Genomic DNA, 69,830 nt, shown 5'->3' with positions numbered 1-69,830 from the left:
GATTGCATGGAAGAGTTCAGTGAGTTATAGTATGAGGTTAATTGGGAATTCTCATTAATACAGAATTTCCTGTTCATGTAGTCTTTTCTGGGTTCGAAATCATGGGGGAGACGCTTTGATATGGGTGGGTGATGTGCCAATAAATGGTGCAATTTGCATGTTATCCAATAGTTACTTGGTTTTAAAGAACTTCCTTGGCACATGATTCTCTGGAGCTATGGTGACAGTATACTTTGTATTGCTTTAGGTGGATACGATGATTGTTCAAGCCATTGGTTTGCTTGATGATCTTGATAAAGAGCTCAACACATATGCGATGAGGATTCGTGAATGGTATGGTTGGCATTTTCCGGAGCTTACTAGGATTGTGCAGGACAATATCCATTATGCCAAGACAGTGAAGCTAATGGGTGACCGAGCTAATGCTGCTAAGCTTGATTTCTCAGAGGTATGATTCTTGATTAATAAATCAGAAAATTAATACCTCAAGCTTGTCAACCAAGTGTGTGATATATCGATATGAAATAAAGTGCTTGAAGGAAACCTTTCCATATTCTTACGGAGTTATCTTGCTTGAGCTTTCTCAGATATTACCGGAAGAAGTTGAGACAGAATTGAAGGAGGCAGCAGTGATATCCATGGGAACCGAAGTTAATGACCTTGATCTTATGAATATCAAAGAACTATGTGATCAGGTTCTGTCACTTTCTGAATACAGGGCTCAACTGTATGATTATCTAAAGAGCCGGATGAACACTGTTGCACCGAACTTGACCGCTCTTGTTGGTGAACTTGTTGGTGCTCGCCTCATCGCTCATGGTGGCAGCTTGTTGAATCTTGCAAAGCAGCCTGGAAGTACCGTTCAGATTCTTGGTGCTGAAAAGGCTCTCTTCCGAGCTCTTATGACAAAGCATTCAACTCCCAAATACGGGCTTATCTACCATGCATCCTTGGTTGGTCAGGCAGCACCAAAGCACAAGGGGAAGATTTCAAGGTCACTTGCTGCAAAGGCTGCATTGGCAATCCGATGCGATGCTCTTGGAGATGACCAAGATAACTCTATGGGACTTGAGAACCGAGCCAAGGTAAATCATAACTCTGTGTTTAGTGAATTTCTCCGGAGAAATGTAAGGTGTTTCTTACACATTACCCTTTGTAGCTCGAAGCAAGATTAAGGGCTCTTGAAGGCAAAGAATTGGGAAGATCTGCTGGGTCAGCTAAAGGCAAGCCTAAAATTGAAGTCTATGACAAGGATCGAAAGAAGGGGGCCGGGTTGATAACTCCTGCCAAGGTCCTTGCATCTCAAATTTTCATCATTTACTATATGATATTATTACTGTAATGATGATTTGTCATTTAGGTATTCATTTTTATTCTTTTGTTGTGCACAGAGTTACAATCCTGCAGCAGATTCAGTTCTCGGGCAAACAACAAACTCGGGTGCTCTTGATGAGCAAGACACAGCCCCAAGGAAGAAGAAAAAGGTCGAGGTCGAACCTCAGGAGGAGGAAGCAGCAGAAGTGGCTGCTATTGAAGATAAAAAAGAGAAGAGGAAGAAAAAGAAGAAAGCTGATCAGGAAGCAAGTTTGCCAATTAGTGGAAACGAACTGGAAAACGAAGAGCCTGTGCCGAAGGAAAAGGAAAAGAAGAAAAAGAAGAAACGTCAAGCTGAGGACAGTGGGGAGAATGTTGAAGGAGAGAAGGAGGAGAAGAAGAAGAAGAGAAAACATGTAGAAGAACAAGAGCCTGAAGTGCAGACCAAGAAAGAGAAAAAAAAGAAGAAAAGTGGTGATTGAGAAAACAAGAAAATTTTTGTTGAGTGTTAGGTAAACAAGTTTTTTGAGTAATATGCTTGTAAAATGTAGTATTTTGCTGAGTTGTTAATTATGTGCCAGTGTTTCTTTAAACCCTAATTCTGATGTATTATCAACTTCCTTATGGATGCAATTGCAATGATATATCAGAACATTTTTTTCATCTGAATTTGAGTTAAGGAAACTTACCTCTTTGGTGCATATCAAAGATATTCACTCAACCCCTAGTTATAGTTTAATTGATTTATATAACCATTCTTATATTATTCATTACATTTTCATTTTCTTTTAAATGTTCCTATTCATGATATATTCGGGTATTGATACGAAAACAACATACTCCATTGATGGAAAAGTCCCAAAAAAGAAAAAAAAATGCTTCTTAACCTTTATATAAGGGCCAAGGAATCAACAACGGAAGCTCTCCTGTAAGTGGAGAAGAAGAAAGAATATAAATATTAGGGTAAACTATACATATAGTCAATCAACTAATTTTTTTTTTCATTTTAAGCATCTAAAATAAAAGGTTTGTAATTTAAATACTTATATTATATAGTTCGTTCATTTTGATTACTCTCGTTAAAAACTATCCTGCATACCACTTAAAAGAAATTTAACAATTTAATAGTTGAAAAAACCCAAAAATTTAAACGTTAAATAGTTAATAAAAATTTTAAGCTAAAAAATTTGAGGAAGAAGATGACGATTAGATTTTCTGGGTTTTTCAACAATTTAATTATTATTTTTCTTTTATTTTGGTTAATAATTATTATTGGACAAATTATATTTTAATCATTTAAAGCAATACACAACACTTATGACGTAATAAATTGTGCTATGTAGCATTTAATGATTGGTCCGCATGTTAAAAAAAATGTCATGGCAGATTTCTGTTAGTATGTTTAACGGGAGTGACTAAAATGAACGAACTATGTAACTTAAGTATTTAAATTGTAATTTTTTTTTTATTTTGAATGCCCAAAATAATATCTTTTAACGAAATATTCAGTTAATATAAAATTGTAAATTGTACTATATTGACTTCAATCTTGATTTTTTATACTTCAATTGCTGTTTTTTTGGTATTTTTTTTATTTTACCCATAATATAAAATGTATTGTCTGATCATTTAATAATGATAAAAAGATAATATTTTGATATCGACACCTACAAATATTAAAGGGCAAAAAACCAAAAAAGCCACTTTTTTTAAAATTTATCGAAATGGACCCGATATTTTTATTATTTATCGGAATGGGTTCTTTTCCCCTAAATCGCGTCCACGTCAGCGCGATGTCAGGGGACGTGTCAGCAAAGCACGGCCACGTCAGCGCGCTTTGCTGACGTGGCAACAAAGCGCGTCCACGAAAGCGCGATTTGTGTCCACGTCAGCAAAACGCGCTGACGTGTCCGCGCTTTGCTGCCACGTAGCGCGCCCCTGGGGACGCGATTGCGTCGTTTTTCCCACGTTAGGTTTTTGGATTTTAGGGTTTAAGATTTTTAGGATTTTTAGGGTTTTGGAGAAAAAAGTAAATAAATAAGAGATTAGGGTTTAGGGTTTCCTAATTAAATTAATTATAATTTATTCAAAATTGGATTACGTTCAGGGTTTATGGGTTTTTAAGATAAAATCAAAGTAGGATGCTTTATCAGAAAGATTTCTGAAGTCGCGCCTACTTGTACGCACTTTTGCTACAGTAGGTCTTGGAAAAATAATTTCGAGTTGACGTTTCTGAGCAAATAGTATAAAAACGCTTCAAGCAGGATGCTTTATGAGAAGAATTTGTGAAATCACGCCCTCGTGGACGCGCTTTTGCTACAGTAGGTACTGGAAGAAATAATTTCAAGTTGACGTTTCTGAGCAAATAGTTTAAAAAAACGCTTCAAGCAGGATGCTTTATAAGAAGAATTTGTGAAATCGCGCCTTCGTGGACGCGCTTTTGCTACAGTATGTCCTGGAAGAAATAATTTTGAGTTGACGTTTCTGAGCAAATAGTATAAAAACGCTTCTAGCAGGATGCTATTTGAGAAGAATTTGTGAAGTCGCGCCCTCGTGGACGCGCTTTTGCTACAGTAGCATGTTTGGGCTGAGGCTACAAATGAGGCAAAAAATGTTCTCAAAATGCATAAGTCACAGCAGAAACAATTTAGAGAGGCTAAAACGGTTAGAGTTTCAAATATGAGTGAACGTATTAGTGTTGTTATTTACTATGATGGTGAGATTTGCCACATCGAGAATGGTGTTATTTTTTTTGTCCGAGAATACGGTGCGACTGGTTTTTAACCAGAACATAGATTTGACAGAACTTCGTAAAAGCATTAGGCGTAAAATTTTCAGAACGACGCCAATGAAAGTTCTGTTTATTACGTATTAATTTTGTTCTTCTGTTGATCCGGTGACATATGACTCGTTCGACATAAAAGGTGCTCGTAGCTTGGAGGCAATGGTGCAGACTTATCTTGCTAGTGGAGCACCTTATATTGAGTTACATGTACAATTTACATTGCCAAATGATGTACTTGCGACCGGTGTTGGAGATGTATACACTACCCCTGGCCGACACTCGATTAGCGGGTTACAAAAAACGAAACAACCCATGTTTGGTACCAGTGTCAAATGCACATCCCCTACAAGACACTCTGTTGGTGGATGGGACATGTACGTCGGTGGCTCGATGTTTGATGCTGGAAATACGTAATAGGGAACGACATCAAGTTCTAGTGGTTAGCAATCTACATCCAATTGGGGACGTTATGAAATGCCCAGAAGAAGGGATGATGTACTCCCTACGACGTCAACCGGTGAGGGGACCTCGTACGCTGCAGATGATTGTGGGTTAGAAGATGACTCTGATGTGGATCCACCTTGAGAGCCCAGGCCCGATGGTGCAGAAGTTGGCTTATTTTCTGAACCGGAGCCTATTCCAACAAAACTTGAAGATGCTGAAAGGAGTTCAGATGAAGAAGAAAATCTACGATTCAGAGCATACTCACCTCCAGCCCACATGCATAATATCGATTTGTTTGCAGATGATACGTTAGAGTTTCCAGATCTACCACACCTGTTGCATGATCGTACAAGTTCGGGGCTAAATTCGGGTGAATTTGAAGTTGGTAATCAGTTTGCCAACAATGATAGTTTTATTGGTGCTTTGAAACAACATAGCATCAAAAACGGCGTTAACTACCACGTCGTTAAATCCAAATCTGATAAGTTTGAGGAGAAGTGTGCGGTGCAAGACGGCACATGTTCAAGGACAATCTACGCTTCCTTAAGGAAAAGGACAGGGTTGTGGGAGATTAAAAAGTACAAAGGTCCACATACATGTGCTGCAGGTACAGTATTGACGGTTTCTGAATAATACTATTATTATGTAATGTTGCATTATTTAATGTACTCCGTTTATAGGTGTTTCACAAGATCATCCCAAGATGGATTCAGCTATGTTAGCTAGCTTGATACTTCCCACGGTGAAAGCAGATCCCAAGACTTCAGTGTCGGTGTTAATTGCCAATATCCGTAGCCAAATGGGGTACACGCCCTCTTACCGCAAGGCTTGGATAGCTAAGCAAAAGGCGTTGGAGAAGATGCATAGTGGGTGGGACGCCTCGTATAATGAAATATGACAGTGGTGTCAAGTGCTAGAGAAATACATCCCAGGTGCCATCACAGACCTCGAAACGAAACATGCGTACTACAACGGCCGATTCCTACGTGGATGCCAAGTGTTTAAACGCCTGTTTTAGACCTTTAAGTAATACCGAGACTCATTTCCATACTGCAAGCCATTGGTACAAATTGACGGCACCTTTATGTTTGGTAGGTATACTCATCAGCTATTGCTTGTAGTGGCACAGGATGACGGTGGGAGAATTCTTCCAATTATATTTGCAATAACACCGGGAGAGTCGTCTGATGACTGAGATTTCTTTCTCTAGGTTAAGGAGGCATGTGTTCCCCCAACCTGATATCTGTGTTATTTCAGATCGGGGCCGGTATACTAGCTGTATTTAATCGATATAAAGCTTATGGCAGCGCACACACCATCGATATTGCCTAAGGCACGTTGCTTCCAACTACTACAGGCAATATCCATCTAAAAGCGAACGACGACAAGTGACCAATATGGGTATTTAGTCTCTATCTATGTTCTTTCGTTTGTCAATTTGAATTAGTTGTAAATGAAGAAGTGATATGTAATATTCGCTATTAACTTATATTGGCAGGGTATGAAATAAATAAAGACCGTTTCCACGAGATGTTGGCAAATTTACGTTCAATTAATGAAGAAGGCGCAGACTACCTTTGTAGCATACGTTTTGAACAGTGGGCACAAGCATACGACGGTGGCCTACGATACGGTCATATGACCTCAAACCTGACTGAATCATAAATTATGTTCTAAAAGGAACGTGCCATCTACCGATAACATCAATTGTGAGAGAGACATATTTTCATTTGGCGGCGCTATTTCCAAAGCGAGCAGCAAGTTATGCAGGCCAAATGTAGGTAGGCCATGTATGGTGCAGTAAGGTAGTTCAAGAAATTAACAAGGCCAAGGCGCGGGCGAACACCATGCACACAGTGTCATGATCGAGACAACTTATGGTTTCGCGTGACAGAGTTTGATAGACCTCACCAAGGTGTTGTTGGCGGGCAATATCGTGTACACTTGCGAAATAGGACTTGCGACTGTGGGATGTTTGATGCACTTCATTATCCACGCGCTCATGTTATTGCAGCTTGTCAGAATCTCCTTCTGAATCCGATGAGTTATGTGGATGAAGTGTACAAATTAGAAAACATGTACAACGTCTGCAGACACGTTTCCTACCGGTCCCAGATGAACGTAAGTGGCTACCCGTATCTCTTGCTCCTTTTAAGCTGTTACCGGATAGAGAATTACGTTGCAAACCAAAGGGTCGACCTTGCTCGACTAGAATACGTAACAATATAGATATCCGAGAAACACCCAGTCAACAGAAGTTGTGCGGATGGTGTAGGAATCCAGGCCATACAAGTCGATCATGCCCTAATCGCAATAGTTGAATGTAATTGTAAACAAATTATATTTTTTTCAATTATTAATTGATAATTGTATTAATTGTTAGTAAAATTATCAAATTATTAATTGTTAGTACCAGTCAAAACATTTTTTCAAATCTAACATTATGTGAATGTAAAATTATTAATTGATAATTGTATTAATGGTTAGTAAAATTATCAAATCATATCAACACGACTTTCGCGTACCAAGCGTTTGGATTTTGTAAGAACTCATCCGGAATTATTGCCCAAATTACCGGATCCTCGTATGGTGTCCATTGAAACTATATGAACATGATAGAAATATTAGTTATATACATAATACATAATACTAAATACTAAATACCAATCGACTAGCGAATGATGGAAATATCAATTTTATTTAATACTTACATGTGCTTCCGACTGTTGGTCTAATAGAAGCCGTATATCTTCAAGAGAGGTAGGTAATCGAGCATGACTTGCCGGATGGTTCCACCTAATTAAATAAATTTTTAGCATACTTTTATTTTTAAAAATCTACATAATAATTGTAAAATCTAATATAAAATTTACCTTATTATGAGTGGGAATGTATATGGGTGGTCCACTCGAGGACGTAGAAATGGAAAGCGAAACCGTGCCCATGACTACAGTAGTGACAGGCAACCTCCGATTTTTACTTTAGTCGGTCGCGTCGCCCTACACATCTCTCGATATAATGTTGCCAAGACGGCAAACCCCCAACTCAATTCACCAGCTGCTCTAAAATCAACGAGTTTCAGCAGCCATCTTAGATGTACGCGGCTCCGTGACAAGTCCGGCATCAGATAACCTCCAATTATCTGAAGAATGTATGCCCTAGCATATTGGATTCTTTCTACTTCGGTTGAATCATCATCCGGATCTGGGAATGTGTCTCGTAACCAGCCCATCTCGATCTTACCTCCGTCCAATTCTCCGGAATAGCGCTAGAAGCTCGTAGCACACAGCTCCCCAGTCGCTAGATTGGGTAGACTCGGTGACTGGGTACCCGTCCACCAGCAATCCCAATTGCAGACTCACATCTTCCAACGTGATAGTATACTCCCCACATGGCAGATGGAATGTGTGCGTCTAGGGTCTCCACCTCTCGATCAACGCACTGATAAGTTTTGGGTCCACCTTGCATCCCCGGCCTACCGTCACCACATGCCAAAAATCTGCTTCCCGCAGGTAGTTCTCTACCAACGGTGATGGAGGAGCATGCATATTCCGGATACTGCATTCCAATATCCGATCTACAAACTTTTATAACAAATAATAAATTAATAATTATCTAAAAATACATAAATAAAAAAATCTTAAATAATATTTAAAAATTAAATTTAACACTTACCATTTTCATCTGTTCAACGAATATGTGCTGATTATTAAGACGAGTCAATTCTCCGGCCATTGCTGAAATCGTACAAATTTTTACGATTTAAAAAAATTTTAAAAAATATTTTTTAAAAAATTATTTAAAAATAGGGATTTAAGAGAAATTTAAGAGGAAATTGAGAGCAAATTGAGTTAAATATGGATTTTAGAGAAATTTGGAAGTAATTTGAGAGCAAATTGAGAGGAATTTTAGAGGAAATTGAGAGGAAATTTGAGAGAGTATTAGTTTGTGAAAACAAATAAGGGGTAGGGTATTTATAGATTTTTATTTGACCGTTGCACTGTTCACGCGCGGACCAAATCGCTTCCCTAGGGGCGCGCTACGTGGCAACAAATCGCGTCCACGTCAGAGCGCTTTGCTGACGTGGACTCAAATCGCGCTTACGTGGGCGCGATTTGCTAAAGCGCTCTGATGTGGTCATGATTTGCTGACATGTCCCCTGACATCGCGCTGACGTGGACGCGATTTAGGAGAAAATGGCCCATTCCAGTAAATAATAAAATACCAGACCCATTTTGGTAAATTTAAAAAAAAGCTTTTAATGGTAATTTGCCCAATATTAAACTCTTGACGATTTAGGCAAATAAATTTAAAATGATCAATCCCTTTCCCCTCTTTGATAAATTTTGTAATTTTCTTGTAAAAAAATCATCTCAAAAAACCCTGTAAATTAATCAATTAAGTATTTTTTTTCCATAATTAATGAATTAATAGTATGAAAATTGTTATTAATTTTTTGACTAATATAATATTATTATTTTGTTTATCAAATGGTTGACTGTAAATTTTTAAGTGTTTTTTTAGCAAATAATAAGTTATTATTTTTGTTACAATTGTTGAATATGTTATGCGTATGGTATAAAAAGTTGTGCTATTATATATGTTGTCATTTTAGTATGTTGATGTTAATTTTTGGGGAGGATTTTTTATTATTAAGAATTGCTGAAACCGATTGAGTTGTTTGTAATATTCAAAATTTAATATTTGATTGTCTCAAGATGATTAATGAATTTATGATACAAATTCATTTGAATGAATATATGATTTATTAACTCTTTGTTAATTATTATTTAATTTTAATTTTAAAATATATAATGAGTTGACGGTAAATGTATCAAAAAACCCTATACTATATCTAAGATTGCATTCTAGCCCTGCTATTGAAAAAATAGGCAAATTAGTCCCTGTACGTTAGATGAGGGGACAAAACAATCCCTCCAATAAAATTGCACGGTTAAATGTTTGTTCTAGTGTTTTGTCTCTTGGGAAAAGTAACATGAAGCTCAGAATTATGGGCGTATTCAATACTCCCAAATAAAAAGCGAATGGGTCTATTGGTCGAGTCAGTAAAAATAAATAACTAGGAATTTTGAGTTGTACATTGTGAAAAAAAGACTTTTTTTTTGTGGAATTAACCGTCCTCGTTTCTTTTAGTTCTTTTTAGAAAGAAATGAAATTATGTTCAAGGAAACAAATATGTCATGGTTGCAGGAGTCTATACATCGCATATAGGCTTAGGCTTTAAGTTAAGGGGCATCGTGGTATAACCGTCGAGGTGCCGTAGGACCTAAGACATCGAATGGAAGGGTACATAGACAAGTAAATCCCTTATGACACTCCTTTAATTTTAATTTAAGAGGATTCAACATTCGAGGGGAAGTAGACTACTCAAGAATTTCACATTTCATTTATGTCCTAATTTTGAATTGAATAAAGAATTAAGAAAATCTATATTAATAAAAGAAGAATCAATCAATGAAATGTCTTGGAACTTGAGTAAAGAATAGACCTTTTTTTTGGGGGGGTTCTAGTATTTGAAAGCGAGAACTCCTTTACTTTATCTTTATTTGGTGTAATTACTTGAGCCAGATGAGAGGAAACTCTCATGTCCGATTTTGAGGGGGGATCCCGCAGGGCCCTATCCTAATTTTTCTTTTGCTAGGCCCATCACTAAAAAACCTACTTTCTTACGATTACAAGGTTCATTCAAATATGAAATTCAATTCTAGAAATATAGTATCCCACTTTTTTTTACTACCCAAGGTTTTGATACATTTCGAAGTAGCAAAATTTCTACCAAAGCAGGTGCTATTCGAGAACAATTAGCTGATCTAGATTTGTGAATTCTTATCGATTATTCGGTGGTAGAATGGAAAGAATTAGGAGAAGAAGGCCTCACGGGTAATGAATGGGAAGATCTAAAAATTGGAAGAAGAAAGGATTTTTTGGTTAGACGCATGAAATTGGCTAAGCATTTTATTCGAACAAATATAGAACCAGAATGGATGGTTTTATGTCTATTACCGGTTCTTCCTCCCAAGTTGAGACCGATCGTTCAGATAGATGAGGGTAAACTAATGAGTTCGGATATTAATGAACTCTATAGAAGAGTTATCTATCAAAATAATACTCTTACCGATCTATTTACAACAAATAGATCTAAGCCAGGGGAATTAGTAATGTGTCAGGAAAAATTAGTACAAGAAGCCGTGGATACATTTCTTGATAATGGAATCCACAGACAACCAATAAAGGACGGTCATCAAAAGGTTTACAAGTCATTTTCAGATGTAATTAAAGGCAAAGAGGAAAGATTTCACGAGACTTTGCTTAGGAAACGAGTCGATTATTCGGGATGTTCTGTCATTGTTGTTGGCCCCTCACTTTCATTACATCACTGTGGATTCCCTCGTGAAATAGCAATAGAGCTTTTCCAGACATTTGTAATTCGCGGTCTAATTAGACAACATCTTGCTCCGAGCATAGGAGTTGCTAAGAGTAAATTCGGGAAAAAGGGTCGATTGTATGGGAAATACTGTAAGAAGCTATGCGGGGACATCTTATATTACTGAATAGAGTGCCTCCTCTGCATAGATTAGGTATACAGGCATTCCAACCTATTTAGTAGAAGGACACGTTATTTGTTTACATCCATTAGTTTGTAAGGGATTCAATGCGGACTATGATAAGGATCAAATGGCAATTCATATACCTTTATCTTTAGAGGAGCAAGCGGAGGCTCGTTTACTTATATTTTCTCATATGAATCTCTTGTCTCCAGCTATTGGGGATCCCAGTTCCGTACCGACTCAAGATATGCTTAACTATAAGTCTACAAGGGAGCCTTTTTTTTGTTGTAATTCCTATGATGCAATTGGAGCTTATAGGCATAAAAGAATCAATTTAGATAGTCATTTGTGGCTCCAGTGGCAACTAGAGCAATGCGTTATTGGTTCAAGTGAAGCTCCCATCGAAGTTCACAATGAATCTTTGGGTACCTATCATGAGATTTAGGGACATTATCTAATAGTAAGAAGTTAAAAAAAAATTCTTTGTATATACATTCGAACCACTGTTGGTCATATTTCTCTTTACCGAGAAATCGAATAAGCTATAAAAGGATTTTTTTGGGCCTACTCATATGATACCCAATCATATGGTATCTAAGCTAAAAAATTCTCTGACACTAATATGAATTCGGGACTCTCCGGTTCAACTAGGACCCCATTTTCTGACCCGACTTTCTACCAAAATCAAGATTGAGAAAATGAAGTTTTCCAATCATTGACTCAAACCCATTGACGAAGTCCACTCAGCGGAATAAGGGGGTATTTATGGCTAAACGGGCCAATCTGGTATTTCACAATAAAGTGATAGATGGAACTGCCATTAAACGGCTTATTAGCAGATTAATAGATCACTTCGGAATGGCATATACATCACACATCCTGGATCAAGTAAAAGCTGTAGGTTTCTATCAAGCCACTGCTACATCCATTTCATTAGGAATTGATGATCTTTTAACGATACCTTCTAAGGGATGGCTAGTCCAAGATATTGAACAAAAAAATTTGATTTTGGAAAAACACTATCATTTTGGGAATGTACATGCGGTAGAAAAATTACACCAATCAATTGAGATATGGTATGCTACAAGTGAATATTTGTGACAAGAAAAGAATCTTAATTTTAGGGTGACTGACCCGTTTAATCCACTCTATATAATATCTTTTTTATGAGCTAGAGGAAATGCATCTCAAGTGCACCAATTAGTAGGTATAAAAGGATTAATGTCGAATCCCCAAAGACAAATGATCAATTTACCCATTCAAAGCAATTTACGCGAATGATTGTCTTTAACAGAATATATCATTTCTTGCTACAGAGCCCAAAAAGGGTTGTGGATACCGCCGTACGAACATCAAATGTTGGATATCTTATGCGTAGACTTGTTGAAGTAGTTCAACACATTGTTGTACGTAGAACAAATTGTGGCACCACCCGAGGGATTTCTATGAGTCATCAAAAGAGGACACTTTCGAAAAGAATTTTTATCCAAACATTGATTGGTCGTGTATTAGCGGACGATATATATATGGGTCCGCGGTGCATTGCCATTCGAAATCAATATATTGGGCTTGGGCTTGTCGATCGATTCAGAACGTTTCGAACACAACCAATATCTATTCGAACTCCCTTTACTTGTAGGAGTATGTCTTGGATTTGTCGATTATGTTATGGTCGGAGCCCCACTCATGGTTGTAACACCTCTATACCCGGTCCAATCGTACGGACCCGGTATAAGACTATTACATTTGGTGCCAAAACGATTTTAGCTAAATACTGTTTAATTTAAACATTTATACATAGTATTTTTTAACTTACCAAACCACATTTGCAAACATACTTATAGTTTCACTAATTCATTTCATATAGACCAAAATACTTCAAGTAACCCAAAATAGATAGAATTTCAAGAGTTTGCATTTGAGTCCCTAACACATGGAAACACATTTGGTCTATATATATACATGCCATTTTAATTCAAAATATGTTACCTACTCTTGAAGCTCTTGAGGATGTGATGAGATGAGAGATCTCCTAACCCGATTCTACCTCTTCGAGTCTAACTGTACCTACGCATTAAAAATAAACGCGTTAAGTCGGTGAAGGCTTAGTAAGCACTATAGGAATAAATAGGTAAATGAATCATAAAAAAATATTTTAAACTTATTCAATTAATACATATTTACACACATATAAGTTTCTTCAGCTATGCCTTACTTTAATAAAAAATTAACTTAAGTTATCAAACTTACCTTAACACATTGGTGATTCACTTTTTGTTCACAACTCATATTCTTAGCCCAAAGTAAACTTTATAGAATACACCGGATATACAGAACAAATACAGAGGTGCATTATTATGCACTATTGAACAGAGAGCACTAAAGTGCTATACAGAGAGCACAAATGTGCTAAACGGAGAGCCTTAATGTGCTAATAATCAGAGAGCTCGCTAAGATCCCTTAATGGCATGCCACTGATATCCTAGTAGTTCTAAATTCCGTCTACTTGGGCATTAAAGCTGAATTTCATATATTTAAATACTTTACATAAATATTTCAAAAAAAATTCTCATTTCTCCATCATCTACAATTTAGTCCCCATTTCACAAATCACAAATATCACACTTTTTTCACACATATACTTTTACCACAACATCGTTACTCAGTGTTCAAACAATATACCATTTCATATTCTCCACCTATAATTTTCTTTACAAATTTCATAATTTCATAATCTAATATTTTTTTTACAAATTTAAATATATATTTTACATTTCTATTCTAAGTAATTTCATACTACAATACAAGTATTTAAATAAAAATAATTTAAAAATCTTGTAGTACTTACAACAAAAAGGTTGAGATGATGTATTTTCTTCTGCCTTCACTCATTAGCCTTCTCTTTCCCTTTTTCTTCAATTAGGTCCTCTCCTTTATTTTCTTTCTCTTCAATTTCATATAAAACATATAACATTTATATGTTAAAAAAAAACAATCAAGTGACTTTTTTATACTATTTAATAAAAATAAACATTTATGGTATGATAATTTCATCATTTCTTACCTTAGCCCTTTGATTTTTACTAAGAAAATTTCAAAGAAAAATGAAAGTTTGAAGTTTAGACGGTTCAACTATGATGGTAGGACATGTAGGGAATTAAAAGAAAAGTTGGATGGAAGTTGAGGGGAGATGACTAAAGGCAGTTCTTCATCTTTTCTCCACTTTTCTACACCATTCCACTAAAATATCTCACATTTTTAATTAAAATGGTCAAATTGCTACTAAGTCCTTAAGCCATCCATCTTTTTATTTTTACCCATACCATTACACTTAATAAATATCCACTTGGCTAATTACCACTTTGTCCTTCCTCATGTTTCATATTTCCTAGTATGACTCATACAACACTTTGGTTAAATTTCTTTTTAATCCTTCATTCCTTTCCTCTACTATTATATGTCTCCTAACTTAATATTTTTCCTACTTTGGCCACAACAATTTCTTTATTCTTTTAACTAAATCAATGTATCTATTTTAAAATTTCCTATCTAAAGAGTATTCTTTTTTTTATTGGATCTATATACTTCCTAATTTAATACTCAAAATTCCTATTTATTATATTTAAAAAAAATTATACTAATTCTTGACTCGATCCATCACTGTACCTAACCTCGAGTTAAAACGTGGATGTTACAATGGTGACCTGGTTGAATTGGGAGAAGCTATAGGTATTATTGCGAGGCAATCCGTTGGAGAACCAGAAACGCAACTAACATTAAGAACTTTTCATACCGGCGGAGTATTTATAAGGGGTACTGTAGAACATGTATGAGCCCCTTTTAATGGAAAAGTCAAATTCAATGAGGATTTGGTTCATCCTACACGCACACGTCACGGGCATCCTGCTTTTTTTATGTTATTAGGACTTGTATGTAATTATTGAGAGTGAATATATTATACATAAGGTGACTATTCCACCAAAAAGTTTTCTTTTAGTTCAAAACGATCAATATGTAGAATCAGAATAAGTGATTGTTGAGATTCGTGCGGGAACATACACTTTAAATTTGAAAGAGAGGGTTCGAAAACATATTTACTTTGACTCAGAGGGGGAAATGCACTAGAGTACCGATGTGTACCATTCCCCCGAATTTACATATAGTAATGTCCATCTCTTACCAAAAACAAGCCATTTGTGGATATTATCTAAGGGTTGGTACAAATTCAGTGTAGTTCCTTTTTCGCTCCACAAGGATCAAGATCAAATAAACATTCATTATCTCTCTGTCGAACGAAGATATATTTCTAGATTCTCAGTGAATAATGATTAAGTGAGACACAACTTATTTAGTTCGGATTTTTTGGATAAAAAAGAAGATAGAATTTACGATTATTCGGAATTGAATCGAATAATAGGTAATGGGCATTGTGATTTCATATATTCTGCTATTCTTCACGAGAATGCTGATTTATTGGCAAAGAGACGAAGAAATAGATTTATTATTCCATTTCAATTGATTCAAGACCAAGAGAAAGAACTAATGATGCATTCCTATTCCGGTATCTCAATGGAAATACCCATAAATGGTACTTTTCATAGAAAAAGTATTCTTTTTTTTTGACGATCCTCGATATAGAAGAAAGAGTTCAGGAATTATTAAATATGGGACTCTAGGGGCGCATTCAATCATCAAAAGGGAGGATGTGATTCAGTATCGATGAGTCAAAAATGTTAAGCCAAAATACCAAATGAAAGTATATCAATTTTTTTTTCATTCCCGAGGAAGTGCATATTTTATTCGAATCTTCTTCCATAATGGTACAGAACAATAGTATCATTGGAGTAGATACCCAAATCACTTTAAATACAAGAAGTCAAGTGGGAGGATTGGTCCGAGTGGAAAGAAAAAAAAAGATTGAACTGAAAATTTTTTCGGGTAATATCTATTTTCCCGGAGAAAGAGATAAGATATCTCGACACAGTGGCATCTTGATATATAAGGTTTAATAACTAATTTAGCCTCAACTTTTACATATTTATTCCATTTGACCCATACTCTTTTGTAGGAGGTAAATTAGAAAATTTTAAAACTTATAAAGCTAAAAGGTCAAAAAGGTCTTAGTAACAAATTTAAAAAAAAATTAATTCATTTTTAAATTTTAAATATTATTAAAATTTTATAAACTAAATTTATAAAAAAAAAGTTATAAAAATTTTAAGATTATAATTTTTATTAAAAAACAATATTTATCTATTAAAATCTAATAAAAATTGTTATTTTTAATAAAAAGTTTATAATTTTAAAAAAAATTTAATTTTTTTTATAATTTTTATGATTATTTTAATAATTTTAAATTTTAAAATGATTTAATGGTTTTTTCAATTTGTTACTAACGCTTTTTTACTCTTTAGCCTTATTAGTTTAAAAAATTTCTAATTGACTTCCAACAAAAGAGTAGATGTCAAATTGAATAAATGTGTAAAGGTAGAAAACTGAATTTATTATTACATCTTATATATAAACTCCAAAACAAACATTTAAAGGATTATTTTGCTCACTCATGTAATGTACAAGAACTAATTCATCAAATTTTCAATAAAAAAAACTAAAATATAATAAAAAAAAGTATAGTAGAAAGGTTTTTGCGGTAGTGTTACCTCTTGATTAGTTTAACCACATTTTTTTCGTACTTCAATGATTATTCACTGTTAGTTTTATATATTAATAGTATCCAAAACATTTAACTCTGTTTCAGTCCCTATACTCTGCCAATTTTATAACCCAATCCCTTTACTTTCAATCTCATAAATTTAATCCTTTACTCTTTTAATTTAATAATTGAAAGGACTTTTGTTAAATTAGATTGTATGATGTTTTTAAATAAAAATTGGTCACGTGACTAATATTGCACATGTGGAAAGCTAAATAAGCAAATAAAACATTTAATTTTGAGTTGTAAAGTTTTCGATTCTAAATTTGGGGTCGTAAGGCTTTTCGGTATTATAGAACTAGATTAAAAGTCGATACTATTTAGCTTTAAATTAGATAAGAGAGTATTTAAAAAATAAATAAAATCACATAATTCAGTTTAACCTAATAGACTAAGTTGTTAAAATTAAAAGTAAAGAGATCAAATTCTAAATGAGCTAAGAGTACAGGGACTTAAAACAAAATTAGACCAGAAGAAAACAATGACACCATAAACCTTTTAGTTTCACGAATAGAAAAAGTAACAGTTGAAGAAGCCAGATATCTTTTTATTTCTTCTTCTTTTTCCCTCTCTCAGATTTCAGCACTCTCTCTCTAAAACTCATCTTTTATCAAACTCTCCCCTACTTTCTCTCTCTAAAATCCCTCTATTCTTCTATTTTTAATACTTTCAGATATTCTTTTATTTGACTACAAGATCATTTTTCCCACTTTTTGCTGAACCTTGGAAGCTCCCAAATTCACAGTAAAAAGGGAAAGGTTTTTATAGTTTTCTTTGCTTAGTGAATTCTAGCTTTATCTTAGAGTTCGAATTATTAGTTAAAGTTTTGTATTTGGTAATTTGATGTAACTTGATCATCATGCTTTATTAAAATTGCTTGATTTGTTGTAGCTAATTATTTGTTGATTTAGAGCAAGACCCAGATTAGGATATGCTGAGAAATGAGGTTTAGGTTTAAGAAATGGGGTGTATTTTGGGAAGAGAGGTATCTTCAGGGATTGTTTCGGAATCCAGAGAGAGTAAAAATGGTAGCTTTGAATACGATAGGAGAGCAGATAATGTTACAGTTCCAAACACTGATGCTAATGTTGTAGAGGTTGAAAATGAGGGTACCCAGGAGGAGGAAAAAGCTGATGGTAAAACAAAACAAAGGGGGGAAAGGAGAAAATCAAAGCCAAATCCAAGGCTTAGTAACCTTCCAAAGCATTTGCGTGGAGAGCAAGTGGCTGCTGGATGGCCTTCGTGGCTTTCCGATGCCTGTGGGGAGGCGCTTAATGGATGGATTCCTCGAAGGGCCGACACATTTGAGAAAATTGATAAGGTGGGACTTATCCTTGTTCAATGATGATGTCAAATATGTTGTTTGTTTTGAAATGTTAGTGAGTTTAACTAGTTTTAGTTGTGTTCTTTGTTTGTGATGGTCTAATTTTCGTGGCTGCCTTTGGTTACATTATCTTGGATGCTGTTCGATTCTTGCTCATGTTCTCGATTTGTCGATACTTTTGAAGTTGCTGTTTTGATTAGGTGGGCTGTTTTTCATCTGTTCGATGTTATCCTTATTGAATGATGGTGTAAAAAAATGTAGTTTGTTTGAAATGTTTGTGAATTTAACTGGTTTGTGCCATTTCACTTGTGTTCTTTGTTTGATTTATAGCATATTGATGGTTGATTTTGTCGCAGCTGCCTTAGTTACATTATCTTGGATGCAGTTCGATTCTTGGTCTTGTCCTTGTTCTTGATTTGTAGGTGTTTTGATTCCTATACTTACCTTTCCTTACTAATGATAGATTGGCTCAGGAACATATAGCAATGTGTATAAAGCTAAAGATATGGTGACAAATAATATAGTTGCACTAAAGAAGGTCCGGTTTGATAATCTGGAACCCGAGAGTGTGAAATTCATGGCTAGAGAGATTCTCATATTGCGGAGGTTGGATCATCCCAATGTTGTAAAATTGGAAGGTTTAGTTACTTCGAGGATGTCATGTAGTTTGTACTTGGTATTTCAATACATGGAGCATGATTTGGCTGGGCTTGTAGCAAGCCCGATAGTAAAGTTTACGGAGCCACAGGTTAGCCTCAACCTGCCATGCTATTTAATTAGTAGTAATACCCATAATTTACATTGTTGCTGAGGTGGTGAGTCACGAAGTTTGATTAAACTTTATGGTACGGTTGTAGGTTAAATGTTATATACATCAACTACTCTCTGGCCTTGAGCACTGTCACAACCGGGGAGTGCTTCACCGTGATATTAAGGGGTCGAATCTTCTTATTGATGATGAAGGTCTACTTAAGATTGCCGATTTCGGACTGGCTACATTCTTTGATCCTAACCGCAAGCATCTAATGACTAGTCGGGTGGTTACTTTGTGGTATCGTGCCCCTGAGCTTCTTCTTGGGGCTACAGATTATGGTGTTGGTGTGGACCTCTGGAGTGCGGGATGCATTTTAGCTGAGCTCTTTGCTGGGAGGCCCGTTATGCCAGGTCGAACCGAGGTAGGATTTCACTTCATTTTGTTGTTTGTTCAGGATTATAAGTGTGCAAGATTTTAGCTGGAAGGTATTCCGGCATCTCTGCTCATTTATGACGTTCTTTGGTTCTTACTTGCTTGTTTAACTTAATTTATTCGTTCCATGTTTATTGCATAATGCATAGAGACTCGAGGATAACATCTTGCAACCATTAAATTACAATACCATATCTTGGAATCTTTTCACTCTTTGCTTTTTTAGTTGCATGTTGAGCATTGAAGTTGACATTCGATTTAGTTGTACTCCCACTTTATTTCCACTAACTGTTTCTTTTTTCTTTTATCAATTAGGTAGAACAATTACATAAAATTTACAAGTTATGTGGTTCACCATCAGACGAATACTGGAAGAAGTATAAGTTGCCGAATGCAACCTTATTTAAACCTCGAGAGCCTTATAAACGATGCATAAAGGAGACATTCAAAGATTTCCCACCATCATCACTATTCCTTATCGATACTTTGCTCGCAATTGATCCTGCAGAACGTTTGACTGCCACTGCTGCATTAAGAAGTGAAGTGAGTCCTTTGATTTCAGTGAACACTGTCTGATTTTCTGTAATGATTGGTTTATTTAGAATATACCCTTTGGAAAAGTCTCTTTTTCACCATTTTATTCTCCTCGGCAGTTCTTCACAACAGAACCTTATGCTTGCGAACCTTCTAGCCTTCCGAAATATCCACCCAGTAAAGAGATAGATGCAAAACGAAGAGATGATGAAGCTCGGAGGTCAATTCTTTTGCTTTATGTTGAATTTAATAATTGGCCATTTTACGAGAAAATGCTAGCTGATCAAGGGTTTGAGAATTATTTTAGTTTGATAGACTTTCATGCATGCTTTATTGGAAACCCCTGATCAACATACACTCATCTATGTATAAGCTAATGTGGTTTGCATTCTCATATATGGAGATTTAGGTCTTTCTGGATCTTAGGTGCAATGTCTTAAGTGATTCTTCGCTAAATGTAGATGACAAAGCTTGTTATGACTCGAGGAACTTTGAATTTTGCTGGTTGGTTAGATACATTAGTGTAAATGTGCAATGGTTTAGAATTATTCAATGTGGTAATTTGTTTTCTAGCAATGGTTATTTACTTTAACATACATATTTTGTTACAATCATTAAAGCTTATGCTTCTGTCTTGTTCTCGATCACACATGCAAAGGCAAATATTCATTTGAAAGCATCAAGTCATTTATATCTCCTGTATATGCTTCATTCATACATAATCAACAATGACATATAAATTTGCAGACTCAGAGCAGCTGGTAAAGCCCAGGGTGATGGTACGAGGAAGACAAGGACACGCAATCGAGCAAGGGCAGTTCCTGCTCCAGAAGCCAATGCCGAGCTTCAGTCTAATCTTGATGTAAGTCGGATAGTGAGCTATTACTTGTATTGAGATCCAGCATTGAAAGTTTGTTTTTATCTCTTCCTAGTAAGATATACTGTCAAGTAACAGTTCTGCTAAAATTTTTGTCAGCTTATCAAGTATTATTTGATAAGCTGCCTCGACTAGTCTATCTGCCTCTAGAGTAAAGGTTAAAACTTTCTGATATTTTATAACTAATTTCGGTTTCCTTGTGAAGCAGAGAAGGCGCTTAATATCACACGCCAATGCAAAAAGCAAAAGCGAAAAGTTCCCCCCTCCACACCAGGATGCAGCAGTTGGCATTCCATTAGGAGCATCGCATCACATTGATCCTGCACTTGTTCCTCCCGATATCGCCTTCAGCTCTACATCATTCCCTTATCCGAAAGAACCATTTCAAACTCGGTCAGGTCCATTAGTTGAGTCTTCCAAAACAGGTGCTCCAAGTCGAAAGAAGCATGTTGTAGGCAGCAGTTCACACGAACGATCTAAGCCTCCAGCAGGATCCCAAAACGACAATGGTGACAACACTAGGGTTAAAGGAAAGAAAAGCATACTTTAGACTTGCAATGCAGGTAAATACAACAGGTTTTTGTTTGTTTTTGTCATAGTAGCTTGTATTGTTTTATTAAAAATGCAGTCCTATATATATGTATATGCACACATATTATAATATATTATATGTATATATATATATACCTTTACCAATTTTCTTTTAAAATTTAACGCCAAAGGAGCTATGTAATTTGTTGGAACGTTCATTTCTCAGTTCTTAAAATGTTATGTTCCAAATTGTACACTGTTTAGATTAATGGAGACTGGACTGAAGAACATATAATAAGAATATATATTACTTACAAGTTTCAAATTGGTTCAAATATTTTATCATAAATTGAGAAATAATTTTTATCGAATGTATATTACATTGAAAAAATAGTCAGATATTTTTTATTTATTCAAAAATTTGACTAAAATACAATGGAATAGACTTTTGTAACTTAAAATTCCTCCAAGACAAAATTTACAAAAAAAAGAAAAAATCATATTCTAATATATCCATAATATAGTGGTCCTTTGTAATTTTGAGATTCCTCAATGAATATTCTTGGCATATACTACAAAACACAAATGAAAACATCTATATCTATACATGTATATATATGTTATTATATAAAATTTTGAAACATTTATATTGTGTTTAATATAATCACATATTCACGTGAAAGAATAATGGAATTGAGATGATAAACAGAAACAATATTTTCAAGTTATTGTGTTTATTTGCTTAGTGATATAAATATGGGATTGAAACCTTTTAGAGCAAATCTCTTTAAATTGATGGATGGGAACATTAGAATCGGACCCCAAAAGAAAAAGCAAAAACAAAATTAAAGAAGATGCAGTTGGACCATTGAAGCCTAGACAACAACTTTGCCCCAACAAATCAGATTGGCATAGAATATATGCATCAAAATAGACAATCAGTTTTATTTATATTCGGACCCAAGTTATAATGTATTTTTCGTTTTGATTTGAAATTTACTAATGTGTTGCAACAAACCTAATCCATGAACAACTCTACGTTAGACTTGACCTATTTTTTACTCCTTTCTTCTTCGATCATAATTCTTACTGTTAAGGTTACCCCTCTATTAAAATTTTCTAAGAAATAATCTTCATTATATTTACTACTTAATTTTATCAAACAAAATCCATAATATATTCAAAATTAAATATTTGTAATTTGTTATGGAACATATATAGAGGTGGCGGCGGGAGTATAATGTCAGTCTCATGGCTTCAAAGTTTTAATTAAGTTGAACCCCTTGAAGTTGCATGGAATCATATTCTTGATATTAGATGTAATTTAATTAATATGATTTAGCAAAAATATATAAATTCCTCATTAATCATCAATGTTGAGAAGCACCGAAGTGGGAGAACCCATTTTTGGTGGCTTTGGGTTGAGAAGAATAACCAAAAAATGCTTCACTTTGAGAATATTACTCATTTTCTTTAATAAAATAAAATAAAAAAGAAAAAGAGAATATTACTCATTGGCTTTATTTTGAGTTCAACATTTTATAGCTTTTATTTATGTTATTCGTTTCATGATCGTATTTAAAATTTTTATTACCAGTAAGATTATTACACGTGTATTGCTTATGATTGAAAAATTTTAAACACAGAATCTATGAAAAGAGGGAAATGAAAGTACAAGGAAGAACAAATTAATAATCCATGTTCCCCACTCTCTCTTTATTAAATCATTTAAATATCAAAAACAAATATTATCATTGTTATCTTATAACATTTGCTTCGGTTGAGTCTTAACTTGGTCGATATTGATATCATTGTCGACGTAGGAGTATATTATTTAAAAGTTGAAATAAATTCTAAATATTGTACCAACCGTTTTTTGAGGGTCATGGAAAGGCAGTCAACATCTGCTTTAATAACTTGTTCAAAGACATCGAAATAGATTCTCTCAAACTGCATAAAATATTCTTTACCTTCACATTTCTCAATCAATTGATTTTGATTTTAATTTGCTTATATTATTGAATTTGTTTATTTTTTTGGAATATTTTATATATATATAAACAATATAAAATTAAAAATATATAACGCACGAGAAATTTAACAAAACCCATCTATAATATACACGGGACTAAAAGTCCCATATATCGCAAGTCTCCACTTTAACTAGCAATAGGCTAATAATGTCTTCGGACATCATCATATCATATATCTGTATTACATTTAAAAAGTTTATTGAGTTGGTGTTATTATTCAATCAGATTTTAATTTAGTTGATTAATTATTAAAAATATTTTTATCATTTTAAATAATGTGAAATCTAGAAAATGTACTTAATAAAATTCAAATTAGACTTGTTTATGGGTCGAGTCCCAACTTAAAAGTTTGGAGGATTTAGTAAAAAATATAAGTCCAAAAAATGGGCTTGAATAAAAAAAACTCATTTTTTAAACGGGTTGAGCCTCATGTAAGCTTTTTTTTTATGTAGGCTCGGCCTGAATTTGAAAAAGTAACAAATTATTGCTGTTTTTTTTATTGTTTCGCTATTATATTATTACTATTTCGTTGTTATTATTTGGATATTGTATAACTTTTGTTTTATTACTAATTTCGCTATTATTATAGAGGTATTTGCTTGCTAAATTGTACTTATTTTAGTCTTATTAAAGTATTTTTTTTATTTGTTGGGAAACATTTATTTTAATGTTTTTGGTATATTTAATTTATTATTATATGAAAAATTTTAATACAAGTGAGTCGGGTCGGGTTCAAGTTTTAACCAGGCTAAATTTGGACAAAAATTTAAACTCATTTTTCGGGGCCTAAAAAACGAACCTAAATTTTTACTTGGCCTAACTTAGTCTATGAACAACTCTAATTCAAACCCAAAATATCATATTGTTTAAAAAAAAATTACCAATTCAACTAATTAAATCTTCATTTCATCTTTAAATCAAATTTTTTTATAAAAATATTTTTCCATAAATATTTAACTATGGAAAATTATAAATAAATCTCTCCTCGAAATATATATAATTATTAATCTATTGTGTTGGTTCTTACATGATATGGCGGATATGTTGTTGATAACTTAATATTACGAATTTATTCTGTATTAGCTGTAGATATTATTCTATTTTATTTATTTAATAATTTAGGGTTTATTTTAATTAGGCATAATAGTATAATTCCAGGTTATCGCCATGATTGGATCACTCACTGCAAATGCTAGCTATTATAGCATAAGCATATTGAACTTGCACTTGACACATTGCAACTTACACTATGCCACCAACAATGGTTTTTGATAACCAAATCCATTTTTTTCCCCCTTTAAATGCTTAATTTAATGATCGAGATAACTTTTTTTTATCACCATAAATGTGATATGATTCACAATATATTCGTGATTATGATTTAGATGATAGGACAAAACTTGTGTTAGAGAATCGTACCTCAGAAATTTTAATCTATTTTTTTTTAAATATTTCAGGTTCAAATTATATGCTAACAGTGATATAAGTATAATCAAGAATTATTTAGGTTTAAATTGTTTAAGCGCGCATATTATACTTCATTTTAAACGTTTAAGCATTATAGGTGATGGTAGTAGGAATTGTATAAAAAAGTTAATAGCAAAAATCTTATTATTATATTTAAGTTTCAACATGTTACTAAGTTCATTTCAACATATTTTACCAACGAGACTTTGAGTTTATCGGTGAAGGCTTAGACTCTGAGATTTTGATTGTCTTAATTTGACTCTATATTACGTAAATCATACATGAGTTGTCTCCAGATTTATTTTAATTTTCCCAAATATATTCTAAATTAAAAAAAAAATCACCACGTCCCCTTGTATTTTTAATGCATTGTCTATTTTTGTTTAAAATCCTCTTGAACTCTTAAATCGAAAAAAATACATGATTAAGCACGTTTGAACTTATGTTCTCCTGGTTATTACAATAGATTAAACTGAACCTCAAATGACATAATTAATACGTTTTACTTATAATCCTCTCAAACTCTTAAATCAAAGAGAAATACACGATTAAGCACGCTTAAACTTATATCCTCGTTATTACAATACATTAAACTAAAACTTAAAATGACATAATTAATACATTGTACATGTGAATTCAAGCGTAGAATAAGAAGGTGAAAAGATAGGTAACACAACACTATACGAAAAATATTAACAAGTGATTTTTTTTATTCTAACTCGAAAATATTAAATTTGCATGCAAATTGATTAAATTGTGTGTGTATATATAAGAAGCCCCATGTTTTGGACGTGCAGACGGTGGATTCATGCAGGGAAATAAAGTTGAAATTGCATGTGTTTATTCATGGATATTTAACACTGATTTAAGCTGACATTTCTGTTTAAGAAACCTTTTCCATTAACTTAATTAAGATAATAAAAAAAAAGTAATCAAACAGAGAAAAAGATCAACAACAGTTAGAGATTCATACAAGAGAATATTATTTCTCACACACAAAAAAAGCAGAAAGGTCAAGCTCAAGTTGCCAACCACTCTGATATTTTAGTTTCTGTGTTAAATCAATGATCTCTAATTATATTTATACACACAACATATCATCTAGAAGTTACTCAAAATTTTTCATTAATCTCAAAAAAAATATATATATATTTTAATTAGACCCCAATTTTTTTTAAATATTTTCATTAAATTCCTATAATTTTTGAAAATTTTATATTAGACACCCTCAAAACTTAATCTTTAGATCCATCATTGATATTCATCTCACTAGTAAAATAAATGAATGATTAACGGAAATGCACGATTAAAAAAATGATTATAAAGAATCGAACTCGAAAATTTTTAACATGACAGATGCTTATGGTTTAGGTTTTTTTTTTTTTTTTTGCTTCTTTGCAAACAAATACTATAAAGGCCTTGAATAAGTACCAAACTTATTGAAGGAGACAAAATGGAATGAATTCTTTGTTCTATTCCTTGCTTCCAAACAATCTCTAAGAGAGCATCTTTCCCTTCTCCATTTTCATCTATCTATTTTTTTCTTAAATTTAACAAAACCCCAAAGCTTATTATAAGTGCCTCAGTCAAAAGAATCATCCTCGATATTATCAAAATATAGAATTGTAAATATTGAAATTTGAACTTTAAATTTGTTAAATTTTCGAATTTTAAAAGACACCTAAGGTTGGATATCAAACAAGTTGAAACAACAAGGTGAAGGAACAAAGGCATAAAAGTTGTAAGAATCTTGGCCTAAGTTGAGAGAGCATGGGAGCCCTTTTATTTTGAATGTCTCTCAAGAACAAAGATAGATAGTGGATTCCTTTAACCCAAGTCAGAAAATTCCTTCAAAACTTTATTAAATCCCTTGGAATAAGATTCTTGGCTTTTGCCAGTAGGGACGAATATTAATTCTCACATACCAAAAAATAATTAAAAAAATAAAATATTTGCGTCAATTCCAGTACCTAATGCAAGCTAATTGTAGTACTACTACTAAAATTAATAATTTATTTTCAAGAAAAAAATGTACTTCTCTTCATGGTCCGGTTTTAGATCACATTTATTGTAGTTGCAGATGTAACGAATATTATTTTTTTAAATTCAACTGTAAAGCAGTTGTTATAATTAGGAATGGGTAGTAGTGTAGTAAATTTGAATGGAGTTCTTTGTAATAGGTGCTGGATTACATTTTGTTCCCTCTTGCTAAAAAAATGGATAAATTAATTCATATACAGATCAAAGAGGAAATTAATCTTTTTTTTGTTAAAAATTTCATCTATTTCTTTTATTAAAAACTGGTATGGCTAACAAAATAATAAAATAGTAACATGTGGCATGTCACATGTCACATGTAACTCATGATGATGTATAAATACCCGTTTTTAACTGAATGATCAATTTATTTTTTAATCTAATGTACATGGACAATTTACTTATTTTAGTAGAATAAGGTAAATTACAATCAACTCTTAATATAAAAGTTTCTGTATTATTTTTACCATGTGACGATGGTTCACAGTGAAAAAAAGTAGAGGCACGATTTTATTTTTTTTAGCTGAGAGTGAATATTGGATCGGGTCAGGTTGTTCCATCAGTGTCAATCCCAAGATTCTATGCTTTCTTCCCTTATGTTGCTTTATATAGCCATGCTTGGAGGGTCTCACCTTTCGCTTGTAACAAGTGACCATAAGGGAAGGTGAAGAGTTTGTTTAGCAAAGATCAAAATTTCATCAAAGCCAAACAATCATCAGGTAATAACTTACACATATCCGATATAAATACGTATTTTCGACATATATCCGAACATGAGCAGGAGCATGAACTTACTGGTTTGTTTTTTTGAGGCCAGAAATGTACCACCACCATCAACATCAAGGGAAGAACATTAACTCTAGTTCGAGAATGGTGGTTCATAACGAGAGGCATTTGTTCTTGCAAGGTGGCCATGGAGATTCCGGGCTCATGCTTTCGACCGATGCCAAGCCGAGACTGAAATGGACACCCGATCTTCACGAGCGGTTCATTGAAGCTGTCAATCAGCTTGGAGGAGCCGACAGTAAGTACACCAATGTCTCAACTATTGCATACGTTACGGGTCGAGAATTTAGCTCCGCCTTGTATAATTTTCTTATGTTCTATATTTGTTGTAGAGGCTACACCTAAAACAGTAATGAAATTAATGGGAATTCCAGGCCTTACCTTATACCATCTCAAAAGTCATCTTCAGGTAATTTATGAAACATCTTGCATAGGTTGTTTATTTTTACAGTTTCGGTTCTTTCCACTGTCGATATTTATCTTAATTAATGACGTGACCGAAAATATGGCTGTTGGCGGTTTGATATCTCGATCATACACATCTTTTTTATGTTTTCGAAGCTTATAGTGAGTTACAGACATAGATCGAAAATATGAATGTTCGATGATTATGACACATCTTTCGTTTTTTTACTGCAGAAATACAGGCTTAGTAAAAATCTCCATGGACAAACTAATAATGGCAGTACCAAAATAGGTCAGAACACAGTGTTAATTTCAATTTTCCGACAAGTTTTCAATTACATACATACATATCTGAAGATTGTATTTGGATTCAATCAATATAGGTGCGGTTGCAATGGCAGGCAAAAGAATGTCTGAAGCGAACGGCTCGCCGATGAATAGCTTAAGTATTGGACCTCAAGCAAACAAGTAAGTTGATAAATCCCCCATTGGTATGTATGTATGTACGTATGTTGACTTTGATGTTCATTAATCCAGGGGCATACAAATAGGGGAAGCGCTGCAAATGCAAATCGAAGTACAGAGAAGGCTGCATGAGCAACTCGAGGTACATAATAACAACATTAGAGCTAACTATAGGGATTTAAATTACGATCGTAAATGTGTTTTCGGTTGTGCCGTATTTACAGCTTCGTATCGAGGCGCAAGGGAAGTACTTACAATCCGTGCTAGAGAAAGCTCAAGAGACTCTGCATAGACAAAATTTAGGCACGGTGGGGCTCGAAGCGGCCAAACTTCAGCTATCGGAACTGGTATCAAAAGTATCAAACCAATGCCTGAATTCGGCATTCCCGGATTTGAAAGATTTACGAGGTTTATGCTGTCAACAAACACAACCGAATCCACCCAACGATTGTTCCATGGATAGTTGTTTAACTTCATGTGAAGGGTCACAGAGAGATCAAGAAATACACAATAATGGAATGTGTTTAAGGACTTATAACACTCACAAAGATCCATTGATGCACCATCGAACTGAAACGAAATCGTCCGAAAACAAAACGATGGGTAACGATGACGATGACGAAAGAAGAATGTTTTTCGCAGATAGAAACTGTAGCGATTTATCGATGAGTGTCGGATTACGGGGAGGCTTTTCCCAGGCAAGAAATGAAGAACATAGTTTCTTAGATGTAGGAAACAAAAGGGTGGATTCAGTCAATAGATTACCTTACTTCGCAACAAAGCTGGATTTAAACGTTGATGAAAAACATTGCAAACAGTTTGATCTCAATGGTCTCAATTGGAGCTGAAGATCGGTATAAATCTCATCTCATTTCGATTACAACTCGGATTTCGGTGAAGAAAATTGATGTTCTTTCGGGATATCCGACCAAATAGAAACAATACAGAAAAGTTTAATGTATTTATTATCATCATGTATTGTTTAAGACAAGAGATGATTAAATTAAGGAAACATAGGTTGAATGTTAGGTGTTCAAAGACTTCGATTTTATTTGTATCAGAATATGAATTTTAACAGTAAAAAAAATTTAACCCATGAATTAGTTTATTCTTCGATTATTTATTTTACACCAAATTGTTATATTCTTTAAAAAAATTGTTTAAAAATATTTTTTTATTTTTTCTATTCTTTTTTGGGTAAATTACACTAATAGTCACTTAACTTCGGGGTAGCTGACAAAACAGTCACTCAAGTTTCAATTCAATCACTCAACTTTCGAAAAATAACAAAACAGTCACCACTAACCATTTTCCGTTACGGACCATTTTCGTTACAGACTTCCATTTTCCATCCCCCTCACCCTCTTCCCTACTGTCCCTTTGCTAACCCTTTTCCCCTAATATGATTCTTTCCCTCTCTCCCACCATCCCTCCCCTTACTTCAATTCTCTCTCTCTCTCTTCCTCTCAAATATCATTAAGTTTGCTACTTTGGCCATCTGTAAGTGATTGAATTTATTAATTCAAATTCTCTTCTTAATTCCAGGGCTTGGGTTTCATAGCTTCTTTTGCTGAAAACCCTAGTCTAATTCCACTTTCTAGGAAATTTGGAGTAGTTTCTCAATGAGAAATCATTGTCTCTATGCTTTAAAAAATCCTAGATTTCGTGGAATTTTCAATGGATTATTTGCTTTGATTTTGATTTTCCTATTCTATGCCTAGGTTGATTTCTTAAGAAACCCTCAATTTGCTAGTCGTCTCTGCTTATTAACTATGTGACTCAAGGACCTGGTTTCACTAATGGGTATGATCATTTTAGTGTTATTCGTAGAAAAATTAGTGAACTTGATGCATATTCATCAAATTTAGCTAATAAGAATGCTCAAGAGATTAATTTGAGCGTAAGCTCGAGCAACCCTGCTTTTTGTTATGGATTGTTTGATCATAAGTGTTTTGTTAATCCATGTGAGTTCTTGAAAGCTCATCCCCAATGTTCTTCAGATGGATTCTTTGATTACATTAAGTTTTTCTATTATGGTTGCGAAGGATTTAGGATAGTAGGGTATGTGGTATTGGTTGTTTGGCTTGCTGCTTTGTTTTATCTGTTAGGTAACACGGTAGCAGATTACTTTTATTGTTCATTGGAGAAGCTTTCACATCTGCTTAGGTTGCCTCCAACTATTGTTGGGGTTTCACTCCTTCCACTGGGAAATGGAGCACCAGATGTCTTTACCAATATAGCTGCATTTTGGGGGACAAGTACAGGTGAAGTGGGTCTTAATAGTGTGTTGAGTGATGTAGTTTTTGTTAGTTGTGCTGTTGTGGGGCCTGTCTCCCTCTATGTAGTAGAGAAGAGGATCCATATTGATAAACGATGCTTTATTAAAGAATCGGAGTTGGGGGAGGGATGGTAGGGGAGAGGGAAAGAATCAGAGTAGAGGAAGAGGGTTAGCAAAGGGACGGTGGGGGGAGGAGGGAAATCGTAAGAGTAGGAGGAGGGATGGTGGGGAAGAGGAAGAGGGATAGGAGAGGGGGATGGAAAATGGAAGTCTGTAACGAAAAATGGTTGCTCCGTTACAGACTTAACGGAAAATAATTAGTGGTGACTGTTTTGTTATTTTTCGAAAATTGAGTAACTGAATTAAAACCTGAGTGACTATTTTGTCGGCTACCCCAAAGTTAAGTGACTGTTGGTGTAAATTACTCTTCTTTTTTTTCCTCTTTTATAATAACTGGCAATGCTAGCAATGCTCGAAATTAGCCCTCCCAAAGTCAAGTCGCTGACGATTAATTTATTTCTGAATTTTACCGCTTACTTGCTAAACCTAACGAGATTGAAAAGATTTTTTTATTGATCAAAACTAGTGTTTTCATAATCGGATTGAACCGACCAATTGGGCTGGAAATCGGTCTGGAGATAGGGGTTGAACAAGTTGACTCGCGGATCAATACAAACCAATAGAACTAAGCTAAAATATAGTTAAACCAATTAACTGGTTTTCTCTATTTTTTAATGAACTTTTTAATAATTACTAAAATTTTTAATTAATTAATTTATTAAAATAGATTTAATGGTTTGACTAATGACTGAACTACGAGATAAAATATAGTTTAGGTATCAATTTATGAGTTTTTTTTTAAATAGACTTAACTGCTTCACTAATAATTTAACCAACACATGTATCAACTTGGAAAAAAGAAGTAATTTAAATACCAATTGTGACTAAAAAAACAAAGTTTAGGTACCAAGATAATAGAACGGATATAGTATAAGTTCCATTTTGTGGGTTAAATCTAAATTATATCATCAAATCATTAAATAATAATATTATTTTGAAATTCAAAATAAATCCGCATTAAATTCTTTTATCATTTAATAGAGTGTGAAACCTAATAAGTTACTTGTTTTTATTAGGATGCAGATGGGATATTGATGTTTGCAAATTATTCGAGTTTGCTTCAAAAAAAATTTGAAATTCGATTTGGTAATTATCGAACTAAACTCAAACTCAAGCTATCAATCAAGTCGAATTCGAGCTTAATAATACTTGACTCGAACGGCTCATGAGTCCTATCAAGCTTTTCATAATTTTATATTATTAGATTTCATTATTTCCACTAATATATATTAATTTTAAACTTAACTATTGAGCTCAAGTTTGAGCTTGGGTACAAAACTTGGTGAACGAGCTTAATCAAGCTCGAATCCAGATAAATTGTTTATATATCAAGCCAAGCTCGAACTTAAAAATAGATGTTCGATCAAACTCAAACAAAATATTAAGCTTTGAAATTTCGAATTGAACTTAAACTTGAGCTTGACAATATTTAAACTCGACTCAGCTCGATTACACCAATAATTTATGTTATAGTATTCAGGTTAAATAGTTTTTTTTTATACCTTACTTTTTTAACTTTTTATTTTTTTCTTTATAATTTTTGAATATTTTACCATATTATTTAAGTTTTTATATTTTAAAAAAAATATATATTAGACTTTTATATTTAATACTAGTTAATTATTATAATCCTTTTGATGCCTAAATTTATTAAAAGATAATTTATAATATATAATTTTATACAATTTTAATTTGATAGTAATTTACATTTATACATTACATGTACATATTATTAAATTTATACAATATAAAAATAAAGAAATTATTTATTTTTAAATATTAATAATTGAATCAAAATTACATATATATATAAATACACCAAATCAAAATTCTGAAAATTATCCCTTTATTAAACTACCCTATTACTATGAATTCGATCCTGTGGATAAACTCGGGTGTTGATACTTTTGCAGAGTTCATTTTCCCTTTGGATTATTGGGGGGTAAGCCAACATCACAAAGATGGTAAACATAAATCATTATTATTTTGCCAAAAATCAGTAGTCCTTGAAGTCAAAATTTTGATGAAGTTAAAGACCATTTCAATTGAAAGCCAAATCTCCAACACAGTTCTACCACAAATGACTAATTACACCCCATTCATAAACCATACATTCAAGCCACGAAAATGAAGATGTCATATGATGATAACCCATTGCCAAAGTCCTCATTTCCTTATATATTCACACTTGCAAATCCCATAACCGACTCAAAGTCGATTTCAACGGTGGTATATCTGCAAGTAAGTTGAATTTCGGTCATAAATGGGGTTGAAAAACATTATTCTGAGGGAGGGAGATAGAGTATATAGCTTCCTACCATTGTTGGTTCTTCCTGAACTCCGTCAGGACGGGATATATATTCTCAAAGGCTGTGTATGTTTCATCTCTCACCTGAAACATTTGGACAAAGAGAAGAAAATTAGTAATTCCATTGGAGACAGAATGCATAAGAGATGAACAGCAGCCAGAACATAATCACCTTCGCTCCAGTGATCACAATCTTCCCTGACACAAAAATAAGAAGCACAATCTTCGGTTGTTTCATTCGATAAATCAGACCTGGAAACAGTTCTGGTTCATACTGTGCATTAAAACAGCATAAAAATTAAGTCCCAATCATTGACCCAAACAAACAAGTCTTAACATCAAATAAGCAAAACCATTTAATAATCTCGAACTCATACAGGAAAAGAACTAAAAATCTAAGAATTGGAGACCAAAACTTATCTTCATCATTTCAAGGCTGTTCAGTAACCAAATGAAAGCTCAGCTTCAACTTATAACATAAGGCTGAAATTCAAGGAATTCACAGGGGGAAAATCCAAGGCATACACACATGGATAAGGGCAGAGGCAATTGGGCCACTCATAAATGAGAACCCAAAACGCCACATGCAAGACATGCATTTCCACTGTTCTTAAGTAAGCATAAGACTCAGTGAAAATGGGATTAGGGTCCTCTCCAATACACTAATCATCACCATTTAAATGTGCAGGGCACAAAAGTAGTAGATAATAATGGTCATAGAAGTAATGGATGGGAGCCAAACCCATAAAAATGATTGCCACTTACACTTGAAAAAGCACCATGGGAGTATGCAAGGCCTTCAAGTCTGATGGGAAATTTAACATCACAGGACCCAACAATGTTCTGGATTTTGAAGTCCTGCCCAATCACATCAAAACAATGGTTTAAACAATCAGGCAAAACACTATGAAAGGGGAAGATATTAGCCCATACAAGCAATTTCATGAGCTAGTTTTTAATGAGGAAAGAAAAGAAATAGCTGAAATACCTTAAACTTAGCAGGAAACCCAAGCTTCTGAATAATTCTGGCATACTGAAGGAACAAAAATAATGTCAGTTATAGGCAACTTCATAGCCACATCCGCCTATCTTAACGATAAGAATAATAATCACAGAGCTAATTGGCCTACAACACACTCAACAAAAGAATGAAAAATACTTTACCTTCCTTGCAGCCAGTTTAGACTGCTGTTCACTTTTAGCACCAGTGCAGACCTGAAGAACCAGAGAAAACCGTTTAAGTAAATCAATAACTGAACAATGACAACATGCTTGGGCTCAAGCACCAGTTTTTTAATAAAGGATTTTGACACTAAACGCAACAACCAAGTAAATGCATATGAATGTAATTCCCAAAAACGAAGGAAATACCATCTTCCCAGAGGCAAAAATCAAAGCTGTTGTTTTCGGTTCCCTGATTCTCATAATGACAGCAGCAAAACGCTGTGGCGTTATTTTATAAACTAGAAGGTTAGAACCGGATACAGCAGCAGAATCTGAAGCTGCGCAAACAAAAAAAGAAAAAGAAGATATAGCTAGAATTTAACCATCCCAGGCATACCTTGGGATTGTATTCTGCATTTCGAGCTTGCAGTGCAATTTGTTTAAGGTCAAGCTTGCAATCTAGGTTCACAGTTGACACAATGTTCCTAGAAACAACATAAGACTTAATACTAAGATTTCCATATTTTAACCACAGTCAATCTATAAAGGATTAGGGGCACAGTTTCAAGTTTATTTATTTATTTAGGAAATATTTTTTTAAATTTATAATAGAAAATATTTTTGGAAAATATGGATTTACACTTTTATCAGAGAACCATTACAATGACAAGCATAGAAAACATATATGCTCATATGCAAAACTTCAAGTCGAATTTTCAAAACTCGCAACCAAGGCTTAATATAAGTGAAGCCCCCTTGTAATTCATTCTATTTGATTCCACATTCCAACAAGACTCAATTTGAATATATGGTTAAACCAAATTAGCTAAATTTCATTCACAGCAAAGCCGACAAAGCTTACAATCATATTTGACATATAAACATTGACTATTCATCTTATAAATAATTCCACAAGCCCATGTATCATACTCCCAAATTCCCTCTTCCCCTTTCACAATAAAATCAAAGCCCACCACCCAAAATAAATTCCTTAAATTAATCCATCACAAGAAGCACCTATTGGCAAACATCTCATCGTCTTCAAAACATGGTACACGCAATTGATACCTGTCTCCAAAACCTAGAAGGCCAGGCCACCCACAAACTCAGGGCATCCAAATAAAATCCTATTCAACTTAAAATATCACCTCTGAAAGGCTTATATACGTAAGACACCTTTTTTATCCTAATGACTTAATTGTCAACCAATGTACAAAATGGACCTAAAAGGTCTTCCTAGAAGAACTCTTCAACAAATCTGCAAACTTTATACACATAAAGGGGGGAAAAGTAAACAAGAATCAGATACAAGAAAGGCAAAAAGGAGACTTACTGAAGAGTGGGAACAATGCCAGATGGGTGCTTGGAAAGGTCCACAGGTTGGCTCCCTTCCAAGCCACCTTGTTCTGCCATTCTCTCTTTTGTTCCTCACCAAAAATACCCCCCAAAGAAAAGCCCAAATTCACCGCTAAAATAACTATGGGTTTTCTCCAACTATCCAAAACACAAACAAACCTAGATCTATTTTTTCACAAATCTTACCGATCCAACCCTTCTACTAAAAACAATTAGGGCAAGGATAAATCAGCAAACTTCGAAAACCCGGAACAAAAAAGATCTGGTTTATCTCGTATCAAATCAAATTCAACACCGTTTTAAAAGAACAGAAGACATAAATTACAAGATTTAAGATGTAAATCAGCAAAACAGGAGGCAAAATTGAGAGGAGAAAAGAGGGAGAAATTTTGAAAGGAGTGTCTTTTATAGGTATTCGATTGTTCGAGATAATATATATGTGAAGAGAAAAGGATTTGGATTTGGATTTAAAGAGGGTCTGTCTCGTTTTTGCTTTGATGATTGAGATTTTTTGAGATTGGTTTATAAGGAGAAAGAGAGAGGCGGTGGTTCAATCGTGTTGCCCTTTTGTACCCTAACATCCCTATTTATAAACGTTCACTCCTTTACCCGGTTATACCGAGAGATTTACCGGGTTTTGCCGGTTATGTTCAGGCTTTCTTTTGGCTAAACATTTTATCAATTTCACTTTTGTTTTTTTAAGCTAAATTTAGGTGTTAGATAGAACTTGTTTTTTTTAAATGGAAATAGGGATTAAATTATTAAATTCAAAATTCAAGAAAATTATAAAAGAGTTCATCAAAAATAGTATAAAGTACACGTGAATTGTCATTTGGCTGTTATATTTAAAATTTAATGTTTTAATCAACATTTTAATTAAAAAACAATTAAATTAAAGAATGAGTAATCTTATTAATAAATATTAATTCAAAGAATGAGGATTTTTTGGCTCATTTTGGTCCAAATCAGCCTAAACTTTTTTTTAATGTTTTTAGTGTATTTTATGTATTATATTTTTTAAATTTTTATATAAAAAATAATCTAAAAAATAATAGGGACTGGTCGAGCTCGAGTTTAACATTTTTAATTTGAGTCGAGCTTGGGCAAAATTTTAGGCTCATTTTTCAAGCCCAGCTCAAGCCTAAAAATCAGACCTAAAATTTTACATCAACCCAGCCCAATCCATAATCAGGTCTAGAAAAGATTTTACTTTCCTTTTTCTAGTTTTAATGCAATCCAAACTAGTGTCAAGATAAAATTCTCTCAACAAATGCGTTTCTTAAAAGTTCGAACTTATATTCTCATATTTGTTAAAAAAATGTTACTTGAAACATAAAATTTTATAATGTTAAAAAAATGAAAAATATACTATAGTGTTTTGATAAATTATACTTATGAAAAAAAATTAAATAATTTATCTGTTCAAAATTAATGTTGCTTCATAAACATCCAAATATTTATAAGTGATGTTGAAGCTAAATTATATTGACCTAAAAAGTTTTCATGTAAATGAGGAAAGCATATATAGATAACCATTCCATAAGAACATCAAGATTTCAATATACTTTTGAGTTTGATATTATTGAAAAAGTATGAAATTGATGTTAATGTAGGGTTTTATTATATAAGGTTCTATGTTCTTGATATGTTAGTGAAGAAAAATAAGAGAAATTGATGGGAAATACTATAGAGAAAGGGAATAAGGGTGTTATAAATTTAGTAATCAACATTTTGCACTAAAACAGTTTTGGACAGAAACAGTAGGTTAACTTTGGAAAATCACCATAAATCATGGAAATTGAATTATAGGATGATAAAAATATGAAATTAAATATTATTGATTCTAGTTTCTCATAGAAGAAACGGTGTAATCAATGGAATTGTAAATTATGAGATATAATAAATTTTGTGAGACAATGTTAGAATGAATTCGGGTTCCCCTATTCTAACTTTAGAAAATCATTAAAAATTGTAAAAAAAATTATTATGAGTTACAATTTATATGATTAGAATCCTTAATAAGTCTATTTAAAAAATGAACAAATGAGAACATCATCCACATCTTGTACAAGGAGATAATTAATTTTTAGTGAAGAATGGTCAAAACTGTCAGACAGCAGAACAGGGATGAATTTAAAGAATAAACCGTACTTATTGGCTTAACTAAAAATTATGAAAATTTTATGGTAATAATATATGTGAGTCTAGTTTCAGAGAAAATTTACGGATCTCAATTCGGAGTTCTGTACCTTAAGATATAATTAATTTAGTGACTTTAACTCAAGTGAACAGCTTGTTATGAGTAAACAAGTAAATAGTGGTAATATATATATCAAGTATGTGGAATGGAGTTGAGGAGGAGGAAAAATAATATATTTGAATATTCAGCTAATATGAGTTTATTTTAAAATAGCTAATTTACATGTTTTAGGTTCAGGGACTAAATTGAATAAAAGTAAAATTTTAAGGGGTAATTTTGTAAAAATGTCAAAAATGACCAAACTGCATGAAATGAATTGTTTTATCATTTAAATTAATAAATTGAATGAAATATTAATTTAGATCAAGATTTGGGTGGAAATTCGAGAAAAATGAAAAATTACCAAAATGTCCCTAAATTTTGATATTTCTGTAATTTAGCCCGATAAGTTCATGTAACTTGAATTATATTCTTAGATGCTTGAAATGTATGTCATTTATGAAACATTGATATATTTGATAAAAAGAAAAAAATCTCGGTTGAATGGAAGGAAAATTCGATGGATCTCTGAAAAGGAATTGACGGTAAAAAGGATCTAGCCCGGACAGGTGATCCTATCCTGATATAGCCCTCCCGAAGAATATGTGTGAAAAAGATCTAGCCCAGACGGGTGATCTTGATATAGCCCTCCCGAAGAATATGTGGAAAATGGATTTAGCCCGGACAGGTAATCCGAATTAGGGTCTGAATTTAGCCTGGACTGGTAATTTAGATCCATGTCATTAGAGTAATTGTCGTTGTAAGGGATTTAGCCTGGACCGATAATCCCGCTGTAAGAAATGAGGTTCGCGGGATTGTGCTCTCTAGCAGGGGATTTAGCCTGGACTGGTAATCCCGCTGTAAGAAATGAGGTTCGCGGGAGCGTGCTCTCTGAATTGAAAAATGTGCGCACATGAATATGAATTGACGGACCCGAATTTGTACACTAAAATGTACCCTTGAAAATCCATCGAAATTTCGAAAAATTCAACGGGATAAAAATAAAAAATGATAAGTACATAAAATCATGAAATTAAACTTGAAATACATAGAAATGATAATTATTTGATATACTAAAATATGACATGGAAAATACATGTATGTGAAACTTGCCCGATAATTATGCACATTCAATATTATGAACTGCTACTGGAATAAATATACATTGAACTTATAAAAAATTTATGGTACATGAAATATTGTCATAATGAATTGAATAATTTATATTTAAGAAGAAACAATAAGAAAATGATATGTATCATGACATGTAAATATGAGATTATCTTTGATACTTGATACAAGAAAAATTATGTATATTAAGAATAGTAATAAATTTAAGTGAGACATGGCGAGAAAATAAGTTTGTCAATATTAAAGTACACTAACCAATGTTGTTGCTTGAAGTTTAGGCAAGTGCCAAATTACTGTTGAACGGTAATATGTTTAATTATAAGGTGCATTAGAATGGTAAGTCCTTAGATGAAAATATAATTGAACTTATGAAATAGTGTAAAGATTTCAGCTATGCAATTTCTTATGAAAAGATTTGTTATGTGATACACCTGTATGAACCCTGCACCTAATTTGGAAATAAAACAAATTTAAAATCTATATATATATTTAGGATTCTGCGAAAAATTCCCTAGGCTTCCGATTTAATCTCAGTAGGTTCCTAATAAATGTTTTGGGCTTCGAGAGCCCAATAGGGAGACATTATGATTATTTTCAGAATATGAATAATAAATGATTCAGAATTATTGAAAATGTTCAGTAAACTCCGGTAATGTCTCGTGCCCTATTCCGACAATGGATACGGGTAGGGGGTGTTACACTTAAAAACCCTAAATTTCTTCTTTACTTTTTCTTTCTTTCTTTCTCCCCTGTTTCTCCTTTATTTCGATTCTGTTTCTTTATTCTTTTTATTATTTCTTTTGTTTTATATATATAATAATATTATATTATATTATATTATATTATATAATAAAATAACATACTTATGAATTAAGTAAATATAATATAATATATATTTTAAATTAAAAAATATCTTAGATTTTTCAATGTTAAACCGCCTAAATTTATAACAATGGTATATTTACCTATTTAGTCCTTTTTACTTTCTTTAATTTATAATTAAACTTTCACACTTCTTTCAATCTAATCCTTTTTTTTCCTAATTACTTCTAATTAAATCAAATTCACCTAGTCAAAACATAATTAGACACACAACTAACTTTGTAAATATTTATAATAAATATTTACGAATCCGATTTACCGGAACGGTGTCCCGGAAATGCATTTTTTTATTTAATCCGTTTAAATAAATTTTACCGTATAATCAATAAAATTTTATTATCAAAATTTTCATGCAATCTTCCTATCATAATATAGACCATACCACAATATTAAAATAAATTTTCTTTCTAGCTCGGATTTGTGGTTACGAAACCACTATTCCTATTTACTGAAAGTGGGTCATTACAACTCTTCCCCCTTAAGGATTTTCGTCCTCAAAAATCTTACCAGTAAAGAGGTTTGGGTATTGTTTCCTCATTGCTCCTCCGGTTCTCAAGTAGCCTCTTCAATTCTGTGTCATTTCCAAAGAACTTTCACTAGATCTATCTTTTTGTTTCTTAATTCTTTTGTCTCCCGTGCCAAAATTTTAATCGGTTCTTCACTGTAAGTCATATCGGGATGAATCTCAATCTCTGCCGGAGAAATAACATGTGAAGGATATGACCGATGCCGCCGTAACATGGATACATGGAAAACATTATAAATTTTATCAAGTTCTGGAGGCAAAGCTAATCAGTATGTAACAGATCCAATCCATTCAGTAATCTCATATGGGCCAATGAACCGTAGGCTCAATTTACCTTTACGACCAAACCGAAGGAATTTTTTTCCAAGGCGATACTTTCAAGAATACTTTATCACCAACTTGAAATTCTATCTCATTCCTTTTAAGATCGGCATATGACTTTTGTCGATCAGAAGTTGCTTTCAAACTATCTCGAATCACCTTTACTTTTTCTTTGGTTTCTCGAACCAAATCAACTCCAAATATCTTTTTCTCACTGAGTTCAGTCCAATATAATGGTGTTTTACATTTTCGACCATACAAAGCCTCATACGGTGCCATTTTAATACTGGACTGATAACTATTATTGTAGGCAAACTCAATCAAAGGCAAATACCTTTCCCAATTACCTTCAAACTCTAGTACACAACATCGAAGCATATCCTCTAATACCTGAATTACACGTTCAGATTGGCCATCTGTCTGAGGATGAAATGTAGTACTGAAATGCTACTAAATACCCAGAGCTGCTTGTAACTTTTCCCAGAAACGAGATGTAAATCGGGGATCTCTATCAGAGATAATGGAGATTGACACTCCATGTAACCTGACAATCTCAGATATGTACAATTCAGCCAATTTATCTAAAGAATAATCTATACGTACCGGAATGAAGTGCGCTGACTTTGTTAATCAATCAACTATCACCCAAATGACATCTTTCTTCTTCGGTGATAATGGTAATCCCGACACAAAATCCATAGTAATTCTTTCCCATTTCCACTCTGGTATAGTAATTGGCTGGAGTAATCCCGAGGGTACCTAATGTTCTGCTTTGACCTGTTGACATATCAGACATCTTGATACAAACTCAGAAATACCATGTTTCATACCTTGCCACCAGTACATCTTCTTTAAATCATTATACATTTTATTACTTCCCAGATGTACGGACATAATACCACTGTGTGCCTCATGTAAAATCTTCTATATAAGCTTTGAATCCTTCAGTACACATACTCTGCCTCTGAATAATAAACAACCATCAGTCTCAATCTAAAATTCTGAATCATCACCTGGCTCACATTGTACCCGTTTAGCCTGTAATTCATCATCATTTTTCTGAGCTTCACAGATTTGCTGTAGAAACATTGATTTAGCTTTTAGTTCAGCTATAAGTGTACCATCATCAGACAATGACAGCTGAGTATTCATAGTTCGTAAAGCAAATAGAGGTTTTCGGCTTAAAGCATCAACAACTACATTAGCCTTACCTGGATGATAGTCAATAACCAGATCCTAATCATTTAACAATTCGAGCCACCTGCACTATCTCAAGTTCAAATCTTTCTGTGTCATCAAATACTTTAAACTTTTATAATCAGTATAGATATGACATTTTTCACCATACAAGTAGTGTCGCCATATTTTTAATGCAAACACAATAGCTGCTAATTCAAGATCATGTACCAGGTAATTCTTTTCATGTGGTTTTAGTTGTCTTGAAGCATAGGCTATTATTTTATCTTCTTGTATCAAAACACAACCTAAACCATTTAATGAGGCATCACTGTAAATAACAAATTCCTTACCCAGTTCATGTTGTACTAGAACAGATGCTTTCGTCAATAGATCTTTCAATCTGTCAAAGCTCTGCTGACATTCATCAGTCCACTCGAACTTTACATCTTTCTGCAATAGACGTGTCATCGGAGAAGCTATCATAGAAAATCCCTGTACAAATCTCCGATAATATCCAGCTAATCCCAGAAAACTTCTGATTTCAGATACATTCTTCGGCGGATTCCAAGTGACAATAGCTAAAATTTTACTAGGGCCTACCCTGATGCCTTCAGCAGAAACAATATGTCTAAGAAACCCAACTTCCCGAAGCCAAAACTCACATTTACTAAATTTAGCATACAGCTGCTTTGCATGCAAAGTTTGCAATACAATTCTCAAATGGTCTGCATGCTTATTTTCATCTCGAGAATAAACCAGAATATCATCAATAAATACTACCACAAACCTGTCTAAGTACGGTCTAAATATTCTGTTCATCAGGTCCATGAATACAACAGGAGCATTTGTCAGTCCAAACAGCATCACAAGGAACTCATAGTGCCCATACCTGGTTCTAAAAGCTATCTTCGGTACATCAGGCTCCTTTACTCGTAACTGATAGTAACCCAATCGAAGATCAATCTTTGACAATACGGTGGCACCCTTCAGCTGATAAAACAAGTCATCAATCCGAGGCAATGGGTATTTATTCTTTACTGTAACTTTATTGAGCTGTCGGTAATCAATACATAATCTTAAGGTTCCGTCTTTCTTTTTCACAAATAGAACTGGCACACCCCAAGGCGAGTGGCTAGGTCGAGCAAAACCCCTATCAGTAAGTTCTTGCAACTGTGATTTCAACTCTTTCAACTCAGTAGGAGTCATTCTGTAAGGTGCTATAGAGATCAGAGTTGTTCCCAGAACTAAATCTATAGAAAATTCTACCTCTCTTTCTGGTGGTAACCCAGGTAATTCTTCTGGAAACACATCAGGAAATTCACACACAACTGGCACTGACTGAATTTTTAACTCGGATACTTTTGTGTCCAATACATAAGTAAGATATGCATTACACCCTTTTCTGACATACCTCAACGCTGTCATGACTAAAATCACATCAGGCAACCCATCTAATTTATCAGATTCAACCCGAAGCAATTCACCATTTTGACATTTTATTACAATGTACTTCTGTTTACAATTCACTACTGCATCATGTTAAGTTAGCCAATCCATCCCCAAAACCATATCAAATTCATCAAAAGGCAATAGCATCAAGTCAGCTAGAAAACAATGACCATTTACCATCAGTGGACAATTTTTACAAATTTTATCCACTATAACATGCAGGCCCAAGGGATTTGAAACTTTAACCGCAAATCCAGTAAATTCAATAGGTAAATTTTTAACAGACACTAACTTTGTACATATGTATAAATGTGTAGAACCAAGATCAATCAAAGTAGTAATATCAGTATCAAGTAAAGAAAATGTACCAGTAATGACATCTGGTGCAGCAGCATCTTCTCTGGCACGAATGGCATACGTCCTGGCAGGTGCCTATGCTTCAGATCTAACTGTTTCTCTCACCGATCTTGTACCACTACGAGTGTCATCAGAAATTCCAGGTCGTCTACCTCTTTGTGGAACTGAGCTATCTCTCACAGACTGTTTTGTAACACTTTCTGACATTTTTGGACAATCTCTGATCAAATGATCTCTCGATCCACATCGAAAACAAGCTCGAGAATTTAGTCGACATCCTCCCCAATGATATCTTCCACAATACTCACATAATGGCAATGTTGGTTTTCTTCTGAAACCCCCAGTACTATCTATAGAAGTCGCCTGCTGAGTTTGTATTGTCTGACTTCTAGATCTTTGCTCAACAATAGGAGAAGTGTATTTATAACCTCTAGAATCCCTCACTATTTTTTAAGACGGTGGTGGTGCGGAACTAGTTACTAGTCTCTTCCGAAAACTTTTCTCTTTTGAACGAGCTAACCCTTCTTCTAGTCGTTGTGCTCTATCAACCAATATAGGAAATTCTTGTAGATGTAATAATATAAGAGGAACATAAATTTCTTCATTCAATCCCCACTCAAATCTCCTGCACATATCTGCTTCATCTGCTATTAATTCCTTAGCATATTTACTTAATCTGATAAATTCACGTTCGTATTCAGTAACAGACATGTTATTTTGCTTCAAATCCAAAAATTCTCTTTTCTTCTTCTCCAGATAAAGTTAACTCACATATTTCTTTCTAAATTCAGACGCAAAGGAATTCTAATTAATATTTTCTGCAAGATGAATATTCATGACAGTAGTCCACCATTGATAAGCCTCACCCTTTAATAAAAATACTGCACATTTCAACTTTTCATCCCCTGTACACTGCAATTCTTCAAATATTCTTTGACTATTTTCTAACCATTCTTCAGCCTCAACTGGATCATCATCTTTCTTTCTTTTAAACTCTTTAGCTCTATATTTTCTTATTCTCTCTAAGGCAGATCGATGACTAGTTATAAATGATAGTGGGCGTGGAACAGCAGGAGAAGAAGATGGTGGTGGAACAGGTGGAACATTATTAGTTCTTAAAACTTGCTGCAATAACTGATTCATTGTTTGTAACAAAGCTGCAATTGGAATTTCTTCTCTAGGCGATATCGGCTCAATTTCGGTTTGAGTTCTTTCTTCTAATTCAGGCTCCCTATCATCCCCTAAGTTTATCGATTCACTTCGAGCTTGGGCTCTCTGTTGATTTCTTTCCCTATCAAAGTTTAGCGCCCTACTCTCAACTTCATTTTTTGACTCTTCATGAGATCTATTTGACATCTTTAAATTTCTACAATATTCACAAATTATACAATTAAATAATTAAACCTCATCTCATCACATCAATACATAAAATCGCATGTACAGATAGACTCATTCTTGACCCAAGAGTTTAGAAAATCTAGGCTCTGATACCAATAAATGTAACAACACTATACCTGGTCTAATCGTACAGACCCGGTATAAGACTATTACATTTGGTGCCAGAACGGTTATGGCTAGATATTGTTTAATTAAAACATTTATACATAGTATTTTAACTTACCAACCATATTTGCAAACATACGTATAGTTTCATTAATTCATTTTATATATATACCAAAATATTTCAAGTACCTCAAAATAGATAGAAGTTCAAGAGTTTACATTTTAGTTCCTAATACATGGGAACATAACTGACTGCCTATGTACATGCCATTTTAATTCAAAATATGGTACCTATTTTTGAAGCACTTGAGGATGTGATGAGATGAGAGATCTTCTAATCTAACTTTACCTCTTCGAGTCAAACTGTACCTATGCGTTAAAATTAAACGCATATAAACTTCATAAAACTTACCTTAACACATTAATGATTCGCTTTTGTCCACAAATCATAATCTTAGCCCAAAGTAGATTTTATAGAGCACACCGAATATACGGAACAAATACAGAGGTGCATTATTATGCACTAATGAACAGAGAGCACTAAAGTGCTATACAAAGAGCACATATGTGCTAAACAGAGAGCACTGAAGTACTAAATATCAGAGAGCACCAACGTGCTAATAATCCGAGAGCGCACTAAAGTTCCTTAATGGCATGCCACTAATATCCTAGTAGTTCTAAATTCCATCTACTTGGGCATTAAAACTGAATTTCATACATTTAAATACTTTATAGAATAATTTCGAAAAAGATTTCTCATTTCTCCATCATTACAATTTAGTGCACATTTCACAATTCACAATTATCACACCATTTTCACATATATATACTTTTGTCACAACATTTACTTAATGTTCAAACATTATACCATCTTATATTTTCCATCTATAATTTTCTTTACAAATTTCATAGTTCCATAATCTTTTATTTTACTTTATTTTATTTTATTTCTAAATAATTCTATACTATAATATAGACATTTAAATAAAATAATTTAAAAAAATAATCTTGTAGTACTTACAACAAAAAGGTTGAGATGATGTCTTCCTTCACTCCTTAGCCTTCTCTTTTTCTTTTTCTTCAATTAGGTCCTCTCATTTCTTTTATTTCTCTTCAATTTCATATAAAACATATAACATTTATATATTAGAAAACAAACAATCAAATGACTTTCCTATATTATTCAATAAAAATAAACATATATGATAACATAATTTCTTACCTTAGCTCATATTTCAATTTAATTCATAACTAAAATTATTTCTATTTCTATCATAATCTATACCTTATTTTTACTTAAATTCTAATTATAACTTAACTTAACTCTCAAATTTTCACTAATAAACCCTAATTTCGAATTTCTTACAATTTAGTTCTCATTATATTAAACTTATAACTTATTTCACAATTTAATCCTTTTCCCAATCCTAATTTGAATTTCCATCAATTCAATCTCTAATTCATCCACTAATTCAATATAAACTACATAAAAAAATTCTACTAACTTTCAAAATTTCAAAATATACCTAATAGTATTTTGTTCTAAAATCATAAAAACTCAAAAATTTCAAGAAAATGACTTAATTTGACTTACCAATTTGAAATTGAACCTTAAAAACCCTAAATTTCTTCTTTACTTTTTCTTTCTTTCTTTCTCCCCTGTTTCGATTCTGTTTCTTTATTCTTTCTATTATTTCTTTTGTTTTATATATATATATAATAATATTATATTATATTATATTATGTAATAAAATAATATATTTATTAATTAAGTAAGTATAATATAATATATATTTTAAATTAAAAAATATCTTAGATATTTCAATGTTAAACCGCCTAAATTTATAGCAATGGTATATTTACCTATTTAGTCCTTTTTACTTTCTTTAATTTATAATTAAACTTTCACACTTATTTCAATCTAATCCCTTTTTCCTAATTACTTCTAATTAAATCAAATTCACCTAGTCAAAACATAATTAGACACACAACTAACTTCGTTAATATTTATAATAAATATTTACGAATCCAATTTACCGGAACGGAGTCCCGAAAATGTATTTTTTTATTTAATCCATTTAAATAAATTTTACCATATAATCAATAAAATTTTATTATCAAAATTTTCATGTAACATTCCTATCATAATATAGACCATACTATAATATTAAAATAATTTTTTTTCTAGCTCGGATTTGTGGTTACAAAACCACTATTCCTATTTACTGAAAATGGATCATTACAAAGAAAATAGTCGTAGCTAGGGTATGTCCATTTCTTCTCATGTAATGAGATTTTAGGAATGTTGGTGTGATTAAAATTCTCCAAAAAGGTTTCATAATTAGCATCAAAAAATAATAATTCTCGATAAGCCAAAACTTTTGATAAAAAAACTGCAAAGAAACCATTACCACCTTAAGCTTTGGTTGGATGCATACTTCTATCTGCATCAGTAACCTCCTCTATGCAATAATTTGAACTCAACAAAGCGTTCATCTCGCTAATGATATATCTTTTCACCTCAGAAAGTATGTGAGACAAATCATTCCGACCCTACGTAACAAACAAAGTGGCAAAATATCTCCATGCTATGTGCTCTACATCCTCCCTTTTTGTCACACAAGTTCCTTCCTCACCCTCCAACCCCATCAATGCGATTGACTCGCCTTTGATACAAAGTGAAATTGTGAAAGAAAGTCGCATTTCAATCACACTGCTTCAACCAATTCTCCTTTACTCTTTGCTCTAGTATAGTTCTTTATCAGCTTCTAGACTTAATTCTAACTTAGCCCTAGCAACTTCTTGCAATATGTTAAGAAGAAGGATACAACTCACTCAAACCATTAAGTCAGTTTTAAATTCTTGACCTTCCTTCTCTTACTAATCTTCAACGAGTTTGGAAAGGACATCACCCGTTACTCTCCCCAAGTTGTCGGACGTCTATTTCACAGTCTTCCTCTAGCACCCAATTCGCATCAAAACGGAAAGTCTCATCGGTAGGTGAACGATGTCGCGCCATCAATCCTCATCCTTTGTTAATCAAACCAGAAACACCCCAAGGTAGATGCTGCATACTATAATCTGGGGGAACAAACGCCACTAGTTTGGATTAGCCTCTCCCTTCTATTGTTTTCTTCAAACCTTCCCTTTTTCCAAGTAAACCATTACCCTTCGAAATCTTAACTTCCTTCTTGTTTCTCTTTCCTTCAATTTTCAGATCGTTGTCACTTGTCACTTGCCATTAATGTTTTCTCCATAATTCAATTCCTTCCTATTTTGAAAATTTTACAGTATCCAATATAAATTTAGGATGCCAATTAATTTTTACATTATAAATTTATCAGATTCAATTATTTCACCTTCTAAATCATATTTAAATTTATTGGTTTCTTACTTACAAAAAAAGAAATTATTAGATTCTCCAAACTTATCTTGATTATTTGATTTTTAAAATAAAAAAATTACACGTTTTCTCACAAATACCATTAAAAAAACAAAAGAAACGTGATAATATATATATATAGGAAATGATAAAATGCAAAAGGTGTAGGAGCAAAAATTTTCCACTCAGGTCAGGGCAAATTCTTTTCCCTCAACTCATTTCTCATTAAAAAAAAAAGGGGGAAAACAGATCAAAATGATTAAAACAAAAAAGCTCAAGAGGCTATTGAGCAGTCACATTTCTGGCATTCTGCCCATAGCCTCGTACATAAATGATAGAACACTTTCAAAAAAAAAAAGGTGTTTTGCCTACCAGTCTCTCACCTCATAAAATTGACTCAAAATAAGCTAAAAATGATATGATCACACTATCTAGCAACTAGAATTAACCAATCAAAAAGTACAATCCTATCCCATTTCTACCAAAGCCGACTATCGAAAACAACCTGGTTTCATTGAGAGCTGTCTTCAGTTGTAGCAACTGATCCTTTCTCTTCAATGGGTTTTGCGTCTCCGTTCGTTGCATTTACTGCTTCTGCTGTTGATGCAACCGTTCGTTCTGTCAAGGCTGCCTCGACAGGTTTTTCCAATGTCTCCTTTGCCATTGCTGGGTTTTCTCCTTTAGGTTCCCTACTCAGAACCTGTGAATGTTTAACCAGTTCAGGAAACATCATTCATAAGTTGGGGGGGGTTAAGAAACAAGATTCGGGCATACTTGTTTTTGTAACAGCTGATGCTTAGCCTTCCTCTCCTGGATCATCTTTTGACGAGCCTCGTAAAATTCAAAGTCATCAAGGATGCATGTCTTGCTGGAATGGTCCTTGAAGATTTTAAGAATTTGCATCCCTTGCTCGAAATTAACCTACAATAGCCACAATTGTTTTACAAAGAGAAGGATGAAAATCAGGAAAAAGAGCTAAAAAAGCACCCACTCAAACAAACATACAAAGAGAGATGAAGAAATTACCTCCTGGGTATCCCTGCTATTAGTTACAGGTTTATTCTCATTGTTCTTAAGAGTTATGTGCCTCAGTGAAGTGTTCGGGACATCCTTAACAATATGCCATTTCACAGGGAAGCAACCAGTCCACTTGTCTTGTTGCCAGTATTCAACAGTTCTGTTAAAATCAACGGCACCTACCATCTCAGCTAATCCGACAAATTGTCCACTGGTATTAACCTGGGAAAAATGAAGGCTTAGTTAAAATCAAGCAAATCATATACTCGGTAAATCGAGACAGAAGCTGGTAATGTTAATTATACTCACTGAGAACAACAGAAATATAGGGCAGCCATCAGGCTTCTCCTTGGCCTCACAAAATGCTGCATCAAGTTTCCTGTTTCCGTTAGGTGTACTGGCCCACACATTGTATTTGATGCTTTTGTGCACATCATCTTCACTATAGGATTTAATGACAAAAAACTTTGCATCCGAATAACTTCCGGGGAAATCTTCTTTATTATACTGCTCCATATCTAGAACAAGAGAAACACCATTGTCCTTACTATTCTCCATAGGTGGAAGGTTTTGATTCTTGACGGCTAGTGTTGCTGTTTCAAGACCATCCTTGTTCTTATACCCTTTCACTCTAGGTCCTCTGTTTAGCTCATTCAAACCATCCATATTCTCTTTTCCATAACCTTGGAACCTATACTTGTTGTTGCTGCCAACATTATACCAACCTAGTCCTTTCTTTCGAGCACCATAGCCATATGATCCAAAACCCGAACCACCTCTGTAATGACTGTAGGCCATGTTGTTAGGGTACATGTATCCATATCCTTGGCCTACACCCGATGATGGTCTTACATTGTGCAAATTCTGCATGCATGTTCAGATCATTAGAACAGTTGGGTCAACCGACAATATACTTGCACGACATAAAATCTACACAATAAAGCAATTTGGACTTTGGACTTACCATGACATGAGGGAAGGGATGAAGGTTCTGATTCCTGCCAGATGAAAGGTTGCTTGAATATGAAAACCCACCATTTGCAGCATGTTCGGATTGTCCATTACAAGACATTGACATATCTAACCAAGGAATCGGTGACTGAACCCCATCATAGCTAAATCTCGGATCCGGATAACCTTGAGATAGATTACCTGATGACAATCCCCCTCCTTTATAGAAAGCATTCGGATTTAGAGAAGAGCTCTTCAAAGTTGATTTTAATGACCCGGATCCACTATTACCACTTGCTACAGTGCTCAAGTTTCCTTTATTCGTTTCAACAGGTGAAGAAGCTTGATAAACTGCACTTGGAACCTCCACTTGAAAAGCATCGGCTTGGCTAGTTTGCATAGGTGGTTGATAATAAGGATTTTCCGGATAATAGTATTCTTGCAGCGGCATAGTGTACGCTCCATATGGCATATAACCATATGTTTGAGGATACATATAAGAGCCATTATCACTGTAAAGATCCTGTGGATAGACATTAAACCTTATCACATCGTGCAACTAGTATAGATTCCAATGCAAACAACACATTATCGACTAAGAAAACATTTCATTAATCTAAGTATTACCTTCTTGACAGGTTCGGGAACTTTTGTGGTCTTGACCTGTGAATCCAGAGACAAATTCTCCATTGAATTTGCAATTTCTGTGATTGTAGAAGTAAAGGATAAAAAGAAAATCTGAGAATTTAAAATTTTAAACTCTATCAAAGTTGAAATATATCTAAAAGTACATATCACTAGAAGCAATAAACGAATCATAACTTGTAAGCTATCAATGTCACATAAATCACCCTAGAGATTTATCTCTATATGCAAATAACAGCAAACAAGGATCTAAGATTAAAAAACAACACATTAAAATTCATAGCTTCTTAGATGAAAAATTTTAGGCAGAAATGACTTAATTAACCAGCAACCAAAAAATTAAAACACCCACACACCCACACAGTAAACCCTACAAAACCCATCTACAGGAAAAACAAAGAACAGTTTCAGCAGAAAAGATCCAAAGAAAAAAAATTCAAATTCATGAACTTAAAAAACCCATCAGACCCAGATCCATAAAAACTAAATTTGCAAAAACCAGTAATGTAAAAAAAACTTCTGAATGAACCTCAGAAAACCCAATAAAGACAATCCCCCGCCCCTACCCCTCCCCCCCCCAAAAAAAAAAACAAATATGAATGAGTTAACACCTCAAGCCAACTGAAAAACATCAAGAACTAAGAAATCAGAAACCCAAAAAAAGATTTTTTTATCCACAAATCTACCAAAAAAGAAAACCAAAGCATACCCAGAGGAGTAAAGTTAGCAAGGATACGATCAGAGGTGGCCATGATCAAAGATCAAAGGGCGTAGATTTGGAGAGGAAATGAGAACTATGATAAAGTGAGGAAGGAGAAAAAGAAAATTAACCCTAGCAACGAAGAAACATATTTAAAGGCGTGGGCCGCGAAGAAGGGGTAGCCGCCAAAAACCCAAGAGCCATAGGTGATTGCCGGAGTGGGGTTTAAGAAATATATGAATACACGACACACAAATATATTCTCCTTTTTTAAAGATATTTTATTTTATTTTCTATTTAAAATTAATTTAATTTTAATTAAATTAAATTTTAATTATATAATATAAAAATAACCATTAAATAAATATAATTGGATATATCAATTTAAAATTTATGTGAAAAATAAAAAAATTGATAATATTGGACATAATATAAAAAACTTGAACACTACACAATATTAATCATTAATAAATTAAAATATAAATATATGAATTTATATTTTGATGCATTAACAATGAATCAATAATAGTAAATCATTTAAAATAATTTTAAGAGGATTTGTTTTTTTAATAAAAAAGCGGATTAAATTTTAAAAACTAAATGATTTAATAAGATATAAAAATGCGCAAAGTGAAATATATAATATTATAGACATAACTAGATAGTTATTTAATATATAAATCTAAAAATTTTAATTTCATAATATTTGAAAAATAATATATATATTGATATTTTGCGGTGTCTTAATTTCGTTTTTGAATTTTTTTACCGTTTATTTATTAAATAAATAATTATCCTAAATATTATGCTTTTAACAAATGTAAAATTATTTTGTCTGTCCAAATGAGAAGAAGGCTTTTAGCCTACCGGGCCTTATGGCCCATTAAAATTTAGAATTAAAAAATGAAGATGGATATTATAGTAATTTAGTCTCCAAACAGAACTTCAAAACCCTACTTCTTTTCTTCAACTATAAACCCTTTGAGAAAAACCCTTGGAATCCTCAGCTCAGACAAGCGAAAGAAAAAAAATGCGACCACCGAGAGGCGGCGGAGGTTTTAGGGGCGGAAGGGACGGTGGTCGAGGGAGAGGAGGTGGCCGAGGAGGCTTTGGTCGTGGTGGAGGACGTGGTGGCGGTGGGTTCCGTGATGAAGGACCTCCTGCTGAAGTTGTGGGTTAGTTTTTTTTTTTAAAGAAATTATTACCTCTGTTTTGCTTTCTTGTTTGGATGCTAAGAAAGTGAGAAAAGTATAAAAAGAGAACATTTTGATGTGATGAGGAGTGAGTAGAAACATTTTGTTTTTTTATTCATGATTGTTTATATTATTTTTCTTTGCAATATGTCTGTTTCTTCTTGTTGGGTGCTGAGGAAATGAAGGTTAATTATAAATAATAAAAAAACCGAATTTGATGCAAATTAAAAGCTAAAAGAACTCGTTTTCTATTATGGATATTCTCAATTTACCTTATCAAAGAACTTAACTTGATTTTCTCATTTTGTTATTAATGCAGAGGTCTCTGCCTTTGTTCATGCATGTGAAGGTGATGCAGTGACAAAGCTTACCAATGAGAAAATACCTTACTTTAATGCTAATATTTATCTACAGAACAAGACCCAAATCGGGAAAGTTGATGAAATCTTTGGTCCCATCAACGAATCCGTGAGTTCCGTTGCTAGTTTAAATTTGTATCTACTAAAAAGTTGGGACTTCGACTGAGTTTGTTTGTTTAATTTTCTTCTTGTTGCAGTATTTTTCAATCAAAATGTTGGAAGGTATTGTGGCAACTTCGTATGCTCCGGGTGATAAGTTTTATATTGATCCGAGCAAGCTTTTGCCTCTTGCAAGATTTCTTCCACAACCAAAGTATGTTTGCTATTCTTATACTCAGCCCCGAAACTGTTCTTATTTGAATCATAGAATTAATGATGGTGTCCCCGAGTTTGATTTGTCATTGTTAGTCTGCTTAAGCTTGCACTTGCATACTTTGTTTGTCTAGAATTCATGTTTATTTTCCCTCTATGTTTAGCATATTTTTTCTTCCCTAATGTTTGGCATTAGGTATTGAAATCATTTATCATTTTAATCTACTTAGGAGTTATCATTCATTCTGTTTCTTTAATTTGAACTTCCCCTATTATGTAATGTTGTAGGGGACAGGCACAAGGTGGTGGAAGAGGTGGTCGTGGAGGAGGCAGAGGTGGTGGTAGAGGAGGCGGTCGTGGAGGTGGTGGATTTCGTGGAAGGGGTGCTCCAAGAGGTGGCAGAGGTGGTCCTAGGGGTGGTGGTCGTGGCGGTGGATTTAGAGGTAGAGGTAGGTTTTAGAGCAATAACATTTTGTAACATTATCAATGCCCTTATCCGCTATCCTTTTCGGATGTCAAAGGGATACAACTTTGAGAATTTGATGCCAAGCTTTATTTGTGACTGTTGTGTTCATTGGAGATGTATTTATTTCGAATTTTTTTGGTTTACACAATGTGCAATATCTGAATTTGGTTGCTATCCATATTGAATAGGGTTCATGCTAGATTGTTTCGTGATCTTCATATATTCGTATTCCTTCTGTGTTAGTTTTTTTGTTGCCTTCGAAATTGCTACTAAGATAGAATTCAACATTAAAGCAACAAATACAAATGACAAAACTTCATTTGAAGCTCCTCAATATGAATGAGGTTTTACCACAATAGTGGGCAAGAATCAGAGGGGTCCATAGTATCCTCCATGTTTATTTCAAAACCAGCATTAGCACTAAGCATTCTTATGCTTCCCAACCTCTAAGAACGGTAGCCCGAGCAACGCGGTTAACTCCGAGGGTAAAGGCTCCCATTCGGAGGTCGCAGTTGTGTGTTTGGCACATCTCCTTAACATCTTTAAACCCTTTGGTCATGTATGTCTTTAGCTCACTGTTCACCTTCTCTTCATCCCACATGAAACCTTGAATGTTCTGCAATCGGAACACAACTGATTAGTATCCAAACGAGCACTTTAAAGAATGTTTATGTTTAGTTGATTACCTGAACCCACTCAAAGTAACTAACAGTGACTCCTCCAGAGTTTGCATAAATGTCTGGCAGTATAATGACTCCTTTCTTTGACAAAATCTGCAGATTTATACAAAGAGAACACATTACAAGCTTTCATTTTATTGTAATTATGTAACTTTAAATCACAATGACCAACCTCATCAGCCTCTGGGTCGGTTGGATGGTTAGCTGCTTCAATAATGAACTTTGCTTTAATCTCATTTGCATTTTCCCTTCATTAAAAGATCAAATGTGCATCAATTAACGCCATTTTTCGAATCATTTCATATCAACAATCTTTCAAGTTCGAATCCAGACAAATGTTATTTACCTGTTGATGACGCCTCCAAGTGCTGCCGGGATGAGTATGTCACAGTCTTCGACAAGAACCGATTTCGGGTCGATGGAATCCCCACCATGGAACCCTTTGATACCCTTGTTTTCTTTCACATGTTTGAGCAATGAGGGAATATCAATGCCATTGCTGTTCTTGATGGCCCCTGTTATATCACTTAATGCAACAACCTTCCCTCCCTTTTCATGGATGAGTTGTGCAGCCCAAGAACCAACATTCCCAAAACCCTGAAACAAAAATCACCATTTTTGAACAATTCTCTCATTTTAAAAAATTTAGGGTTTTCTTGCTGAAAATCGTACCTGAATTACAAATTTTTGTCCAGAGATGGACTTGCCATGTTCATTAAGAAGGGCCTCAGTTGCAAACAGCACCCCTCGGCCAGTGGCCGCATCTCTGCCAAGTGATCCTCCAAGATCCTATATAAACACAAATCCGATCCGAATACACAAATGTCAAAATCTATATAACACGAATTATAAGGTGAATGTGAAGTGAAATGCTTACAATCGGTTTTCCGGTCACCACAGCAGGTGAATGACCATGGAATTTTGAGTACTCATCTAGTATCCATGCCATTGTCTGTTTAACCACAACAAAAAAGCAAAATAACATTTATCAATTCCCGAATATGTTTCCAATCAGAATACTTTATGAATAACCCATATAACATAACCTACCTGCGGACCAGTACCCATATCAGGTGCTGGAACATCGGTATGAATTCCGATAAGATCATGTATTTTCTGGGTGAAAACTCGAGTGAGGCGTTCTAGTTCGGATTTGCTCAACTCTCCAGGGTTACATCCTATACCACCTTTAGCCCCACCATATGGGATGTTTGCAACTGCTGTCTTCCATGTCATTAGTTGCGCCAATGCATTCACTTCATCAGGGTCAACCTACATTATTCGATTACAAAACCCGTGTTAAAGCTCGGATACAAGTACGTTTCCGACTCGAATATATTTGCTTTTCAATAACAGACCTCAGGGTGATATCTGATTCCTCCTTTCATAGGACCTCTAGCATTGTCATGTTGAATCCTAAAGCCAACAAAAGTTGCCAATGTGCCATCATCTTTGGGTATGGTGCATTCAACCTGGCAAGACATGTTCAAACATCCATTACAATTAGAATCTATGTTACTCGGACTCGGACATGTTTTTCCTTGTACCCGTTTTCAGATATGCGTCAAACACGATTTTTTTTTGAGAGAACTGACCTTGATTTCCCTGAAGGGAATGAGGAGACTCTTTTCAAGCTTAGAATCCAAACCAAGAAGCCTGGCTGCTAGCTTGAAGTTTCTGTTGGTTGCCACTAATGCATTCATTGTTCTTCTTAAAACACTTTCTCAGGAGCCAAACAGAAGATAAGAAAAAGACTCAGAAAAATCAGAAGATTTTAGAGATTTCTTGTTTATTGAGCTTCAAGATGAAAGATAGCAGAGTCTATTTATATCATTTCCATGTCTAAAGGACAAAATGTGAACCCACATGTTTATATTAAATGGGGTTATCGTCAATTATGTAAACTCGTAATTAATGCTATCCGATTAACGTGGCGACGTTTTTTTATTATTTTACATTTAAATTAAAGGTTAACTCCAAATTTCATCCCTCTATTTTATAAAAATTGAAAATTTAATCCCTTTACATTAATTTACCAAAATTTAATCTCCTAATTCAAAAACTAAGAATTGAGTCCACTGGTTAGTAAACAAATGAACTTGAAATATTGGTTTGTGCTAATTTTTTGAACTAAAGTTGAGGGACTAATTTCTCAATTTTTTATAAAATAGATGGATGAAATTCAAATTATACCTTGAACACATACAAAATTTGGTACAACTTTCGTTATTAAAATGCAAATTGATGTTTAAAACAAACAGGTTTAGCCTTCACCAAACCAACTTTTTGTTGATCTAAATAAAATCGAACTTTGAACAAAATTTTAATCCTCCTTGCGCAGACACTGCACGAAATTTTGGGGATTAAAAGAAAGAGCCTATATTTTTAATTTGAATTTTAATATGGACTGTCTAATCTCTTGAATAATGAAATTTTATAATAAAGTTTTTAATAAAACATAATATACATGAACCTGAATATAAAACGGAATACCTTAGTGAGCCATTTTCAGATTGGCTTCCAACTTTGATCATATAAAAATATTTTCAAGATAGGGTTTTGAATAATAGGAGAGCTGGAAATCTTATCTGTGTTTGACTACCAATAAGGAAATTTCATGGTTATATCTAATAATATTATATATATGAAAAAGTGTATGGATCTTTTAAAAATATATTTTACTAAGTTATTAATTATCCTAAATTTTAAAAATTTAAAATTATTGGATGATTCGTTTTAGATAAGTTTTTGAAGTGCCATCCATCGAGCAGTCCACATACTGATCTTAGGTGGAGGTTTTGTCTCTCGTATTTCATTGAGAGCCGGTGTGTCTTGAGCACATGCTCGTGGGGACTTAGTTCATGGAGTTGGGAGTATCTTGAGGAGGCAAGATTCTACGAGGAGGTAATACCAACCATTGTCGGTGATACGAATAGTTACCTAATGAATGATAGTATGAAAACTTTTTCTAAAAATATCGGTTTTTTACAAAAATATGTTAGATAAATTTAAATATATTATAAATAAAAACATAATATACATGGTTTGATAAATTCTTCCGACAAAAGATTAGATTTGGACCACAAGTCATATAAAGTTGGCCACCAAGACTTGTCAATTTTGTATTTGGTACAATAGTAAAAAAATATATATAAAATTTATAATTGTGTCAAATTAATATGTTAAAATTTGTACAAAATATACAATAAATTGTTGGTACGAAAATTAATATAAATATTTGTAAAAAAATTAATACCATACGAATTCACGAGGATTTCAAAATTTTTTTTTTTTTAAATTTACATGTATCCCTATTTAACCCATATTTCTATTCGTATTTATAAAAAAATACTCAAAATAGGATCAAATAAGCCCCCAGAAAAGGGGAAAACAATGAAATTGCCTTAAAAATTCTAAAAGCAGCGTGAAAAATTAAATTAAATGTGGCATTGTAAAGAGAATATTTTATGTAAAATATTTCACTAATTTCAAGTTTGATTTTATATTAATATTCATTTTATTTATTGTTTTTTATCTTTATAATAATACGGGAAAGTGATGATAGGGTTTGAATCGATATCATCTAAATGGCGGATGAAAATCTTAACAGTATTTCAAACAAGTATTGTCAATTTAAATAGTATTGTTTTAGTTGATTTATTGAAAGATTTCATGTAAAAAAAGTGGGAAAATATTTTTCAAATATTATAATATTTAGATTTAATTGCCCCATTCATTTTCAAACTATGACTTTCATATACGATTTCTGTTATTAAAATCATTGATTTAACTGTTAAACGATATATCAAATCTTATGTGACATAATTTAAAATAGAAAATTTAAAAGAAAAATGAATGATATAGAAATCTTGGTCTTGAGGTTTTCGAACCTTTTTCAGAAACTATTATTCTCTCTCTTTTTTTCTTAGTTTTACATTATTTTTAGTTTCAAAATTTAAACTTTATACGATAACATTTACTTTTCTTTAAAATTTTCATTTTAAATCATGTCACATAAGATTTCCGTATCATTTAATAGTTAAATTAACGATTTCAACAATGGATGACCTGATTGATATAACATTAATAATTTAATGATGTAATTAGAATATTATGAAGTTTGAGGATCAATTTAGAATAAGGATCATAGTTTGGAGATATTCAATGTAATTAACTCGAATATTTATTGTTTTTTTTAATGATTTTCAGGTCTTTCTTAACTTAGTATCAAATTAACTCACGAACCTGACTCAACCATGTGTATTATAATAATATATATATATATATATTATGATTTTCAAAACCAGACTAATCAGTTGGACGGTGAACCAATCAGGGGGTAGTGGTCCATAATAAAGTTCACTAATGAATTGGTATGCACTAATAGAATCAAGTTTTTATTTTTATAATTTTTTAATTATTAATTTAATCAAACCGAACAAACTAATCCAACTATATAAACAAGTGTATAAAAGATGCTATATACAAAATGCCTTACTTGAGTTACTGAAACTTTTGGGTTGAGAATTGATATAAGTAGAAAAAATGAAAGTCAAATTTAACCCATAAATCCTAAAATTTATATAAACCCTAAACTTAGAATCAGAATAATATTAATAGCTTACGAATATAATATATACGAGTATAATATAATAGCTTAGTAATATTATTTAAATTTTTAGTTGTATTTTACACTTATTCATCTATGAACGAAAAAGATACCCCAATCGAGCAATATATATATATATATGGATATCCGATACTTACAGTAGAGTTTGGATAAGATGTAGCATAAGAATATGATGCTTTCCTTGCAGCAGACAGAAGTGTGTTCCTTCACATTCAATCCAACTGATTTCTGAATATACAATTAAAAATAAAAAATAATGTTGCTAATTCATCCTCAATTTGCTTTTCCAACAACGTGAATCCAACGCAAATTCCATTTGCTTTTCAATAATTTTCACCAAATATTACCCATCCACCTTTTTATTTTAAGTGTTTACATATAGAGAATGTAATGCTTAAAATTATTCAAAGTCCATCCTCACCCTTTAAATACGAGGATAATGCGTTTGAGCATGCTCAGACTCATGTTCTCCTGTGCTAACAACAATACTAGTATCAATATCAATCAAATTAAGACTCAATTGATTATTATATTAAAATATCTTATGTTAGTAATAAAACGGGACAATAATTTTTTATCGGTAGAATCAACAAATAAGTATAGAAAAACATTTTTTTATTATTGTCTTTTTGGGACTCAAAATTTTGAATTTATTTAATGTATGCCTTGTAATCAATCATGTGTAGCATGTTTTATATGATTGATTATTATTTTATATTTAAAATTTATTTTATTGTAAATATTATATATAATAACGATAAATCTAAAATAATATATTGGTATAGAAGGATACTAATATATATTAATATCAATAAAAAAATGAAATATCTATTAATACAGTACTAACTACCTTAATTGACATAAATTTTTGTTAAGCTTTGGGTGGCCATGGCCTTTGGTTTCGAGATTTAGAAAAGAAAATAAAACGTTTTATTTGGGCTTTTTCTTAAGAAAAAAAAAAGTAAATTATACAGATAGTTATTAAATTATAAAAAAAAAAATATTTTAGGCACCCAAATTTTTCAATTTGAGCACTCATAATATATAGTTCGGTCATTTCGACCACTCCCGTTAAAATCACAAACGGCAAGTTAACGTGGCAGTTAAAGAATTTAGCCATTAATCTTTTACATATTATATCGAATTAATAATAAATTTTAAAAAATTAACCTCAAAATTTACAAATATTCTCAATTTGATCTTAATTTTAAAAAATTTAAAAATATATATAATTTTTCAAAAAATATAATAATAAATTTAACCTTTAAATTAATATTAAATAAATATAATTATATTAATATTAAATAAAATAAACCCCACCCTCGTCCCTCTCCCACCACTGTCCTTGTCTCTTGTCCCCCCAACCCTACCACCGTTCGGATGTCGCCGGACTTCAATAATGTTTATAGGTGCACACAAAACAAACACACGGGAAGCAAAAGCATTCGCTCTCTTGTCCAACAAGGGAATTGCTAAAAGAGCGAATGCTTTTGTTTCCCGTGTGTTTGTCATGTGTGCACCTATAAACATCATTGAAGCCCGATGGCACTCGGACGGTGATGGAGGTAGGGGGACAAGGACGATGGTGGGAAAGGGGGAGAGGGAGAGAGGGTGGGGGTTTATTAATGTAATATTAATATGAAGATTTTTTGAAAATATTTATATATCTTTTAGAATTAAGATTAAATTGAGGATATTTATAAATTTTAGGGTTTATTTTTAAAATTATGGTTAAATCGATATAATATGTAAAAGTTGAGGGTTAATTGTTATTATATCGATTTTTTTAACTACCACATCAGCTTGTCGTTCGTTATTTTAACAAGAGTGACCAAAATAACCGAACTATATAGCATGAGTGCTCAAATTACAATTTATTATTATTATTTTGAATGCCTAAAAAAAATTTTAATAATCTGGTGACTCTTTGTATAGTTTACCCAAAAAAATTCTTCTTCTTTTTTATTCAATGAGAAGAAAATAAAAGTTATAATAGAGTTGAAGAGTTCTCGATGATTGACAAATTAGTGTTCAAAGCTTATACTTTTTTTCTAAAGCTAATGACATCTAACTTTTTATGGATTTTCTTTTTCTTTTTTTTTTTAATATTTGTATTTGAAGTTTGATAAATATTTCTATATAAAAAGTGCTAAAATTAAATATCTAACAGAAAATTTAAATATTAATATAAATCATTCGTCATAGCTTAATTAACAATTAATTATTAACTAATTTTTAATTTTGTTGATATCAATATTATTATTTGAATTTTCAGATAATTTTTTATATAGAAAAAAGAATTTCATAACTCGTTAAATCCATAGTTAATCGATTTTTTTTTACTGGAAATGGTGAATAATTATTATTATTTGATGATGATGAGAGATAAATTCCACTAAATGTATAAAAAAGTTATTTTTTTACGAGATAAAAAAGGAATATATAAAGTGCTCCCCCACTATAGCCTACGTTTCATCCACTCAAATGTTCATGTTAAAGTGTAGTGTCGTACAATCATGCATATATGGTTTATGTAAATATTACTAATATTCATATATGATTAAATCCCATTTATATTATTTTAATTTTCTTTTTAAATTCTTTTTGTAATGTTTATTATTCTTTATATTTTATTTGAAATTTTTGAAAATTTTAAAATTTTTAATATTTTTTTATTTTTTAAAATTTAACCAATCACAGCTCAACATTATGTATTATTGAAAATGATTAATAAATTAAACTATTATTTTTCAATATTGAACACACTTGAAATGTTCCATAACCCATTTTCTAGAATGATGTAGAAAATGCAATTGCATTGATCAAAAATCTTTTAAAAAGAGGTTAAAGGAAACAAAAGTATTAAAAAGAGAATTTGAGTTTCAAATAACGTAGGGCTGGTTTTTTAAATAATTTTATTATAAGTCTTGATTTTATATATATATTATATAATGCTTAGAATTACACATAAATAAAAGAATAATATGATTTAACGCACTCGAATCTACGTTCTCTAACATTAATAACAATATCTATACCAGTTAAACTAAAACTTAATCATCTTAATATAAAAATATTTTTATTTTACTTGAAAGCTATTTCACATGTAACTAATATATGCTAAAGATGGAAATGACAAAAAATAATAATAATTGAAATGACATTTGAGCTCCCATCATATTGGGTGATGTTTTATTCTCTAAATTGTTCTTCATGGACATTAAAATTACTTAGTCAATGGACCAAGTTGATAGAATAAAGTAGGTATCATTATACCCACTAAATTGTTCAATTATGGGAAGCCCTTTTTTCTACCTTTTTCCTTTTCCATCTACTTTTCAATTTCAATAATATCATTTGAAACCCCAATACCAAATAATATACAATATGAGATGAGATGGAAAAATAATTTAGAACACTATATAAGTATACATTTCATATCATATATTTATTTTAAATAACATAAACATGATATAAATATAGATTTCATACCAAAATTTGATTGCAAATACAAGGATTTTAACTATAAATAAAAACAAGGTGGGGAACCAAAGGTCCAAGATGATGTTAGGAATGAAACAAACATAGGAGAAGCACTTGCAAGAATCTTATTGGAAATCCAATTCATTAACAACATATATATTATACAACATTCCATTGTCTCCACCATGATCATAGTTAGATTCCTTCTTTACTAAGATTCCATGCATTTTAAATCACATTAAAGAGAAAATAAAGATATTTTTTGCTTTGTCCTGTCTAATTATCAAAAGAACTATGACATGCGGAAATAATATGAATTTGCAATACGAATAAACAAATTCATTGGTCTACTGAACAATAATACCGAGCCATCAAGGTGTACAATAGACCAATATCCGAATGCTTCGAAATAAGTACATCCATCTAGAATCTTTAGCTTACAACATGGTGCCACAGACCAGATTGTGGAAGCAGAGTGACCGATGCTCTTGTCGAGACCGGACAAAATGATCCCATATAAATTGGGAAAGAATCCATTATCATACACATTGTTCTTCACAGTATTCTATAGAAGGAACCTTTTAAAGAAAGATTTTACATTTGTTCTTTAGGAGCTTTTTGCTATTCATGCCATTGATGCTTACTTTCAATGCCGCGGATCTCACTCAGCCAGCTTATGCAGAAGATGAAAACATCTTATTCTAGTTTTACAGTCTCATTAACAACTTAATAATCGACATAGCAAAGTATTTCCGGGTTTATGTTTGGTTAAAGCTGGTTAGCCAGATGAGGTCATACGATTCTAGTTTCCTGGTTTATCTAGCAACTTCATGATCAGCATAGCAAAGTATTCCCGGGTTTATGTACGGTCAAGGCAACCCTGCTTCGGATAGATGAGAACATCTGATTCTAGTTTCATGGTTTCTTTAACAACATAACAATCTGCATAGCAAAGTAGTTCAGGGTTTATCTTAGGTCAAGGCTGGATTGCCTCAGAAAGATGACAACATTCGATTCTAGTTTCATAGTTTCACTTAGGACTTAATAATCGGCATAGAAAAGTATTTCTGGGTTTATGTTCAACGGAGGCTAGGTTGCCAAATTATGGTAATAACCAGTGCTAGTTAGCAATGTCAACTTAAGGTACCAACAAAATAAACAGCAGAACAAGGTTGAAACAGATCTGACCTCATTTGTTGAAGTGTTTATGAGACAAAGGTTAGCAGGATAAGCAAAAAAACCCATCAACAAGATCGAAACTATAGCCATAAACACCCTAAGAGGGATTTGAGTGTCATGCGAGCCTAACAGCCTCTGCTGGAAAACAAAAGACAATGTATTAAGCTCAAAATATTAGCAGCAAGATCCTATACGTAAAGCAGAAAAAGAAAATGTCTAAAAACTAATGCACTTGCCAGTACAATATGAGGGGCTAAACTACAAAACGAATTTTCTACACCATAATAAAATTAACAAAAAAATGGCCCGGAAAGTTTAGTTTGTAAATCATTAATAAACTAGAAAACGTAAGTCTGAATCAATCATACCTGTTAAAATATATACAACTTTCAATTCTTTCAATCTTCCAGCAAGAACCAATCCAATAAATGCAAAGAAGGAACTGCCTGCAAAACACTTGCTACAATTTTAACATGAAATATGGAAACAAAATGCAGAAATTTGCTCATTTTTGTAGCCCATAGATCGGGACAAAGTCAGAAAAGGATGAGCAGTGCTCTTGATCTCAAACAAGGCTGAGAAATTGCAAGTGACTCATTAATGGACAAAACACAAACTCAGTTACTAGATTTAGATCATCACTTTAATGAAAAACAACCTCGATAGTAATGGAAATCTGGTAAATGTCAAAAGTTCTAATCATAGTTAATGGTGGTTTTGGTCGAGTAACTAGAGGATGCTCATGTTCTCCAAGAAAATGTTACCTACTGCAAAATGAAAAAGGCAATTATGTAAACTAAATTGAAATACGGATTGCTAGCAGCTGATGCATGGTGAAGAATTGACCAAAAAAGAACAGCCAAAAGATTGTGTACTTCTCTCTCCAATACAATTATTCTGGACTAAAGTAAACACCATCTTAAGTAGACGTAAGAGTCTGATGTTTTTAATATGCTGTACATAGAACAACTCGCTAAACGAAATAAAATAAAGAAACAAAGAACAGTTGAAGATACAAACCATCCACCTACAATGATGACCAAAGCAGGCAACACATTGATTGCATATGCTGCAATGCTTGGATCTAGAAGGTCTGGATCAAAAGAATAATCTGGTCACGTTTTAGATAATTAAAAAGACACACTAACAAACATGACACCAATACAATGAACTTTGGAAGTCTACAAGTCGAGCATTCTTTCTCTCTACATATGGTATTGTCATATGGATAAACGGATAGCTACCGTGAAAAATTCTCTGCTGATACATTTCCCAGATCAGAAAAGCTAGTCAAAAGAAAGAGCAGAATCCCAATTGTAACTGCCAGCAAACTTCTGTACCTGAAAAATATTAGATGAAAACAAAAACTTAGAAGAATCAGGTTACAGCAAAGAAATCACTTCCTAGCTTATCATCTGTCATAACAACAAAGCCTGAAAAGGATGGCCTAAATATGAACAACAAAAATGCCTCTGTTTCTTGTATAGAACAAACCTCATCTTTCTCAACAATGGATATGTAAATGAAAATGAAGTGCACTTCTAGATCATGTATTGATACAATTTGAATAAGAAAGCAATTTGTTTCGATAATACTGCAAAGGTTTTGTTATATCTGACGCATGCAGGATAGCAGTGTGTTTTGAAATTTAAATGGAGTTCACTTCGGACTTCGACAACCCTTATAATCAAAGTAAGAACCAAGGCTTGGCCTAGTAACTAAAAGAATCATATGGTTTCAATGTTTTAGCATCAAATTAAGTGGAACTAAACATTATTAACAATGCTATATTGCTTTCTAATGCTCCCAAATAACATAACATTGGTGCATCTCTACTCACATTCTACAATACAACACATGCATATACAAAATCCAATCACAATCGTCCTTAAACATGCTAAGAAACACAAACACAAACTCACTCAAATAAGAAGTGAACCTCGATTACCAGGTGCTTCAATTCAATAATTTCCTTTGGTTAACCAAAAACTTTACTTGCAAGATATGATTAGACCTATTACAACGATAATACTCAACAGAAAGGATGAAATTTATTCCTTTGTATCCAAACACAGCCCCCGAAACTTCCTGAAACAAATCAAAAGAACCCAAAAATCAGTCACCCCAAAAATAGAAGGAACCCGCTGAAGATAAGCTCCAAAAAGGGTGAAACGATAGATAGAGCTGAAGGTAGTTCCTTGGAAGATAGCCATTGCCCACAAAGGAATGAGAGTATGAGACTACTGTAAGAGTTATCAGGCCATGGCATATAAGTTCCCAATGTTGTTTCTTTCTTCTTCTTTTTTCTTTTTTGGGTGGGGGAGGGGGGGGTTCTTGGATATGGGGCAAAAAGAGGGGATTGGGAAAGAAATTTTGAAAAAAAAGAATTGATAGATTTTAAGACCCTAGCTTGTTTGAACATTTCAGTGTTTTTGCAGCTGTGTGGAGCATAAACTGAACTGGGACAAACGTTCAGTCACTCGTGTTTTTCCCTTTGGATTATTTGATCCTGAAACTTTTATTGGTGTTCTGGGAATTGAAATTAGCAAATTTGGCATTAGATTAAGAATAGCTCATGAGCAAACATCTGAGCAGAAATGCAGAATCTGGAGCGAAACACGAAATTGCACCAAAATCCAACATTGATTCATTCTTGCTTGAACCTAGGAACAAATATATATTCATCCAAAATTAAAATCAACAATCAATCGTGCAGGAAAGGAAAAGAAAAAGGGACATTGGAGATTTAATATTAAAAAGCTTTTATATATTACTGCTTCCATCAAAAAGATAACATGAAGAGTTCAAGGCTAAAGCCATAAATAAAAAAATTTAGTACTAAACGTTGCATATCATACAACCGTTTAAAAGAAACTCATGGAAGCAAAAGAGCGAGAGAGAGTTTAAAACTCCTGAGAAGCTGATCCGATATCACCCTTATTTTTTCCCCCTTTACTGGGAAGAAGAGTCTGGTGAATATTCGGCAAAACACCTCCATTTGCAATGGTGACTGAACCCAAAAGCTTACTTAGCTCTTCATCGTTCCTTACAGCTAGTTGGATATGCCTTGGAACTATTCGATTCTTTTTATTGTCTCTCGCTGCGTTTCCAGCAAGCTCTAAAACCTGAAACAAGTACAACGGGGATCGAAATTAGGGTTTCACTAGTGAAAGTTTTAAGAAACCCAAACAAAAAGCAAAGATAGAAGACGTTTCCGATTAATAAACTAACACTAAAACCTAGCAAACCATTCGTTTTTATTTTCTCGAACTATTCAAAACAAAGAATACTCGGGAAACAATTTTATTTATCGATCAAAATAATCGAACAGGTCGATTTACCCGAAATAAAAATTGAAACCACTTAAACTCTAATTAATAAAAGATGTAAAAGCATATAAAAAAACACATTTCTTATCTAAAAATAAACTACTCGCACAAATCAATAATCCACAAATCAGACACCGAAACCATTTGAAAACTCAATCTAATAACTAGTAATGAAATATATATATGATCTTATCAAATAACATTTTTTTTCTCTAAAACTGTTAATCGCACAAATCACACATTGAAATCACCTGAAAAACAATTTAATAACTAGCAATAAAACATTTAAATTTATAAAATGACATTTATTTTTCTAACAAAACACCACTAATCGCACAAATCAAACAGCTAGAAATCGAACATCAAACTGAAAACTCACCTCAGCAGCAAGATACTCTAATACGGCGGAGAGATAGACGGGAGCTCCGGCACCAACACGCTCAGCATATTTTCCGGCTTTCAAGAACCTAGCGATCCTCCCCACCGGAAACTGAAGCCCAGCCTTATGCGATCTCGATACCGCCTTGGTTGACTTGGGCTTCCCTCTCCCGCCTTTCGTTGATCCTTCGGTGGGACTCATCCTTCAAAAATAATCCCTAACCCTAAAACTTCTTGTTGTAAATGATGAAAATTGGGGAATGGCGAAAGTGTCGGTTTAAAATTTTACCAATGGAGGATTCGAGAAGAAGGGGCTGCCCGGTGTACATTATATAACAAAGGTTGGTGGAATTTGATTAGTGGACTGTAGGCTAACCAGGATTGCCAACGTGGCACTTGATTTTTGAGTTTTCGCGCGAAAAAACATATATTTCCTTCTTATAATTTATGTTTTGAGCTTTTCTCGATATCTTTGGCGGGCACTTGTCCCTTGGTTTAAATATAACGACGTCGTATAAATATTAGAGCCCATTGTTGTAAATTCCTTTTTTGACAAACCCATTGTTGTAAATCCATGCCTTCTAAAAGGAAGCCCAATTTGCCTAAGTCCAAATATTATTTGGACTCTAAATCATTTATAAATTTTCATTATACTTTTTTACCTTAAAAATGCCTAAAACAGGCTATGGAGCGGATCGAAAGCATATATTGCTAAATTCATCGTTATTTCATAATTAGTATTTCTGTTTCAACATTCGAACTCATTCTAAAATATAAACTTTTTATAACACATTATTATATTTTTATCCTTTTAATAATTATATATGTAAAGATGAAATGATAAATTCATATAGTGAAGCGGAGTGGAACGGGACAAGCAATTATCATAATCGCTTCAATTTATTATCCAAAAAAATTCACCCCACCCCATTTTACGTTCACTTCCTAAAAGAAAAAACATTCACTTCATTCAAAGCGAATTAATTCGAAATCAATAAAATGGCTTAAATTTTACCATCCCACCTAAATTATTATATGCAATCACCTCGTAAAGTTGATCATGTTGAGTGAAAAAAAAAAGAAGGCACGTTGAACTTATAGCTAAAAAGTAACCTTGCCAAGAGGAAACACCTTATCCAATTATGTATGATCGTGATAATTAGACTATGATCTTCATCGATATTAACTTTCTGGATAAGCAATATGTGGATTATCATCAAGTCATGTTGAAGTCCACCAAAATATTACATAGCAGCATAGCAAACTCTCGATCATGTCTAAATATATGTGTAGAAAGCCTACAAGTTAGAACTCCAAATGACTTACAGTAGCTCATTAACTATATAATCCCTCTAAACCTTGAAACTTTGTCAAACCTTCTTCAGGAATATTTTTTTGGTATTCTTTACGTATGTTTTACTGTTTATGTTCGAGGTTTGTGGTTGTCCTTCCTAAAAATATTGTTTTCAAAGCTTGAATCTATATCTCCCTTTGAGAATACCTTTGAGAATACAATGTGCCTTACCATTGTTTTCAATGAAACCATCCTAAATGGCTCCCAACACCAACCACCAACACCAAATCATATATAAAAAAATATTTAAATTTAATTATGAATATATAAATATTAAAAAATAACGGATACTGTCACGTTTGGTATCTATAATTTTATACACCACATATCATAATAAAACATATATCGGTAATTCAAGTATCACATTAAATATTTTCAAAATAAAAATATTAAATTAAATATTTCATGAAAATATAAGTACTAAATATGATATTATCTCTAGAAAATAATTTAAAGACACTTAAAATGAAATGACGGTTTTTTGTTACC

At 33.1% G+C, this 69,830-nt stretch overlaps 10 protein-coding genes and 1 pseudogene across 13 annotated transcripts in view; 6 read left to right on the top strand and 5 right to left on the bottom strand.

The window, feature by feature from the left end:
* Positions 1-1,977, top strand: part of LOC107899143 (probable nucleolar protein 5-2) — a 3,343-nt gene extending 1,366 nt beyond the window's left edge. For both annotated transcript variants that reach the window (XM_016824765.2, XM_016824766.2), the window contains exons 6-9: positions 248-448; positions 588-1,085; positions 1,160-1,291; positions 1,392-1,977. In XM_016824765.2, coding sequence (XP_016680254.2) covers positions 248-448; positions 588-1,085; positions 1,160-1,291; positions 1,392-1,796 — 1,236 coding nt within the window. In that variant the 3' untranslated portion in view covers positions 1,797-1,977. The remainder of the gene's footprint in view (positions 1-247; positions 449-587; positions 1,086-1,159; positions 1,292-1,391) is intronic.
* An 8,046-nt stretch (positions 1,978-10,023) lies between these two features.
* LOC121220380 (DNA-directed RNA polymerase subunit beta'-like) lies at positions 10,024-11,710 on the top strand (annotated as a pseudogene).
* A 5,621-nt stretch (positions 11,711-17,331) lies between these two features.
* On the top strand, positions 17,332-21,580 carry LOC107899141 (probable serine/threonine-protein kinase At1g54610). 2 transcript variants are annotated; one of them, XM_041098861.1, is made up of 7 exons: positions 17,332-18,146; positions 18,613-18,897; positions 19,007-19,324; positions 19,651-19,878; positions 19,989-20,089; positions 20,617-20,731; positions 20,955-21,580. In XM_041098861.1, the coding sequence occupies exons 1-7, from the start codon at positions 17,787-17,789 to the stop codon at positions 21,294-21,296; spliced, it is 1,749 nt and encodes a 582-aa protein (XP_040954795.1). In that variant the 5' UTR covers positions 17,332-17,786; the 3' UTR covers positions 21,297-21,580. The 2 variants fall into 2 exon arrangements, with proteins under 2 accessions (XP_040954795.1, XP_040954794.1); XM_041098860.1 differs by having other exon boundaries at positions 17,358-18,146; positions 20,952-21,580.
* Positions 21,581-27,378: 5,798 nt separating this feature from the next.
* On the top strand, positions 27,379-29,566 carry LOC107899140 (myb-related protein 2). Its single transcript, XM_041098862.1, has 7 exons — positions 27,379-27,533; positions 27,632-27,838; positions 27,933-28,009; positions 28,240-28,297; positions 28,389-28,473; positions 28,543-28,612; positions 28,695-29,566. Exons 2-7 carry the CDS (start codon positions 27,634-27,636, stop codon positions 29,316-29,318), a joined length of 1,119 nt encoding a protein of 372 aa, XP_040954796.1. The 5' UTR covers positions 27,379-27,533; positions 27,632-27,633; the 3' UTR covers positions 29,319-29,566.
* LOC107898139 (cation/calcium exchanger 4-like) lies at positions 29,535-30,883 on the top strand. The gene is made up of 2 exons (XM_041100079.1): positions 29,535-29,547; positions 30,255-30,883. The coding sequence occupies exons 1-2, from the start codon at positions 29,535-29,537 to the stop codon at positions 30,881-30,883; spliced, it is 642 nt and encodes a 213-aa protein (XP_040956013.1).
* Positions 30,884-32,830: 1,947 nt separating this feature from the next.
* On the bottom strand, positions 32,831-36,268 carry LOC107899139 (TATA-box-binding protein). Its single transcript, XM_016824762.2, has 9 exons — positions 35,674-36,268; positions 34,738-34,825; positions 34,548-34,619; positions 34,341-34,391; positions 34,165-34,209; positions 33,942-34,034; positions 33,349-33,450; positions 33,187-33,260; positions 32,831-33,103 (listed from the first exon to the last, which is right to left on the bottom strand). Coding segments are annotated over exons 1-9 (606 nt in total). The 5' UTR covers positions 35,754-36,268; the 3' UTR covers positions 32,831-33,102.
* A 5,520-nt stretch (positions 36,269-41,788) lies between these two features.
* On the bottom strand, positions 41,789-43,987 carry LOC121220379 (uncharacterized). Its single transcript, XM_041100078.1, has 4 exons — positions 43,886-43,987; positions 42,864-42,964; positions 42,524-42,602; positions 41,789-41,935 (listed from the first exon to the last, which is right to left on the bottom strand). The coding sequence occupies exons 1-4, from the start codon at positions 43,985-43,987 to the stop codon at positions 41,789-41,791; spliced, it is 429 nt and encodes a 142-aa protein (XP_040956012.1).
* Positions 43,988-48,855: 4,868 nt separating this feature from the next.
* Positions 48,856-52,202, bottom strand: LOC107899138 (YTH domain-containing protein ECT3). 2 transcript variants are annotated; one of them, XM_016824760.2, is made up of 7 exons: positions 51,988-52,202; positions 51,261-51,337; positions 50,647-51,156; positions 49,992-50,546; positions 49,692-49,904; positions 49,440-49,586; positions 48,856-49,365 (listed from the first exon to the last, which is right to left on the bottom strand). In XM_016824760.2, the coding sequence occupies exons 1-7, from the start codon at positions 52,028-52,030 to the stop codon at positions 49,177-49,179; spliced, it is 1,734 nt and encodes a 577-aa protein (XP_016680249.1). In that variant the 5' UTR covers positions 52,031-52,202; the 3' UTR covers positions 48,856-49,176. The 2 variants fall into 2 exon arrangements, with proteins under 2 accessions (XP_016680249.1, XP_016680250.1); XM_016824761.2 differs by having other exon boundaries at positions 52,015-52,198.
* A 704-nt stretch (positions 52,203-52,906) lies between these two features.
* LOC107898138 (putative H/ACA ribonucleoprotein complex subunit 1-like protein 1) lies at positions 52,907-54,507 on the top strand. The gene is made up of 4 exons (XM_041098859.1): positions 52,907-53,153; positions 53,491-53,639; positions 53,728-53,843; positions 54,131-54,507. The coding sequence occupies exons 1-4, from the start codon at positions 53,009-53,011 to the stop codon at positions 54,300-54,302; spliced, it is 582 nt and encodes a 193-aa protein (XP_040954793.1). The 5' UTR covers positions 52,907-53,008; the 3' UTR covers positions 54,303-54,507.
* Positions 54,508-54,614: 107 nt separating this feature from the next.
* On the bottom strand, positions 54,615-56,874 carry LOC107899137 (probable glutamate dehydrogenase 3). Its single transcript, XM_016824759.2, has 9 exons — positions 56,584-56,874; positions 56,347-56,460; positions 56,039-56,260; positions 55,866-55,940; positions 55,661-55,777; positions 55,335-55,585; positions 55,161-55,236; positions 54,995-55,081; positions 54,615-54,924 (listed from the first exon to the last, which is right to left on the bottom strand). Exons 1-9 carry the CDS (start codon positions 56,689-56,691, stop codon positions 54,739-54,741), a joined length of 1,236 nt encoding a protein of 411 aa, XP_016680248.1. The 5' UTR covers positions 56,692-56,874; the 3' UTR covers positions 54,615-54,738.
* A 10,151-nt stretch (positions 56,875-67,025) lies between these two features.
* LOC107899136 (probable histone H2AXb) lies at positions 67,026-68,299 on the bottom strand. Its single transcript, XM_016824758.2, has 2 exons — positions 67,989-68,299; positions 67,026-67,405 (listed from the first exon to the last, which is right to left on the bottom strand). Exons 1-2 carry the CDS (start codon positions 68,187-68,189, stop codon positions 67,184-67,186), a joined length of 423 nt encoding a protein of 140 aa, XP_016680247.1. The 5' UTR covers positions 68,190-68,299; the 3' UTR covers positions 67,026-67,183.
* Positions 68,300-69,830: the final 1,531 nt, after the last annotated feature.

The sequence above is a fragment of the Gossypium hirsutum genome, chromosome D08 (assembly GCF_007990345.1).
Source record: "Gossypium hirsutum isolate 1008001.06 chromosome D08, Gossypium_hirsutum_v2.1, whole genome shotgun sequence".
Taxonomy (NCBI): Eukaryota; Viridiplantae; Streptophyta; class Magnoliopsida; order Malvales; family Malvaceae; genus Gossypium; species Gossypium hirsutum.
Note: the sequence above shows the minus strand (reverse complement) of the source record. Positions and strands in the feature narration are given on the sequence as shown.

What these genes read in the sequence shown, in the direction of transcription:
- LOC107898138 (XM_041098859.1), top strand. Translation starts at nt 53,009, where the DNA reads ATGCGACCACCGAGAGGCGGCGGAGGTTTTAGGGGCGGAAGGGACGGT. An exon ending in ACCTCCTGCTGAAGTTGTGG is followed by an intron (nt 53,154 to 53,490) that starts GTTAGTTTTTTT and finishes TTATTAATGCAG; the next exon opens with AGGTCTCTGCCTTTGTTCAT. An exon ending in AGATTTCTTCCACAACCAAA is followed by an intron (nt 53,844 to 54,130) that starts GTATGTTTGCTA and finishes GTAATGTTGTAG; the next exon opens with GGGACAGGCACAAGGTGGTG.
- LOC107899137 (XM_016824759.2), bottom strand. Translation starts at nt 56,691, where the DNA reads ATGAATGCATTAGTGGCAACCAACAGAAACTTCAAGCTAGCAGCCAGG. An exon ending in TTCCCTTCAGGGAAATCAAG is followed by an intron (nt 56,461 to 56,583) that starts GTCAGTTCTCTC and finishes ATGTCTTGCCAG; the next exon opens with GTTGAATGCACCATACCCAA. An exon ending in CTTGGAGGCGTCATCAACAG is followed by an intron (nt 55,237 to 55,334) that starts GTAAATAACATT and finishes CTTTTAATGAAG; the next exon opens with GGAAAATGCAAATGAGATTA.
- LOC107899139 (XM_016824762.2), bottom strand. Translation starts at nt 35,753, where the DNA reads ATGGCAGAACAAGGTGGCTTGGAAGGGAGCCAACCTGTGGACCTTTCC. An exon ending in ATGCAGAATACAATCCCAAG is followed by an intron (nt 34,620 to 34,737) that starts GTATGCCTGGGA and finishes ATAACGCCACAG; the next exon opens with CGTTTTGCTGCTGTCATTAT. An exon ending in CTAAACTGGCTGCAAGGAAG is followed by an intron (nt 34,210 to 34,340) that starts GTAAAGTATTTT and finishes TTGTTCCTTCAG; the next exon opens with TATGCCAGAATTATTCAGAA.
- LOC107899136 (XM_016824758.2), bottom strand. Translation starts at nt 68,189, where the DNA reads ATGAGTCCCACCGAAGGATCAACGAAAGGCGGGAGAGGGAAGCCCAAG. An exon ending in TAGAGTATCTTGCTGCTGAG is followed by an intron (nt 67,406 to 67,988) that starts GTGAGTTTTCAG and finishes TACTTGTTTCAG; the next exon opens with GTTTTAGAGCTTGCTGGAAA.
- LOC107899138 (XM_016824760.2), bottom strand. Translation starts at nt 52,030, where the DNA reads ATGGCCACCTCTGATCGTATCCTTGCTAACTTTACTCCTCTGG. An exon ending in ATCCCTTCCCTCATGTCATG is followed by an intron (nt 50,547 to 50,646) that starts GTAAGTCCAAAG and finishes ACATGCATGCAG; the next exon opens with AATTTGCACAATGTAAGACC. An exon ending in ATCAGCTGTTACAAAAACAA is followed by an intron (nt 49,366 to 49,439) that starts GTATGCCCGAAT and finishes AAACATTCACAG; the next exon opens with GTTCTGAGTAGGGAACCTAA.
- LOC121220379 (XM_041100078.1), bottom strand. Translation starts at nt 43,987, where the DNA reads ATGTCAGAAAGTGTTACAAAACAGTCTGTGAGAGATAGCTCAGTTCCA. An exon ending in CTCGTAGTGGTACAAGATCG is followed by an intron (nt 42,965 to 43,885) that starts GTGAGAGAAACA and finishes TTGTTTTATCAG; the next exon opens with CTGAAGGGTGCCACCGTATT. An exon ending in CTTGGAATCCGCCGAAGAAT is followed by an intron (nt 41,936 to 42,523) that starts GTATCTGAAATC and finishes ATGAATACTCAG; the next exon opens with CTGTCATTGTCTGATGATGG.
- LOC107899140 (XM_041098862.1), top strand. Translation starts at nt 27,634, where the DNA reads ATGTACCACCACCATCAACATCAAGGGAAGAACATTAACTCTAGTTCG. An exon ending in TAATGGCAGTACCAAAATAG is followed by an intron (nt 28,298 to 28,388) that starts GTCAGAACACAG and finishes CAATCAATATAG; the next exon opens with GTGCGGTTGCAATGGCAGGC. An exon ending in ATTGGACCTCAAGCAAACAA is followed by an intron (nt 28,474 to 28,542) that starts GTAAGTTGATAA and finishes TCATTAATCCAG; the next exon opens with GGGCATACAAATAGGGGAAG.
- LOC107899141 (XM_041098860.1), top strand. Translation starts at nt 17,787, where the DNA reads ATGGGGTGTATTTTGGGAAGAGAGGTATCTTCAGGGATTGTTTCGGAA. An exon ending in CATTTGAGAAAATTGATAAG is followed by an intron (nt 18,147 to 18,612) that starts GTGGGACTTATC and finishes TACTAATGATAG; the next exon opens with ATTGGCTCAGGAACATATAG. An exon ending in AGAGATGATGAAGCTCGGAG is followed by an intron (nt 20,090 to 20,616) that starts GTCAATTCTTTT and finishes ATAAATTTGCAG; the next exon opens with ACTCAGAGCAGCTGGTAAAG.